At 36.9% G+C, this 60,948-nt stretch overlaps 1 protein-coding gene and 1 long non-coding RNA gene across 2 annotated transcripts; one reads left to right on the top strand and one right to left on the bottom strand.

The window, feature by feature from the left end:
* Nucleotides 1-534: 534 nt before the first annotated feature.
* On the bottom strand, nucleotides 535-52,014 carry LOC141176356 (uncharacterized). Its single transcript, XR_012253142.1, has 3 exons — nucleotides 51,964-52,014; nucleotides 49,873-50,087; nucleotides 535-840 (listed from the first exon to the last, which is right to left on the bottom strand). It is a non-coding gene; the product is annotated as an uncharacterized lncRNA (long non-coding RNA).
* LOC141176352 (myosin heavy chain, skeletal muscle, adult-like) lies at nucleotides 10,565-29,443 on the top strand. The gene is made up of 40 exons (XM_073660299.1): nucleotides 10,565-10,665; nucleotides 15,710-15,766; nucleotides 16,236-16,450; nucleotides 16,546-16,689; nucleotides 16,781-16,937; nucleotides 17,416-17,443; nucleotides 18,453-18,570; nucleotides 18,997-19,089; nucleotides 19,395-19,458; nucleotides 19,577-19,675; nucleotides 19,807-19,910; nucleotides 19,991-20,129; nucleotides 20,370-20,488; nucleotides 20,569-20,718; nucleotides 20,796-20,966; nucleotides 21,050-21,359; nucleotides 21,434-21,501; nucleotides 21,597-21,684; nucleotides 21,763-21,880; nucleotides 22,251-22,374; nucleotides 22,465-22,601; nucleotides 22,677-22,932; nucleotides 23,017-23,259; nucleotides 23,507-23,683; nucleotides 23,938-24,083; nucleotides 24,159-24,249; nucleotides 24,345-24,734; nucleotides 24,861-24,987; nucleotides 25,072-25,190; nucleotides 25,477-25,673; nucleotides 26,004-26,187; nucleotides 26,270-26,435; nucleotides 26,549-26,982; nucleotides 27,059-27,262; nucleotides 27,354-27,479; nucleotides 27,568-27,738; nucleotides 27,812-27,916; nucleotides 28,093-28,188; nucleotides 28,277-28,408; nucleotides 29,310-29,443. The coding sequence occupies exons 3-40, from the start codon at nucleotides 16,247-16,249 to the stop codon at nucleotides 29,322-29,324; spliced, it is 5,814 nt and encodes a 1,937-aa protein (XP_073516400.1). The 5' UTR covers nucleotides 10,565-10,665; nucleotides 15,710-15,766; nucleotides 16,236-16,246; the 3' UTR covers nucleotides 29,325-29,443.
* Nucleotides 52,015-60,948: the final 8,934 nt, after the last annotated feature.

The raw sequence follows: 60,948 nt of genomic DNA, 5'->3' as shown, positions 1-60,948 counted from the left end.
TTAGGGAGACTTATGCCCAACTTGACCTTAAGATGCAGTCAGATTATATAAATACATCAGAAAGAAGAGTTTCCTAAGATAAAACCACATCTCAAGGAGCCCGACGTTGGCCGAGTATCAAATACCTGCTCTTTAAATACCATGGTGATTTCACGATCCTATAATCTCTCCTTCTGGCTCCTATGTCGACTTCCATCAGCTGAAGGAATATTTCATTACAAGATCTGGGGTGTTAAATATTTTACTATAAGTAGATGTCACTTGGATATAGTGAAGCCATCTGCTCTTTATCACGTATCTGAGGTCGGATTAGACCTCTAAACCCAGAGCTCCCTACAAAAATACATTATCATCAAAGGGATGAGCTAAAAATCCTGGAAGAAACGATCTAGAAGATGGATCTCCTGGGCCGATAACTCAACGAGGCAAATGGACGGGGAAAGAATTCATAAAATAAAGGAGATAAGAAGAAGTCAACTTCACGCCTCTCTTGTCACCTCAATTACTTCCGGATAAAATAAAAGAGAAATCGAGTTAAAAAATGATGATTTTATTTACAAAACATTCCAACGTTAACGAGCGGTGATTAGTAAGACGCATCGTTATTAATCAATCAGTACGTGATGAAGGCTGGATACCGGGGATGTCGGGGGGAGAAGGACGTTTCCTTCTATGTGCCGGCCAGGGAGTCATGGATACTTTTATAGGGGAGGTGGAGTTTAAGGGTTTACTTCTTTTGTCCCATAGGAGACACCGTTGATTTCGTAGATCGTCTTGTTCTCGCGTTCAGATACTTCAGGGGGTCACACGGGCACTTTATACATCTTCCGTATGGGATTTCTGGTGGAAAGAAAAGATGAAAGTTTTAGAGGAGAAGTAACAGATTGTAATAGATAGTAATCATAGATAAAGTGTAGGATCTGTCAGATACCGCCATGCTGAGCACTACCGCTACTATATCTCTACTATACCGCTACTATATCTCTACTATACCGCTACAATATCTCTACTATACCGCTACTATATCTCTACTATACCTCTACTATACCGCTACTATATCTCTACTATACCGCTACTATATCTCTACTATATCTCTACTATACCGCTACTATACCGCTACTATACCTCTACTATACCGCTACTATACCTCTACTATACCTCTACTATATCTCTACTATATCTCTACTATATCTCTACTATACCTCTACTATACCGCTACTATATCTCTACTATACCACTACTATATCTCTACTATACCGCTACTATATCTATACTATACCTCTACTATACCGCTACTATATCTCTACTATACCGCTACTATATCTCTACTATAGCTCTACTATACCGCTACTATACCGCTACTATACCTCTACTATACCGCTACTATACCTCTACTATACCTCTACTATATCTCTACTATATCTCTACTATATCTCTACTATATCTCTACTATACCGCTACTATATCTCTACTATACCGCTACAATATCTCTGCTATATCTCTACTATACCGCTACTATATCTCTACTATATCTCTACTATACCTCTACTATACCGCTACTATATCTCTACTATACCACTACTATATCTCTACTATACCGCTACTATATCTATACTATACCTCTACTATACCGCTACTATATCTCTACTATACCGCTACTATATCTCTACTATACCGCTACTATATCTCTACTATATCTCTACTATATCTCTACTATACCGCTACTATATCTCTACTATATCTCTACTATACCTCTACTATATCTCTACTATACCGCTACTATATCTCTACTATACCGCTACTATATCTCTACTATACCGCTACAATATCTCTACTATATCTCTACTATACCGCTACTATATCTCTACTATACCGCTACTATATCTCTACTATACCTCTACTATACCGCTACTATATCTCTACAATACCGCTACAATATCTCTGCTATATCTCTACTATACCGCTACTATATCTCTACTATACCTCTACTATACCGCTACTATATCTCTACTATACCGCTACTATATCTCTACTATACCGCTACTATATCTCTACTATACCTCTACTATACCGCTACTATATCTCTACTATACTGCTACTATATCTCTACTATACCGCTACTATATCTCTACTATATCTCTACTATACCGCTACTATATCTCTACTATACCTCTACTATATCTCTACTATACCGCTACTATATCTCTACTATACCTCTACTATACCGCTACTATATCTCTACTATATCTCTACTATACCGCTACTATATCTCTACTATACCTCTACTATATCTCTACTATACCGCTACTATATCTCTACTATACCTCTACTATACCGCTACTATATCTCTACAATACCGCTACAATATCTCTGCTATATCTCTACTATACCGCTACTATATCTCTACTATACCTCTACTATACCGCTACTATATCTCTACTATACCGCTACTATATCTCTACTATACCGCTACTATATCTCTACTATACCTCTACTATACCGCTACTATATCTCTACTATACTGCTACTATATCTCTACTATACCGCTACTATATCTCTACTATATCTCTACTACACCGCTACTATATCTCTACTATACCGCTACTATATCTCTACTATATCTCTACTATACCGCTACTATATCTCTACTATACTGCTACTATATCTCTACTATACCGCTACTATATCTCTACTATATCTCTACTATATCTCTACTATATCTCTACTATACCGCTACTATATCTCTACTATACCGCTACTATATCTCTACTACACCGCTACTATATCTCTACTACACCGCTACTATATCTCTACTATATCTCTACTATACCGCTACTATATCTCTACTATATCTCTACTATACCGCTACTATATCTCTACTATATCTCTACTATACCTCTACTATATCTCTACTATACCGCTACTATATCTCTACTATACCGCTACAATATCTCTACTATACCGCTACTATATCTCTACTATACCGCTACAATATCTCTACTATATCTCTACTACACCGCTACTATATCTCTACTATATCTCTACTATACCGCTACTATATCTCTACTATACCGCTGTTATATCTCTACTATACCGCTACTATATCTCTACTATACCGCTACTATATCTCTACTATACCGCTACTATACCTCTACTATATCTCTACTATATCTCTACTATACCGCTACTATATCGCTACTATATCTCTACTATGCCGCTACTATACCGCTACTATATCTCTACTATACCGCTACTATATCTCTACTATATCTCTACTATACCTCTACTATATCTCTACTATACCGCTACTATATCTCTACTATACCGCTACTATATCTCTACTATACCGCTACTATATCTCTACTATACCGCTACTATACCGCTACTATATCTCTACTATACCGCTACTATATCTCTACTATACCGCTACTATATCTCTACTATACCGCTACTATACCTCTACTATATCTCTACTATACCGCTACTATATCTCTACTATACCGCTACTATATCTCTACTATACCGCTACTATACCGCTACTATATCTCTACTATACCGCTACTATACCTCTACTATATCTCTACTATACCGCTACTATATCTCTACTATACCGCTACTATACCTCTACTATATCTCTACTATACCGCTACTATATCTCTACTATACCGCTACTATATCTCTACTATACCGCTACTATACCGCTACTATATCTCTACTATACCGCTACTATATCTCTACTATACCGCTACTATATCTCTACTATATCTCTACTATACCGCTACTATACCTCTACTATATCTCTACTATACCGCTACTATATCTCTACTATACCGCTACTATATCTCTACTATATCTCTACTATACCGCTACTATACCTCTACTATATCTCTACTATACCGCTACTATACCGCTACTATACCTCTACTATATCTCTACTATACCGCTACTATACCTCTACTATATCTCTACTATGCCGCTACTATATCTCTACTATACCGCTACTATATCTCTACTATACCTCTACTGTACCGCTACTATACCTCTACTATATCTCTACTATACCGCTACTATACCGCTACTATATCTCTACTATATCTCTACTATACCGCTACTATACCTCTACTATATCTCTACTATGCCGCTACTATATCTCTACTATACCTCTACTATATCTCTACTATACCTCTACTATACCTCTACTATACCTCTACTATACCTCTACTATATCTCTACTATACCGCTACTATATCTCTACTATACCGCTACTATACCGCTACTATATCTCTACTATACCGCTACTATATCTCTACTATACCGCTACTATATCTCTACTATATCTCTGCTATACCTCTACTATACCGCTACTATATCTCTACTATACCGCTACTATATCTCTACTATACCTCTACTATATCTCTACTATACCGCTACTATACCTCTACTATACCGCTACTATACCTCTACTATACCTCTACTATACCTCTACTATATCTCTACTATACCGCTACTATATCTCTACTATATCTCTACTATACCTCTACTATACCTCTACTATACCGCTACTATACCTCTACTATACCTCTACTATATCTCTACTATACCGCTACTATATCTCTACTATACCGCTACTATACCGCTACTATATCTCTACTATACCGCTACTATACCTCTACTATACCTCTACTATACCTCTACTATATCTCTACTATACCGCTACTATATCTCTACTATATCTCTACTATACCTCTACTATACCTCTACTATACCGCTACTATACCTCTACTATACCTCTACTATATCTCTACTATACCGCTACTATATCTCTACTATACCGCTACTATACCGCTACTATATCTCTACTATACCGCTACTATATCTCTACTATACCGCTACTATATCTCTACTATATCTCTACTATACCTCTACTATACCGCTACTATATCTCTACTATACCGCTACTATATCTCTACTATACCTCTACTATACCTCTACTATATCTCTACTATACCGCTACTATACCTCTACTATACCGCTACTATATCTCTACTATACCTCTACTATATCTCTACTATACCTCTACTATACCGCTACTATACCTCTACTATACCGCTACTATACCTCTACTATACCTCTACTATATCTCTACTATACCGCTACTATACCGCTACTATACCTCTACTATACCGCTACTATACCTCTACTATACCTCTACTATATCTCTACTATATCTCTACTATACCTCTACTATACCGCTACTATATCTCTACTATACCGCTACTATATCTCTACTATATCTCTACTATACCTCTACTACACCGCTACTATATCTCTACTATACCGCTACTATATCTCTACTATACCTCTACTATACCTCTACTATACCACTACTATATCTCTACTATACCGCTACTATATCTCTACGATACCGCTGCTATACCGCTACTATATCTCTTCTATACCTCTACTATACCGCTACTATACCGCTACTATATTTCTACTATACCGCTACTATACCTCCTGCCATGACATCAGCTAGATGAGCAGCTGGGGTGTGGTATAAGGGGTGTGGTCTCGTTATTATATCAGTGATGTCATCACCAGGGGGTGGAGCTGACATCCTCCCATGTATACAGGTGGTTGTCAGCGGTGATAGATGAGGAGCTGGGGTGTGGTATAAGGGGTGTGGTCTCGTTATTATATCAGTGATGTCATCACCAGGGGGTGGAGCTGACCTCCTCCCATGTATACAGGTGGTTGTCAGCGGTGATAGATGAGGAGCTGGGGTGTGGTATAAGGGGTGTGGTCTCGTTATTATACCAGTGATGTCATCACCAGGGGGTGGAGCTGACATCCTCCCATGTATACAGGCGGTTGTCAGCGGTGATAGATGAGGAGCTGGGGTGTCGTATAAGGGGTGTGGTCTCGTTATTATACCAGTGATGTCATCACCAGGGAGTGGAGCTGACATCCTCCCATGTATACAGGCGGTTGTCAGCGGTGATAGATGAGGAGCTGGGGTGTCGTATAAGGGGTGTGGTCTCGTTATTATATCAGTGATGTCATCACCAGGGGGTGGAGCTGACCTCCTCCCATGTATACAGGTGGTTGTCAGCGGTGATAGATGAGGAGCTGGGGTGTGGTATAAGGGGTGTGGTCTCGTTATTATATCAGTGATGTCATCACCAGGGGGTGGAGCTGACCTCCTCCCATGTATACAGGTGGTTGTCAGCGGTGATAGATGAGGAGCTGGGGTGTGGTATAAGGGGTGTGGTCTCGTTATTATATCAGTGATGTCATCACCAGGGGGTGGAGCTGACCTCCTCCCATGTATACAGGTGGTTGTCAGCGGTGATAGATGAGGAGCTGGGGTGTGGTATAAGGGGTGTGGTCTCGTTATTATATCAGTGATGTCATCACCAGGGGGTGGAGCTGACCTCCTCCCATGTATACAGGTGGTTGTCAGCGGTGATAGATGAGGAGCTGGGGTGTCGTATAAGGGGTGTGGTCTCGTTATTATATCAGTGATGTCATCACCAGGGGGTGGAGCTGACCTCCTCCCATGTATACAGGTGGTTGTCAGCGGTGATAGATGAGGAGCTGGGGTGTCGTATAAGGGGTGTGGTCTCGTTATTATACCAGTGATGTCATCACCAGGGGGTGGAGCTGACATCCTCCCATGTATACAGGCGGTTGTCAGCGGTGATAGATGAGGAGCTGGGGTGTCGTATAAGGGGTGTGGTCTCGTTATTATACCAGTGATGTCATCACCAGGGGGTGGAGCTGACATCCTCCCATGTATACAGGTGGTTGTCAGCGGTGATAGATGAGGAGCTGGGGTGTGGTATAAGGGGTGTGGTCTCGTTATTATACCAGTGATGTCATCACCAGGGGGTGGAGCTGACATCCTCCCATGTATACAGGCGGTTGTCAGCGGTGATAGATGAGGAGCTGGGGTGTGGTATAAGGGGTGTGGTCTCGTTATTATATCAGTGATGTCATCACCAGGGGGTGGAGCTGACCTCCTCCCATGTATACAGGTGGTTGTCAGCGGTGATAGATGAGGAGCTGGGGTGTGGTATAAGGGGTGTGGTCTCGTTATTATACCAGTGATGTCATCACCAGGGGGTGGAGCTAACATCCTCCCATGTATACAGGCGGTTGTCAGCGGTGATAGATGAGGAGCTGGGGTGTGGTATAAGGGGTGTGGTCTCGTTATTATACCAGTGATGTCATCACCAGGGGGTGGAGCTGACATCCTCCCATGTATACAGGCGGTTGTCAGCGGTGATAGATGAGGAGCTGGGGTGTGGTATAAGGGGTGTGGTCTCGTTATTATACCAGTGATGTCATCACCAGGGGGTGGAGCTGACCTCCTCCCATGTATACAGGTGGTTGTCAGCGGTGATAGATGAGGAGCTGGGGTGTGGTATAAGGGGTGTGGTCTCGTTATTATATCAGTGATGTCATCACCAGGGGGTGGAGCTGACATCCTCCCATGTATACAGGCGGTTGTCAGCGGTGATAGATGAGGAGCTGGGGTGTGGTATAAGGGGTGTGGTCTCGTTATTATACCAGTGATGTCATCACCAGGGGGTGGAGCTGACATCCTCCCATGTATACAGGCGGTTGTCAGCGGTGATAGATGAGGAGCTGGGGTGTGGTATAAGGGGTGTGGTCTCGTTATTATATCAGTGATGTCATCACCAGGGGGTGGAGCTGACATCCTCTCATGTATACAGGCGGTTGTCAGCGGTGATAGATGAGGAGCTGGGGTGTGGTATAAGGGGTGTGGTCTCGTTATTATACCAGTGATGTCATCACCAGGGGGTGGAGCTGACATCCTCCCATGTATACAGGCGGTTGTCAGCGGTGATAGATGCATCTTATTGGCATTTGAGTTTTCTCATCCTCTATTTCTGATATTATAGAGAATATATAGACGTCTCTAGAAATGGAGGAAATGTAACTGAGCCGGATATATGATCTCTCTGTAAAGCTGCGGAACGTTCTACAACATGAATCTGTGTAATGTCCTGAATGATGAATGAGGAGAAATATCCGCAAAACACCAAGAGAAACCGAAGAGATCACAGAGGAAAAGTGCGAATATTCATCTGTATAACACCCCCGAGGCTGAGAAAGACCCCTGCACTGTGTCATCTGTCCATCCATAATATCTATCATCTATTATCTGTCATCTATCTATCATCTATCTATTATCTATCATCTATCTATCATCTATCTATTATCTATCTATTATCTATCTATTATCTATCTATTATCTATTATCTATCATCTATCTATCATCTATCTATTATCTATCTATTATCTATCTATCATCTATTATCTGTCATCTATCTATCATCTATCTATTATCTATCTATTATCTATCTATTATCTATCTATCCATCTATCATCTATCTATTATCTATCTATTATCTATCTATTATCTATCATCTATCTATCATCTATCTATTATCTATCTATTATCTATCTATTATCTATCATCTATCTATTATCTATCATCTATCTATCATCTATCTATTATCTATCTATCATCTATCTATCATCTATTATCTATCTATTATCTATCATCTATCTATTATCTATCATCTATCTATTATCTATCATCTATTATCTATCATCTATCTATTATCTATCTATCATCTATCTATTATCTATTATCTATCTATTATCTATCATCTATCATCTATCTATCATCTATCTATTATCTATCATCTATCTATTATCTATCATCTATCTATCATCTATCTATTATCTATTATCTATCTATCATCTATCTATCATCTATCTATTATCTATCTATCTATCTATCATCTATCTATCATCTATCTATTATCTATCATCTATCTATTATCTATCATCTATCTATCATCTATCTATCATCTATCTATTATCTATCATCTATCTATTATCTATCATCTATCTATCATCTATTATCTATTATCTATCTATTATCTATCTATTATCTATCATCTATCTATTATCTATCATCTATCCATTATCTATCTATTATCTATCTATTATCTATCTATCTATTATCTATCTATCATCTATCTATTATCTATCATCTATCTATTATCTATCTATCATCTATCTATCATCTATCTATTATCTATCATCTATCTATTATCTATCATCTATCTATTATCTATCTATCATCTATCTATTATCTATCTATTATCTATCATCTATCTATCATCTATCTATTATCTATCATCTATCTATCATCTATCTATCATCTATCTATTATCTATCTATTATCTATTATCTATCATCTATCTATCATCTATCTATTATCTATCATCTATCTATCATCTATCTATCATCTATCTATTATCTATCATCTATCTATTATCTATCTATTATCTATCATCTATCTATTATCTATCTATTATCTATCTATCTATTATCTATCTATCATCTATCTATCATCTATCTATTATCTATCATCTATCTATTATCTATCTATCATCTATCTATTATCTATCATCTATCTATCATTTATCTATCCATCTATCATCTATTATCTATCTATCATCTATCTATTATCTATCATCTATCTATTATCTATTATCTATCTATTATCTATCTATTATCTATTATCTATCATCTATCTATTATCTATCATCTATCTATCATCTATCTATCATCTATCTATTATCTATCTATTATCTATCTATCATCTATCTATTATCTATCTATTATCTATCATCTATCTATTATCTATCTATCATCTATCTATTATCTATTATCTATCTATTATCTATCATCTATCTATCTATCATCTATCTATTATCTATCATCTATCTATTATCTATCATCTATCATTTATCTATCATCTATCTATTATCTATCTATTATCTATCTATTATCTATCTATCTATTATCTATTATCTATCTATTATCTATTATCTATCTATCATCTATTATCTATCTATCTATTATCTGTCTATTATCTATTGATTATCTATTATCTATCTCCATCCATCCATCCTGTGTAAGTCCTGTAGCTGTGTGTTACCGTCGTCTCCCTATCCTGTTCCCGTCGTCCTCGTCGTCGTCCCCGTCGTCGTCCCCGTCGTCGTCCCCGTCGTCTTCCCCGTCGTCGTCCCTGTCGTCGTCCCCATCGTCGTCCTGGTCCTCCCCCCTGTCGTCTTCCCAGTCGTGGTCCCCGTCGTCTTCGCCGTCATCGTCCCTGTCGTCTTCCCCGTCCCCGTCGTCTTCCCCGTCGTCTTCCCTGTCATCGTCCCTGTCGTCTTCCCCGTCCCCGTCGTCTTCCCCGTCGTCTTCCCCGTCATCGTCCCTGTCGTCTTCCCCGTCCCCGTCGTCTTCCCCCTCGTCTTCCCTGCCGGCGGCTCCTGTTTCAGTGTCTGTCTGCGGTCTCGAGAGCTGCCCCCCACACTGACCGTCCATCACTCCCTTTCCATTAATGATTTGTCCATATGGTCTTGTGGAAACTTCCAGCCAATTACATTTCACCGCCCAAACAGACGAGAAATCGAAGCCTCAACACATTTTACAGCTGCGGCCGAGAATGATTTACCAAATATAGAGCATGAATGTGCTGGACCAGCAGTTGGGCGCATATAAAAGTGGTGTGGATGGAGCAGGCGGCATCCTCCTCCGGCTCTGCACCTAGAGGTAAGCCGTGTCACTGCGCCACACCGCCCCCTGGGGGCCACACATCTGGACTGCTATTCCCCACCAGTACTTTATTTTTTGTCAGGATTCCATAATCTGTGACAATATATTTCAGATTTTCTTGGAATCTATTATTTTTCAGTGATTTCGCAAAAAAGCTTCATCATCAGACCGGCCAGGAGGGGTTAAGGGTTCATCATCAGACCAGCCTGGAGGGGTTAAGTCTTCATCATCAGACCAGTCTGGAGGGGTTAAGGGTTCATCATCAGACCGGTCTGGAGGGGTTAAGGGTTCATCATCAGACCAGCCTGGAGGGGTTAAGTCTTCATCATCAGACCAGTCTGGAGGGGTTAAGGGTTCATCATCAGACCGGTCTGGAGGGGTTACGGGTTCATCATCAGACCGGTCTGGAAGGGGTTAACTCTTCATCATCAGACCGGTCTGGAGGGGTTAAGTCTTCATCATCAGACCGGCCAGGAGGGGTTAAGTCTTCATCATCAGACCGGCCAGGAGGGGTTAAGTCTTCATCATCAAACCGGCCAGGAGGGGTTAAGTCTTCATCATCAGACCGGTCTGGAGGGGTTAAGTCTTCATCATCAGACCGGTCTGGAGGGGTTAAGGGTTCATCATCAGACCAGCCTGGAGGGGTTAAGTCTTCATCATCAGACCGGTCTGGAGGGGTTAAGTCTTCATCATCAGACCGGTCTGGAGGGGTTAAGGGTTCATCATCAGACCGGTCTGGAGGGGTTACGGGCTCATCATCAGACCGGTCTGGAAGGGGTTAACTCTTCATCATCATACCGGTCTGGAGGGGTTAAGTCTTCATCATCAGACCGGTCTGGAGGGGTTACGGGTTCATCATCAGACCGGTCTGGAGGGGTTACGGGTTCATCATCAGACCGGTCTGGAGGGATTAAGGGTTCATCATCAGAGAGGTCTGGAGGGGTTAAGTCTTCATCATCAGACCGGTCTGGAGGGGTTAAGTCTTCATCATCAGACCGGTCTGGAGGGGTTACGGGTTCATCATCAGACCGGTCTGGAAGGGGTTAAGTCTTCATCATCAGACCGGTCTGGAGGGGTTAAGTCTTCATCATCAGACCGGTCTGGAGGGGTTACGGGTTCATCATCAGACCGGTCTGGAGGGGTTACGGGTTCATCATCAGACCGGTCTGGAGGGGTTACGGGTTCATCATCAGACCGGTCTGGAGGGGTTACGGGTTCATCATCAGACCGGTCTGGAGGGGTTACGGGTTCATCATCAGACCGGTCTGGAGGGATTAAGGGTTCATCATCAGACCGGTCTGGAGGGGTTACGGGTTCATCATCAGACCGGTCTGGAAGGGTTACGGGTTCATCATCAGACCGGTCTGGAAGGGTTACGGGTTCATCATCAGACCGGTCTGGAAGGGTTACGGGTTCATCATCAGACCGGTCTGGAAGGGTTACGGGTTCATCATCAGACCGCTCTGGAAGGGTTACGGGTTCATCATCAGACCGGTCTGGAAGGGTTACGGGTTCATCATCAGACCGGTCTGGAAGGGTTACGGGTTCATCATCAGACCGGTCTGGAAGGGTTACGGGTTCATCATCAGACCGGTCTGGAGGGGTTACGGGTTCATCATCAGACCGGTCTGGAGGGATTAAGGGTTCATCATCAGACCGGTCTGGAGGGGTTACGGGTTCATCATCAGACCGGTCTGGAAGGGTTACGGGTTCATCATCAGACCGGTCTGGAGGGATTAAGGGTTCATCATCAGACCGGTCTGGAGGGGTTACGGGTTCATCATCAGACCGGTCTGGAAGGGTTACGGGTTCATCATCAGACCGGTCTGGAGGGATTAAGGGTTCATCATCAGACCGGTCTGGAGGGGTTACGGGTTCATCATCAGACCGGTCTGGAAGGGTTACGGGTTCATCATCAGACCGGTCTGGAAGGGTTACGGGTTCATCATCAGACCGGTCTGGAAGGGTTACGGGTTCATCATCAGACCGGTCTGGAAGGGTTACGGGTTCATCATCAGACCGCTCTGGAAGGGTTACGGGTTCATCATCAGACCGGTCTGGAAGGGTTACGGGTTCATCATCAGACCGGTCTGGAAGGGTTACGGGTTCATCATCAGACCGGTCTGGAAGGGTTACGGGTTCATCATCAGACCGGTCTGGAAGGGGTGCCTTCTCTAGGAACAATTTACAAACCAAAAATGTGAAACTTTTTGGATTTATGACTAAATTGTGTCAGGAATAAAACTTAGAAGAAAGAATTATCTATGTGTATTTGACAAACTATCTATGTGTACATGTAGAATTATCTATGTATTTGTAGAACTGTCTATGTGTACATGTAGAAGTATCTATGTGTATGTATAGAATAATCTATGTATTTGTAGAATTATCTATGTGTATATGTAAAATTATCTATGTGTACATGTAGAAGTAAAATTATCTATGTGTACATGTAGAAGTATCTATGTATATATGTAGAATTATCTATGTGTATATGTAGAAGTATCTAGGTATATATGTAGAATTATCTATGTGTATATGTAGAAGTATCTAGGTATATATGTAGAATTATCTATGTGTATATGTAGAAGTATCTAGGTATATATGTAGAATTACCTATGTGTACATGTATAAGTATTTAGGTGCATATGTAGAATGATCTATGGCAGTTATAAGATATCACATCTATTCTTAATCCTACTGCTAACCCTAGCACTAACCATATAACCCTAACTGTAGTGGCAGCTCTAACCCTAGTACTAACCATATAACCCTAACTCTAGTTACAGCTCTAACCCTAGTACTAACCATATAACCCTAACTCTAGTTACAGCTCTAACCCTAGCACTAACCATATAACCCTAACTGTAGTGGCAGCTCTAACCCTAGTACTAACCATATAACCCTAACTGTAGTTACAGCTCTAACCCTAGCACTAACCATATAACCCTAACTCTAGTGGCAGCTCTAACCCTAGCACTAACCATATAACCCTAACTGTAGTTACAGCTCTAACCCTAGCACTAACCATATAACCCTAACTGTAGTTACAGCTCTAACCCTAGTACTAACCACATAACCCTAACTGTAGTGGCAGCTCTAACCCTAGTACTAACCATATAACCCTAAATCTAGTTACAGCTCTAACCCTAGTACTAACCACATAACCCTAACTCTAGTTACAGCTCTAACCCTAGTACTAACCACATAACCCTAACTGTAGTGGCAGCTCTAACCCTAGTACTAACCATATAACCCTAACTCTAGTTACAGCTCTAACCCTAGTACTAACCACATAACCCTAACTCTAGTTACAGCTCTAACCCTAGTACTAACCACATAACCCTAACTGTAGTGGCAGCTCTAACCCTAGTACTAACCATATAACCCTAACTCTAGTTACAGCTCTAACCCTAGCACTAACCACATAACCCTAACTCTAGTTGCAGCTCTAACCCTAGCACTAACCATATAACCCTAACTCTAGTGGCAGCTCTAACCCTAGCACTAACCATATAACCCTAACTCTAGTGGCAGCTCTAACCCTAGCACTAACCACATATCCCTAACTCTAGTGGCAGATCTAACCCTAGCACTAACCACATAACCCTAACTCTAGTGGCAGCTCTAACCCTAGCACTAACAACATAACCCTAACTGTAGTGGCAGCTCTAACCCTAGCACTAACCACATAACTCTAACTGTAGTGGCAGCTCTAACCCTAGCACTAACCACATAACCCTAACTCTAGTGGCAGCTCTAACCCTAGCACTAACAACATAACCCTAACTGTAGTGGCAGCTCTAACCCTAGCACTAACCACATAACTCTAACTGTAGTGGCAGCTCTAACCCTAGCACCAACCACATAACCCTAACTCTAGTGGCAGCTCTAACCCTAGCACTAACCATATAACCCTAACTCTAGTGGGAGCTCTAACCTTAGCACTAACCACATAACCCTAACTGTAGTGGCAGCTCTAACCCTAGTACTAACCATATAACCCTAACTCTAGTGGCAGCTCTAACCCTAGCACTAACCATATAACCCTAACTCTAGTGGGAGCTCTAACCTTAGCACTAACCACATAACCCTACCTCTAGTGGCAGCTCTAACCCTAGCACTAACCACATATCCCTAACTCTAGTGGCAGCTCTAACCCTAGCACTAACCACATATCCCTAACTCTAGTTGCAGCTCTAACCCTAGCACTAATCATATAACCCTAACTGTAGTGGCAGCTCTAACCCTAGCACTAACCACATAACCCTAACTCTAGTTGCAGCTCTAACCCTAGCACTAACCATATAACCCTAACTCTAGTTGAAGCTCTAACCCTAGCACTAACCACATAACCCTAACTCTAGTGGCAGCTCTAACCCTAGTACTAACCACATAACCCTAACTCTAGTGGCAGCTCTAACCCTAGCACTAACCACATAACCCTAACTCTAGTGGCAGCTCTAACCCTAGCACTAACCACATAACTCTAACTGTAGTGGCAGCTCTAACCCTAGCACTAACCACATAACCCTAACTCTAGTTGAAGCTCTAACCCTAGCACTAACCACATAACCCTAACTCTAGTGGCAGCTCTAACCCTAGCACTAACCACATAACCCTAACTCTAGTGGCAGCTCTAACCCTAGTACTAACCACATAACCCTAACTGTAGTGGCGGCTCTAACCCTAGCACTAACCATATAATCCTAACTGTAGTGGCGGCTCTAACCCTAGTACTAACCATATAACCCTAACTGTAGTGGCGGCTCTAACCCTAGCACTAACCATATAATCCTAACTGTAGTGGCAGCTCTAACCCTAGTACTAACCACATAACTCTAACTCTCGTTGTAGCTTTAACACTAGTCCTAGCAAAATCCTTAATTAATCAATGGGCACCTTTATAAATTTGGGTCAGCTCACTTGGCAGGTCTCTGATTCTCCGTTCACAAAATTACAAGCGCTTTTTGAGTTTTCTTTCAACCTTAAACAATGAAACTATGAAAATCTAATATTCATTTTTTTTCTAACTTTTCAGCTTCGTTTTCTTGTTACTTTGTGGTCTTTATTTTAACATCTTGAAGGAGTGCTAAAGGTGAGTAGCTGCAAACAAAGGCACGAAAGTTTGTCGGTGGTCATAACTGGGCCGTAGATTGCCTTCGGTACCACGTGACGAGAATATGGCATAAAATAGATCTTTATTTATGAATAGTTAAAAAGCATCTATCAAAAGTTATAACATACTCAATCATCAAAAGTTTCAATCTTCAATAGAAAAGGTGCAAAATGTAGAAAAGACCATTGTGTCACCCAAGTAGGTAATCCCCAGTGGTAAATGAAGTTCCAGCTAGAAGCTGGAGTGTGCACTGTGCAATGATGTGCATGAAGATTGCATCTAAGGTCAAATAAATCCTACTTACCACCAAAAGTAGTGGGGAGCCAAAAGGGGGGACAACAGTGATCAATTTTAGGGCAGAAAGGTGCCCCGACGCGCGTTTCGCCGCTGGAACAACTGGCTTTCTCAAGAGACATAATAATTATGTCTTGTTGTCTTGGTCAAACAGAAACATCAATCATGAGTGGTGACGCAGAGATGGCCGTTTTTGGCGAGGCTGCTCAGTACCTCAGAAAATCTGAGAAAGAAAGAATTGAGGCCCAAAATCGGCCCTTTGATGCCAAAACATCTTACTTTGTGATTGATCAAAAAGTGATGTACGTAAAAGGAGTCATCCAAAGCCGAGAAGGTGGTAAAGTGACCGTAAAGAAGGAAGATAACACTGTAAGTAATCACTTATAGGGATGCCATTACATCGAAAACAGTAGACCCTTCACTGAACCATAACATCCTACTAATTGTCTATTCTTCTGGTACAGACCGTAACAGTGAAGGATGATGAAGTTTTCCCCATGAACCCCCCAAAGTACGATAAGATTGAAGACATGGCGATGATGACCCACTTGAATGAACCCGCCGTCTTGTATAACCTCAAAGAGCGTTATGCAGCCTGGATGATCTACGTAAGCCTCAGAGACCTTTCAGCTCCATTTTATCTGCCTAAAAATCATCTGAATTTTTTAAATAATTTTTTTTTTATTAATCTCTGTTCAGACCTATTCAGGATTGTTTTGTGCCACAGTCAACCCCTACAAGTGGCTTCCGGTGTACAACCCCGAGGTGGTGGCTGGATACCGAGGCAAGAAGCGTCAGGAGGCCCCACCACACATCTTCTCCATCTCTGATAACGCCTATCAGTTCATGTTGACCGGTGAGTATTAACTAGCACTGAAAGGTAAAGGTGCCTATACACAGGTCAGCTGAACCTGCCAACTTTGGCAAGACCGGATGGACATGTTGCGGGTTAGGGAAGAATTTAGCAGTTGGATTTCAACCTATCCAATCCTTCTCCAACTGTTTCGAGGTTTACTCCTCTCACCCTACTGAGAACATGTGCACATTTACCTATGTGTATGATAAGGTCGGGAGAAATGCCGGTTGGCCAACATCTACTGGACTTGTTTGGGCACCTCTATCAAAAATTAGAGGATTTTGGTCTACTATTTCACATATTACTTTTATGACATAAGTCAACTTTTATTGGGATTTCAGATCAATCTCTAGTTCTTAGTGTTAGTCCGGCTGCGTATGCATAGTCATTAAATGCATAAAATATCTATTTTGTTCAGTTTGTGATGTAATTTCTATCGTCTTATGATGGATATCTATTTTCTTTCTCTACATCTTAGATCGTGAAAACCAGTCCATCCTGATCACGTGAGTACAATCTCCATATACTTAACTAGAACAGGTTATCTGGTGATCTCAAACCTCCAAAATAAACCAGTACATTTCTTCATCGGAGGTTAAATATTTACCATATATTGACCATATCAAAAATCAACGTCTTCGAAATGTGGTGCTGGAGAATTATGTTATCAATACCATGGATGGCAAGAAGAACAAACAAAATCTTTTTGGAACAAATCAAGCCGGACACGTCGCTTGAAGCAAGAAACACAAAGCTACGACTTGCCTATTTAGGATACATCTACGGCGAGAGCAATCAATGGAGAGGGACATAGTGGTCAGAAGAATAGAAGGAACAAGGTGAAGAGGAAGACCAGCAACCTGATGGCTTGATGCTATCGAAATAATGGTGGTGAAGACCCTGGTGGACTTATCTAGGCTTACACAAGAGGTGATCAATGAGTGGAACAGGCGGCCACAAGAGGTGGCGAGTTCTCCTTCAATGGACGTCTTCAAACAGAGGCTGGACAGACATCAGTCTGAGATGATTTAGTGAATCCTGCTTTGAGCAGGGGGTTGGACCAGATGACCCAGGAGGCCCCTTCCAACTCTACCATTCTATGATTCTATCAAACAGAGGCTGGACAGACATCTGTCTGAGATGATTTAGTGAATCGTGCTTTGAGCAGGGGGTTGGACCAGATGACCCAGGAGGCCCCTTCCAACTCTACCATTCTATGATTCTATCAAACAGAGGCTGGACAGACATCTGTCTGAGATGATTTAGTGAATCGTGCTTTGAGCAGGGGGTTGGACCAGATGACCCAGGAGGTCCCCTCCAACTCTACCATTCTATGATTCTATGATTCTCTACAAATAGTTCATCCATCAAGTCGCCATGGCTTGAGATTGAGCTAAAGGGCATTAAAAAAAAATAGATTGATGTTTAGGGTTGTGTTAAGGAGAAATTCTATAAAAACAAACACAGATAATTGGCCTAAATGAAAATGAAGCTAACCCAATTTGCATTCCACAGTGGAGAATCCGGTGCCGGGAAGACTGTGAACACGAAACGCGTCATCCAATACTTTGCAACAATTGCGGCTATTGGCGACACAAAGAAAAAAGAACAACAACAAGCTGGAAAGATACAGGTAATTTATCCCATCCTCTCTTATCAGTTAATAATACTTTGCAAACAATAAGACTTTTTTCTTGTCTTCCTAAGTCATTGGAAGTCATTGTCTGATCGTAAATAATTTTCTGTGATTTTTTAATTGAGGCTTCATTATGATCCTTGATGAAGTCTAAGAGTCTAACATGAAAAGGGTGACCATGGAAGATTGGAGATGATTTTTCACTTATATTAAACAATTGAAGGCATCGAGAAAACCAGAAGCCTTAGAAGGCAGTCTCTCGAATCCTCACGCTACCCAGTATGGAGGGCAACACGACTCCATCTTTTGTAATACTAAAACCGGTTCCTAAACACTACCCCAATGTGTTCCATTTGGTTCTTCTTTCAGAAAGTGATGATGTAAACCATTAAAATAGGAAACTTTTTTTATGAACCATTCTAGGGAACTCTGGAGGATCAAATCATCCAGGCCAATCCACTGCTAGAGGCCTTCGGCAACGCCAAGACTGTGAGGAATGACAACTCCTCCCGTTTTGTAAGTATCACTTCGAAAGTACCCTTGACGTCAGCTTTTGTATCTTGGGAACAAAGGATGAGACATGGTGGAATTCAACATGACCAATTCTTTTTACCGACATACGCCAACCGAACGTTAGAAGAACAACTTCTATATATTGATTTGGTCTGTTGGTCCAGTTGAAATTACCGAGTGTGGCCAACCTAATCATAACATGATCTCCTTTGAAACACCTTCTTGGGATTGTCATATTGTGATGGTCCATTAACTTGGGATATTTTAGCATCTCACATCTCTCGATAACCTTTTTTTTGGATGTTTAGGGTAAATTTATCAGAATCCATTTTGGCACTACAGGCAAACTGTCCTCTGCTGACATTGAAACATGTAAGTTTACTTGACCAAGTCCAATTTTTTTAGATTTTCATGAACCTCAATAATTCCTTAATGGGTCCAAACTTTGACTAGACCCTTTGACTTGACTATATGACTTTGACTATTTTAGATCTTCTGGAAAAATCCAGAGTAACATTCCAGCTGTCTGCAGAAAGGAGCTACCATATCTTCTACCAGATCATGTCCAACAAGAGACCAGAACTGATCGGTACGTTAATGACCACTACATGGTGATTTCTCGAATCTCCAGTTCAAGGATTCCAGAACACTTAAGTCAATACTGTCAATGTCTATAAGTGAGATCACCAGATACAACAATTCATCCTTTTTCTTTTTCAGACATGCTTCTGATCACGACCAACCCATACGACTTCCCGTTTGTGAGCCAAGGGGAGATCACAGTGCCCAGCATCGATGACCAAGAGGAGTTGATGGCCACAGACGTAAGTATTGAGAAATGTGTAATCGCAGATACAAGCTGTGTGATATATCACTACAGAAATACTCTCTCTCTCATTAACAGAGCGCCATTGACATCCTGGGGTTCAATCCAGATGAAAAAGTTGGTATCTACAAAATGACCGGTGCTGTCATGCACTACGGCAACATGAAGTTCAAGCAGAAGCAAAGAGAGGAGCAGGCCGAGCCAGACGGCACAGAAGGTAAGAAGTGGGGGATATTTAGCCTATTACTTCTGGTTGTCACAAGGTTAGAGTAGCATTAGGTGGTCTTCATGCCAGACTATGCCCATTGCTATAATTTCCAGCAGAATCAAGAGGCCCCAATGCACAAGCTAAGAGTAGTCAACATTCATGTAATGTGTATGGGCTCCTTAAAAATAAGCAAGGGCAAGCAAAATGGTGCAAATTGGTTTATCTGCAAGGGTTTCATGTGTCTTATAGTGGCTGACAAGGTTGGCTATCTGATGGGTCTGAACTCAGCTGATCTTCTGAAAGCTTTGTGCTACCCAAGAGTCAAGGTCGGAAATGAATTTGTGACCAAAGGTCAAACCGTCCAGCAGGTAAAGTCCTGGAATATTTTGTACAATGATCACCAATGGAAATTTTTCAAAAATCTGACTTGGTTATCATTCCCATCTAGGTGAACAACTCAGTGGGTGCCCTGGCCAAGTCCGTCTTTGAGAAGATGTTCTTGTGGATGGTCATCCGTATCAACCAGCAGCTGGACACCAAGCAGCCAAGACAGCACTTCATCGGTGTCTTGGATATTGCCGGCTTTGAGATCTTTGATGTAAGTAATGTAACTTCACGTGACATACTGAACAAATGTCAAACTAATACAACAATTAATATCGAGAAATATTTTAGTACAACAGCTTGGAACAACTTTGCATCAACTTCACCAACGAGAAGCTGCAGCAGTTCTTCAACCACCACATGTTTGTCCTGGAACAAGAGGAGTACAAGAAGGAAGGGATCGACTGGGAGTTCATTGACTTCGGCATGGACTTGGCCGCCTGCATTGAGCTGATTGAGAAGGTAAATGATGCAACAAAAAAAAAAATTCAACATACAAGAGATATGAGTACAAAATTGCTAAATATTTTTTCATCTTTCATCAGCCAATGGGTATCTTCTCCATCCTGGAAGAGGAGTGCATGTTCCCCAAGGCCACCGATACTTCCTTCAAGAACAAGCTCTACGATCAACATCTCGGCAAATCCAACAACTTCCAGAAACCCAAACCAGCCAAAGGAAAAGCTGAGGCTCACTTCTCTCTGGTCCACTACGCTGGGACTGTAGACTACAATATCACTGGCTGGCTGGACAAGAACAAGGACCCGCTGAACGAGACCGTCATTGGCCTCTACCAGAAGTCTTCAGTGAAGCTTCTCTCGTTCCTGTATTCTTCATATTCTTCTGCAGAAGCAGGTATATTTAAGACGCAACATATCTAATATCCCAACTACAAAATAAAACACCACTAAATAATATATTTTTGTTAGACACTGGTGGAAAGAAAGGTGGTAAGAAGAAGGGTTCCTCCTTCCAGACCGTGTCTGCTCTTTTCAGGGTAAATATAGATATTTTTTTATGCAAAAAGTTTATAAATCTGTGGTTTTATTTTGATATTGGATTTTCTCATGTCTATAATTCATACCCCTAAAGGAAAACCTGAGCAAGCTGATGACCAACTTGAGAAGCACCCACCCTCACTTTGTACGTTGTCTGATCCCCAATGAAACCAAGACCCCAGGTAAGTTGTTTTTTTTCCATTTTTAGTTAGGAATCGCTGCTCTTTCTTGAATATCTGTAAGTTATTTTGTCTCTGTAGGTGCTATGGATCATCACCTGGTCATGCACCAGCTCAGGTGTAATGGTGTGCTTGAAGGCATCAGAATTTGCCGGAAAGGATTTCCCAGCAGAATCCTCTATGCTGATTTCAAACAACGGTATGGATTAAAGAGAATCTCTCCTGAGCCATCTAAGTTGAATAAAGTGATACCATGATATCTGCGATTTGATGTTTTATTCCCGAGAAATCCACCTTTTTCTTATATGTAAATGAGCTGTTAAGATCTATGGGCGGGACATAGATCTCCTCGAGACTCCGCCTCCAGAGGTTATTTTAAATGAAAGATGGAGCCCATAGATGTTAACAGATTATTGATCGCAGATATCAACTGTATAGACAGCTTAGGAAGGTCGATCCTACTGACAGATTCCCTTCAAACATTTCCCTCCGACTTGATATTTGCCATCCAAAATTGAAAGTAATGAGTAGAAATTAGCTTCAATCAAACAATTTATATAATTTTTCAGCTACAAGGTCCTGAACGCCAGCGCTATTCCCGAAGGTCAGTTCATTGACAGCAAGAAGGCTTCGGAGAAACTTCTTGGGTCCATTGACATTGACCATACTCAATACAAATTTGGACACACCAAGGTATATATATTTTTTATGATACCTTTTTATATTATGGAGATTTGTCTTAGAAATACTTCCATTTTACGTCAATTTTTTTGTGATTTATAGGTCTTCTTTAAGGCTGGTTTGTTAGGTACCCTTGAGGAGATGCGAGATGATAAGTTGGCACAACTGATCACTCGTACACAGGCTATCTGCCGAGGATACCTCATGAGAGTTGAGTTCCAGAAGATGATGCAGAGGAGGTACTGAGTCTTAGAATAATACAATTTCTTCTTTCAATGGACTATGATTGTGATAGAAATATGCTTCGTTTCCAGAGAGTCCATCTACTGCATTCAGTACAACATTCGAGCTTTCATGAATGTCAAGACTTGGCCATGGATGAAACTTTATTTCAAGATCAAACCTCTTCTGAAGAGCGCCGAATCTGAGAAAGAGATGGCCAACATGAAAGAGGAGTTCGAGAAGACAAAGGAAGCTCTAACTAAGTCAGAAGCCAAGAGAAAGGAGCTGGAGGAGAAAATGGTCTCCATTCTCCAGGAGAAAAATGACCTGCAGCTCCAAGTGGCATCTGTAAGTAATAAATCATCAGACTCCAGGTTACAATGAGTTTTGGAAGAATTTAAGTTCATTTGGTTCCCCGAATGCATTTTGCAGGAATCTGAGGGCCTGGCAGATGCAGAAGAAAGATGTGAAGGTCTCATCAAGGCCAAGATTCAACTGGAAGCCAAAATTAAAGAGGTTAACGAGAGGCTAGAAGATGAAGAAGAATCTAACGCGGAACTGACTGCCAAGAAGAGGAAACTGGAGGATGAATGCTCTGAGCTGAAGAAGGACATTGATGATCTGGAGCTAACATTGGCCAAAGTAGAGAAGGAGAAACATGCCACGGAGAATAAGGTATTCACTCGAAGCCAACCAGTACCATACCCTGTACTGATGGGATGCATGTACCCTTGAAATGACTGTCTACAAATGTCTTGTGTCTCGTTTCATGTTTCAAGGATCTTTTATGGATTTGACATTGGATGTAGGGTCTTCTTAATTCTCGAGAAGGGCTAATTTGCAAAAAAGTTGTCCAAAGAGGACAACAACCCAGTTACCATGGACTTATTTTTTAATAGCTTCTAATGTTTCCAATGAATAGGTGAAAAATCTCACAGAAGAGATGGCAGTATTAGATGAAAGCATTGCTAAGCTAACCAAGGAGAAGAAAGCTCTCCAGGAAGCCCACCAGCAAACCCTGGATGATTTACAAGCTGAAGAGGACAAAGTCAACACCCTAACAAAAGCCAAAACCAAGCTGGAGCAGCAAGTGGACGATGTGAGTAGAATGAAAAATATTAAAGGTGTTTAGATGTCAAATTATGGGACAGTTTACACCAGTCTTTGGTATAAGCTAAGAAGAACCAAAATGTTGGATTTTTGGGTAAAAACTTGCAAAAAAAATAATTGCACAATGTTTTAGATTTTTGTACCACGTTTACGAAAAGTTGGATGTAGTACCAACAATGCATGGCCAAAAACTTTTAGAATATCGTTAACTCAAATCTCCGCTCATTTTGTTGTTTATTGTAGCTTGAAGGGTCTCTAGAACAAGAGAAGAAGCTTCGCATGGACATGGAGAGGGCCAAGAGGAAGCTGGAAGGTGACCTAAAGTTGGCTCAAGAGTCTACAATGGACTTGGAAAATGATAAGCAACAGCTGGATGAAAAAGTTAAAAAGTGAGATACTGGTCAGGAACGGGTCATAGACTGGATTAAATATATTAAATGTATTTTGTTTTTCCCTCAAAACAGGAAGGAGTTTGAAATCAGTCAGCTCCAGAGTAAGATTGAGGATGAACAGGCCCTTGGTGCTCAGCTACAAAAGAAAATCAAGGAGCTTCAGGTACAATTTTGAAGTTTTCTCCGAACTTGACCACTATTCGTATTTTTACGTCTCTTCACCGCATGCTTTGTATTCAAATAAAAAAAAAAAAATAGGCTCGTATTGAGGAACTTGAAGAAGAAATTGAGGCGGAACGTGCAGCCCGTGCCAAGGCTGAGAAGCAGCGTTCCGACCTCTCGAGAGAGCTTGAGGAGATCAGCGAGCGCCTGGAAGAAGCTGGTGGTGCAACCTCTGCTCAGATTGAGATGAACAAGAAGCGTGAGGCTGAATTCCAGAAGATGCGACGTGACCTGGAAGAAGCCACCTTACAACACGAAGCCACTGCCGCCGCTCTCCGGAAGAAGCATGCCGACAGCATGGCCGAGTTTGGAGAACAAATCGATAATCTACAACGGGTCAAACAGAAGCTGGAAAAAGAGAAGAGTGAACTCAAGATGGAGATTGATGATCTCGCCAGCAACATGGAATCTGTCTCCAAATCCAAGGTAAGTGCATGTTCACATGGTGATTTAGATGATTTCCTTAAAGTCCTCCTATCTTTTTGAAGTTTTAGTTTATCCGAATGAATTTTTTTTTTAATTTTTCATTTTTGTTTTTGTTTTTTGCACCAGGCAAACTTTGAGAAAATGTGTAGAACCATTGAGGACCAATACAGTGAGATTAAAACTAAAGAAGAAGAGCACCTTAGAATAATCAATGATCTTAACGCCCAGAAGGCTCGTCTTCAAACCGAGAACGGTAAAAATCGACCTAAAACCAAATACTTTCCCAATTTCAGAAAAAGTAACGCCGAATGTACCAACTGTTAATTTATCGACTTAGGTGAATCCAGTCGCCAGCTCGAAGAGAAAGAATCACTCATTTCTCAGCTGTCCAGAGGGAAACAAGCTTTCACCCAACAAATCGAGGAGCTGAAGAGGCAACTTGAAGAGGAAACCAAGGTATAGGGCACTTTTATCTATTTCCACACTTTGACGTATGTGATGGTGGTTGCGTAGGTTGTGTCGGAAGACGTGGAGGCAGTAACCAAAAAAAATTGTCTCTCTAAGACTTTAAAGCAAAAAATTTAATAACTAAAGAAAATGTAATTATGAATAAATCACTAATGACTTCTATATCTGGAGAACCGCTTTAAGGTAAAATAACTGAGGCGTTAAGCAAACCTCTTAAGTTGAAGGGTACCATATAATCACATTTTAATGATGGTCTTTTTCATTATCTTTAAAGGCCAAGAATGCCCTGGCTCACGGTCTTCAGTCTGCCCGCCATGACTGTGACTTACTCCGCGAGCAATATGAAGAGGAGCAAGAAGCCAAAGGAGAACTTCAACGTGCCCTCTCCAAGGCCAACAGTGAGGTTTCACAATGGAGAACAAAATACGAGACAGACGCCATCCAGCGTACAGAAGAACTGGAAGAAGCTAAGTAGGTTCCATCGTGAATTTTTAGAAATCAAAAAGTAGAACATTGAGATACTTTCAAAATAATTCATCTGAGACATCTGTTGTCATGTCTAGGCAGACAGGATCCAAAATGATCATATTTGAGGCCGATTCATGAATGGCCGTTTCTTTAAATAGTTTTCGAGCTTCTATAATAACCATCACTCTCAGCCATCTATTTGGCCTTTACGTGTCCAGAATAGTAGAATATTTATGGCCTTTTTGAACAATTGTACCTGTCGAAATGTGTAGGATTGTTCAGCAGAATGTTCATTGCCGAGTGTTCCACCATCAACCATCTTCCATCCAACAGGAAGAAGCTTGCTCAACGTCTCCAGGAAGCTGAGGAACAGATTGAGGCGGTCAATTCAAAATGTGGCTCTCTTGAGAAGACCAAGCAAAGACTTCAAGGTGAAGTTGAGGACTTGATGGTGGACGTAGAACGTTCAAATGCGGCATGTGCTGCCCTGGATAAGAAGCAGAAGAACTTTGACAAGGTTTGTCCTCAAGTTGGTCACCGTACTAGAGTTATTATTTATCGTACAATTCCTTTTCATAATTCATATTTTTGACGTTCAGGTGCTGGCAGAATGGAAACAGAAATACGAGGAGGCTCAGGCTGAATTAGAGGCTTCTCAGAAGGAGTCTAGGTCACTTAGCACTGAGATCTTCAAGATGAAGAACTCCTATGAAGAGGCATTAGACCAGCTTGAGACTCTTAGGAGGGAAAACAAGAACCTCCAACGTAAGTAACCAGGCAAGGTGGAATCTAGCACCTAGCCATTTTATGGATGCCTTCAAGAGTGCATAAGGCGGTGGTTTCATTAATTATCTTTTATTATTATTTTTTTTAATCAGAGGAGATCTCAGACCTGACTGAACAAATTGCAGAATCGGGAAAAACAATTCACGAACTGGAAAAGGCCAAGAAAACGATAGAACAGGAGAAGTCTGAACTTCAGTCATCCTTGGAAGAAGCTGAGGCTTCACTGGAGCATGAAGAAGCTAAGATTCTCCGGGTTCAGCTCGAGTTGACGCAAGTCAAATCTGAAATCGAAAGAAAAATTGCAGAAAAAGACGAAGAGATCGAGCAAATCAAGAGAAATAGCCAGCGAGCCTTGGAGTCCATGCAAAGCACTTTGGATGCTGAGATCAGAAGCAGGAATGATGCTCTGAGACTGAAGAAGAAGATGGAGGGAGACCTTAACGAGATGGAGATCCAACTGAGCCATGCCAATCGGCAAGCTGCAGAGGCCCAGAAACAACTCAGGAACGTACAAGGACAACTGAAGGTAAGACATTTTCGAAATGGCTGTAACTGTAATTTAGGACAAGAATGTCCAACTTGGCCACTTTTTTCCTACTTAGGATGCCCAACTACACCTTGATGACGCAATTCGGGGAAATGAAGACTTAAAGGAACAGCTTGCTATTTCCGAAAGGAGAAACAACCTCATGAATGCAGAAATCGAAGAGATGAGGTCCGCCCTAGAACAGACAGACCGTGCACGCAAGGTGGCAGAACAGGAGCTTCTCGATGTCACCGAGCGTGTCCAGCTGCTTCATTCCCAGGTGAAAAAGTCTTCTCAGAAATTTCTTAATAATTGTAAAAAAAAAAAAATAATATTCAATTATGTAATAAAAATGATCTCCACTGCAACAGAACACCAGCCTTATAAACACAAAGAAGAAGCTGGAAACTGACGTTTCTCAGCTGCAAACCGAAGTAGAAGAAGCCATCCAAGAGTCTAGGAATGCGGAAGACAAGGCTAAGAAGGCCATCACAGATGTAAGTTTCCAAAAGCCATAAAACAATGTAATTGAAGCAAAAAAAAATCTGTATTAATTATTCTTTTATCACTTTTGTGATTTGTCAGGCTGCCATGATGGCGGAAGAACTAAAGAAGGAACAGGACACCAGCGCTCACCTTGAACGGATGAAGAAGAACCTTGAGCAGTCAGTGAAGGACCTTCAACTCCGTCTCGATGAAGCTGAGCAGCTGGCTATGAAAGGTGGCAAGAAGCAACTGCAGAAACTCGAAGCCAGGGTAGGCCCATATTTTTTTAAAAAATTCATTAATCCGGAAGCAGAACTTTTATAACATCTGTAATCTATTACAGGTGCGTGAACTTGAAAACGAGCTGGACGCGGAACAGAGGAGAGGCTCTGATGCCATCAAGGGTGTCCGCAAATTCGAGAGGAGAGTCAAGGAACTGACCTATCAGGTTTGTCAATCTTAGTTTGTATTCCAAAAGATTTCCGAAAGTCAAATGGGACCATTATTAAAAGTTCCCAAAAGTGAATTTACAGAATGTACTTTGTTAGAAGTTTCCAGAGAAGGTAGAAATAAACCAAGAAACAATGGAAGTTCTAAAAAGTTTTCGCTCTTTCATTTTTACAGTCCGAAGAGGACAAGAAGAACATTTTAAGGCTTCAGGACTTAGTCGACAAGCTACAACTCAAAGTCAAAGCTTACAAGAGACAAGCAGAAGACGTTGTAAGTAGAACGTAAACCACCCAAGGACACACAAAATACGAAAGAAAAAAAACTTTCTCTGAAAAAAAACCCAATCTTAATCTTTTAGGAGGAACAAGCCAACGTTCACCTGTCTAGGTTCAGGAAGACTCAACATGAGCTGGAAGAGGCCGAAGAACGTGCTGACATTGCAGAATCGCAGGTCAACAAACTACGAGCCAAGAGTCGTGACATTGGCAAGGTGGGTCTTTAGCTGGCCTCATACATGAGATACCAATTGAATAAACATTCGTTAGGCCGAGAGCTATCTCCCCTGCTTCCCTCGTACACCCAAATGCTCAGCTTCATTGGACAAAAGGGAGAAAACAGACTCCCCTACTGTTGGCGGGAGAGCCTAGAGGAAATTATCCAAATGAAATGTCCGACTGGCCTAGTCAAAAGTGTCGGATTCATTCAACTTTTAAGGTGTATGAGGGTGTTTAGATCTTTGGATAACCAATAATCTAGTTTGTGCTGGTGGAGCTCAAAAATATTTGAAAGAGTTGTTCATTCAGAGGATAATCATGAGCTATCCTTAAAGAGGGTGTCCACTACTTTTACGTTGATGACCTATCCTTAGACTAGGTCATCACTGTCTGATTGGCTGAGGTCCGAAACCCGGCACCCTCGCTATTATTGGTGCCATCCAGAAGTACTCACTTGCCAAGCTGCTTTGACTTCTGGTAGTGGCCGAGGCTTGGAACGGCACATCCACCTCCTATTCAAACCAATAGGAGGTGGATGTGCAGCAACCGGCGGCAGCCACCACCAGAAGACAAGTGAGTACTTCCCGACGGAGCCTTAGGTGATCAATGTAAAAGTAGTGGACAACCTCTATAAGATAGGTCATTAATATCAGATCAGTTGGAGGTACCTACTGATCCACTATGATTTGTTCCAGCGGCCACCCATGGAACGGGAGCTGTAGACCACAGCTCCATCCAATATATTTCTATCAACTGGGTTTACAGTCTCCATACCTCCTCGAAAAATGCAACGAAAGCATAAAACATTAAAAAAAAATGCAAAATTGGCTGTAGAAGAGAGTTTTCTTACGCCGATCGAATGGGCTGAAATTAATACTTGTTTTATTTTTATTCTAGAAAGCGGAAGAGTAAAGAAGACGCCCCCCCGTAATTTACAGAAGACGTTCATATAATATGGACCCTGCTGTAAAATGTATTTAAATCTGTATGTTTAGCTCTAGGTGCAAATAAAACAGTAAAAAAAAAAAGAATTTGCCTCTGTGATTGGTCCATACATCCTCGGGGGTGGGGTCTGGGGGTCATCTATCTATGATTTGTAGTTTTTAGTCATTTGTATCTATTACATTTAGTTTACGCTTCGTATTTACAGGATCTGTATTTTCCCAGGTATAATAGATACTAAATCTAATTGTATCAGAAGTCAGTGATTGGTGGATACATCCTCGGGGGTGGGGTCTGGGGGTCATCTATCTATGATTTGTAGCTTTTAGTCATTTGTATCTATTACATTTAGTTTACACTTTGTATTTACAGGATCTGTATTTTTACAGCTATAATAGATACTAAATCTAATTGTATCAGAAGTCAGTGATTGGTGGATACATCCTCGGGGGTGGGGTCTGGGGGTCATCTATCTATGATTTGTAGCTTTTAGTCATTTGTATCTATTACATTTAGTTTACACTTTGTATTTACAGGATCTGTATTTTTACAGCTATAATAGATACTAAATCTAATTGTATCAGAAGTCAGTGATTGGTGGATACATCCTCGGGGGTGGGGTCTGGGGGTCATCTATCTATGATTTGTAGCTTTTAGTCATTTGTATCTATTACATTTAGTTTACGCTTCGTATTTACAGGATCTGTATTTTCCCAGGTATAATAGATACTAAATCTAATTGTATCAGAAGTCAGTGATTGGTGGATACATCCTCGGGGGTGGGGTCTGGGGGTCATCTATCTATGATTTGTAGTTTTTAGTCATTTGTATCTATTACATTTAGTTTACGCTTCGTATTTACAGGATCTGTATTTTCCCAGGTATAATAGATACTAAATCTAATTGTATCAGAAGTCAGTGATTGGTGGATACATCCTCGGGGGTGGGGTCTGGGGGTCATCTATCTATGATTTGTAGCTTTTAGTCATTTGTATCTATTACATTTAGTTTACGCTTCGTATTTACAGGATCTGTATTTTTACAGCTATAATAGATACTAAATCTAATGGTATCAGAGGTCAGTGATTGGTCCGTACATCCTCGGGGGTGGGATCTGGGGGTCATCTATCTATGATTTGTAGTTTTTAGTCATTTGTATCTATTACATTTAGTTTACGCTTTGTATTTACAGGATCTGTATTTTTAATTACAGATACTGTATTAAAGTGTATCAGCTAGTGATTGGAAGGTAGATGCTCAGGGGCGAGGCCATCACCAATCAATCTGTTAATCTGTTGTTATTGATCTCTTGTTTGTACCAGGCCCATTGCCAGTTATGTCCTTATTCATTTATTTAATGACGATTTGCCCTCTACCGGATCTACTATGAAAGATCCATTTAGCCACCAGGTGTCGTTGCACTGTGTCATCCACCCCGGAGGCCATACCAGCATCCCGTGCCATGATGGAGGTTAATGGTCTCATTACCAGGTGTATATTATTTCATTAGGGTAATCCACATTGCACACATGCTAAGTAAGGCTCCGTTCACATCTGGGTCACGGTCTCCGTCATCAAAACAACAAGCATCTCAGTGGAAGACAAAGGACCTGATTAGAAGTCAATGGGATCAATCAGGCGGTGGGGAGTGAAGGCTCGAGCACGGATTCATGGAGCAGAAACTACAACGCAGATGTCAAGAAATGGGAAAACTCTAGAGTAGAGGACACATGCAAATCAGACGAAGGTGCTCCGGGGGCGTGGAACTGGAGGTCAAGTGCTTTGACACTCCCCAAGTGCACTCCCAGTCTTATTTGCATATGGCTTCTACTCTACCACACATTACATCATTTTTATTGTATACCCCCCAACAAGTAAAAGCGGGCTCCCTACAAGTATGACGGAAGGAACCATGGAATAGATCTGCAGATAATAGACAGAAAGAAAGAAACTAATAGACACAAAAATCAGATAGATAATAGATAGATAATAGATAGATAATAGATAATAAGATAGATGATAGATAATAGATAGATGATAGATAGATAATAGATAGATAGATAATAGATAGATAATAGATAATAGATAGATGATAGATAATAGATAGATAATAGATAGATAATAGATAGATAGATAATAGATAGATAATAGATAGATAATAGATAGATAATAGATAGATAATAGATGATAGATAATAGATAGATAATAGATAATAGATAGATGATAGATAGATAATAGATAGATAGATAATAGATAGATAATAGATAGATAATAGATAGATAGATAATAGATAGATAATAGATAATAGATAGATGATAGATAATAGATAGATAATAGATAGATAGATAGATGATAGATAGATAATATATAGATGATAGATAGATAATAGATAGATAGATAATAGATAGATAATAGATAATATATAGATGATAGATAGATAGATAGATGATAGATAGATAATATATAGATGATAGATAGATAATAGATAGATAGATAATAGATAGATAATAGATAGATAGATAGATAATAGATAGATGATAGATAGATGATAGATAATAGATAGATAATAGATAATATATAGATGATAGATAGATAATAGATAGATGATAGATAATAGATAGATAATAGATAGATAATAGATAATATATAGATGATAGATAGATAATAGATAGATAGATAATAGATAGATAATAGATAGATAGATAGATAATAGATAGATGATAGATAGATGATAGATAATAGATAGATAATAGATAGATAGATAGATAATAGATAGATGATAGATAGATAGATAATAGATAGATGATAGATAGATAGATAATAGATAGATAATAGATAGATGATAGATAGATGATAGATAGATAATAGATAGATAATAGATAGATGATAGATAATAGATAGATGATAGATAATAGATAGATAATAGATAGATAGATAGATAATAGATAGATGATAGATAGATGATAGATAATAGATAGATAATAGATAATATATAGATGATAGATAGATAATAGATAGATGATAGATAATAGATAGATAATAGATAGATAATAGATAGATAATAGATAATATATAGATGATAGATAGATAATAGATAGATAGATAGATAATAGATAGATGATAGATAGATGATAGATAATAGATAGATGATAGATAGATAATAGATAGATGATAGATAATAGATAGATAATAGATAGATAATAGATAGATAGATAATAGATAGATAATAGATAGATAATAGATAGATGAAAGATAATAGATAGATGATAGATAGATAGATAATAGATAGATAATAGATAGATGATAGATAATAGATAGATGATAGATGATAGATAATAGATAGATAATAGATAGATGATAGATAGATGATAGATAGATAATAGATAGATAATAGATGATAGATAATAGATAGATAATAGATAATAGATAGATGATAGATAATAGATAGATAGATAATAGATAGATGATAGATAATAGATAGATAATAGATAGATAATAGATAATAGATGATAGATAATAAATAGATAATAGATAGATAATAGATAGATGATAGATAGATAGATAATAGATAGATAATAGATAATAGATGATAGATAATAAATAGATAATAGATAGATAATAGATAGATGATAGATAATAGATAATAGATAGATGAAAGATAATAGATAGATGATAGATAGATAGATAATAGATAGATAATAGATAGATGATAGATAATAGATAGATGATAGATGATAGATAATAGATAGATAATAGATAGATGATAGATAGATGATAGATAGATAATAGATAGATAATAGATGATAGATAATAGATAGATAATAGATAATAGATAGATAGATAATAGATAGATAGATAATAGATAGATGATAGATAATAGATAGATAATAGATAGATAATAGATAATAGATGATAGATAATAAATAGATAATAGATAGATAATAGATAGATGATAGATAGATAGATAATAGATAGATAATAGATAATAGATGATAGATAATAAATAGATAATAGATAGATAATAGATAGATGATAGATGATAGATAATAGATAGATGATAGATAATAGATAATAGATAGATAATAGATAGATAATAGATAGATGATAGATAATAGATAGTTAATAAATAGATGATAGATAATAGATAGATGATAGATAATAGATAGATGAGAGATAGATAATAGATAGATAATAGATAGATAATAGATAGATGATAGATAATAGATAGATAATAGATAATAGATGATAGATAGATGATAGATAATAGATAATAGATAGATGATAGATAGATGATAGATAATAGATAGATGATAGATAGATGATAGATAATAGATAGATGATAGATAGATGATAGATAATAGATAGATGATAGATAATAGATAGATAATAGATAGATGAAAGATAATAGATAGATGATAGATAGATGATAGATAATAGATAGATAATAGATAGATAATAGATAGATAGATAATAGATAGATAATAGATAGATGATAGATAGATAATAGATAGATAATAGATAGATGATAGATAATAGATAGATAGATGATAGATAATAGATAGATGATAGATAGATAATAGATAGATAATAGATAGATGATAGATAATAGATAGATAGATGATAGATAATAGATAGATGATAGATAGATAATAGATAGATAATAGATAGATTATAGATAATAGATAGATAATAGATAGATAATAGATAGATGAAAGATAATAGATAGATGATAGATAGATAATAGATAGATAATAGATAGATGATAGATAATAGATAGATGATAGATAATAGATAGATAATAGATAGATAATAGATGATAGATAGATGATAGATAGATAATAGATAGATGATAGATAGATAATAGATAGATAATAGATAGATGATAGATAATAGATAGATAGATGATAGATAATAGATAGATGATAGATAGATAATAGATAGATAATAGATAGATGATAGATAATAGATAGATAATAGATAGATAATAGATAGATGAAAGATAATAGATAGATGATAGATAGATAATAGATAGATAATAGATAGATGATAGATAATAGATAGATGATAGATAATAGATAATAGATAGATAATAGATAGATGATAGATAGATAATAGATAGATAATAGATGATAGATAATAGATAGATAATAGATAATAGATAGATGATAGATAGATAATAGATAGATGATAGATAGATGATAGATAGATAATAGATAGATAATAGATGATAGATAATAGATAGATAATAGATAATAGATAGATGATAGATAGATAATAGATAGATAGATAATAGATAGATGATAGATAATAGATAGATAATAGATAGATAGATATATGATAGATAATAGATAGATAATAGATAGATGATAGATAGATGATAGATAGATGATAGATAGATGATAGATAATAGATAGATAATAGATAATAGATAGATAATAGATAGATAATAGATAGATAATAGATAGATTATAGATGATAGATAGATAATAGATAGATGATAGATAGATAATAGATAATAGATAGATGATAGATAGATAGATAATAGATAGATGATAGATAATAGATAATAGATAGATAATAGATAGATGATAGATAGATAATAGATAGATGATAGATAATAGATAGATAATAGATAATAGATGATAGATAGATAATAGATAGATGATAGAGAGATAATAGATAATAGATGATAGATAGATAGATAATAGATAGATGATAGATAATAGATAATAGATAGATAATAGATAGATAATAGATAGATAATAGATAGATGATAGATAAAAAATAGATAATAGATAGATGATAGATAATAGATAGATAATAGATAGATAATAGATAGATAATAGATAGATAGATAATAGATAGATAGATAATAGATAGATGATAGATAGATAATAGATAGATAATAGATAGATAGATAATAGATATATAATAGATAGATAATAGATAATAGATAATAGATAGATGATAGATAATAGATAGATGATAGATAATAGATAATAGATAGATAATAGATAATAGATAGATGATAGATAGATAATAGATAGATAATAGATAGATAATAGATAGATAATAGATAGATAGATAGATAATAGATAATAGATAGATAATAGATAGATAATAGATAATAGATAGATAATAGATAGATAATAGATAATAGATAATAGATAATAGATAATAGATAGATGATAGATAGATAATAGATAGATAATAGATAATAGATAATAGATAATAGATAATAGATAGATGATAGATAATAGATAATAGATAGATAATAGATAATAGATAGATGATAGATAGATAATAGATAGATAATAGATAGATAATAGATAGATAATAGATAGATAGATATATAATAGATAGATAATAGATAATAGATAGATGATAGATAGATAATAGATAGATGATAGATAGATAATAGATAGATGATAGATAATAGATAGATAATAGATAGATGATAGATAATAGATAGATAATAGATAATAGATAGATGATAGATAATAGATAGATGACAGATAATAGATAATAGATAGATGATAGATAGATAATAGATAATAGATAGATGATAGATAGATAGATAATAGATGATAGATAATAGATAGATGATAGATAATAGATAGATAATAGATAATAGATAGATGATAGATAATGGATAGATAATAGATAGATGATAGATAGATGAGAGATAATAGATAGATAATAGATAGATAATAGATGATAGATAATAGATAGATGATAGATAATAGATAGATAATAGATAATAGATAGATAATAGATAGATGATAGATAATAGATAGATAGATAATAGATAGATAATAGATAGATGATAGATAGATAGATAATAGATAGATGATAGATAATAGATAGATGATAGATAATAGATAGATAATAGATAGATAATAGATAGATAATAGATGATAGATAATAGATAGATAATAGATAGATAATAGATAGATAATAGATGATAGATAATAGATAGATAATAGATAGATAATAGATAGATAATAGATAGATAATAGATAATAGATGATAGATAGATGATAGATAATAGATAGATAATAGATAATAGATAGATAATAGATAGATAATAGATAATAGATAGATGATAGATAATAGATAATAGATAGATGATAGATGATAGATAATAGATAGATGATAGATGATAGATAATAGATAGATAATAGATAGATAATAGATAGATGATAGATAGATAATAGATGATAGATAGATGATAGATAATAGATAGATAATAGATAGATGATAGATAATAGATAGATAATAGATAGATGATAGATAATAGATAATAGATAGATAATAGATAGATAATAGATGAAGGATAATAGATAGATAATAGATAATAGATAGATGATAGATAGATGATAGATAATAGATAGATGATAGATAGATAATAGATAGATGATAGATAGATGATAGATAATAGATAGATGATAGATAGATGATAGATAATAGATAGATAATAGATAGATGATAGATAATAGATAATAGATAGATAATAGATAGATAATAGATGAAGGATAATAGATAGATAATAGATAATAGATAGATGATAGATAGATGATAGATAATAGATAGATGATAGATAGATAATAGATAGATGATAGATAGATGATAGATAATAGATAGATAATAGATAGATGATAGATAATAGATAGATAATAGATAGATGATAGATAATAGATAATAGATAGATAATAGATAGATAATAGATAGATAGATAATAGATAGATAATAGATAATAGATAGATAATAGATGATAGATAATAGATATATGATAGATAGATAATAGATAGATGATAGATAGATAATATATAGATGATAGATAGATGATAGATAAAAAATAGATAATAGATAGATAATAGATAGATAGATAATAGATGATAGATAGATAATAGATAATAGATAGATAATAGATAGATGATAGATAATAGATAGATGATAGATAGATGATAGATAGATGATAGATGATAGATAGATAATAGATAATAGATAGATAATAGATAGATAATAGATAGATAATAGATGATAGATAGATGATAGATAATAAATAGATAATAGATAGATGATAGATAATAGATAGATGATACATGATAGATAGATGATAGATAATAGATAGATAATAGATAATAGATAGATAATAGATAGATAATAGATAGATGATAGATAGATGATAGATAATAGATAGATGATAGATAATAGATAGATAATAGATAGATAATAGATAGATGATAGATAATAGATAGATAATAGATAGATAATAGATAGATGATAAATAATAAATAGATAATAGATAGATAATAGATAGATGATAGATAATAGATAGATAATAGATGATAGATAATAGATAGATAGATGACAGATAGATAATAGATAGATGATAGATAGATAATAGATAGATGAAAGATAATAGATAGATGATAGATAGATAATAGATAGATAATAGATAGATGATAGATAGATAATAGATAGATAGATAATAGATAGATGATAGATAATAGATAGATAATAGATAGATAATAGATAGATGATAGATAGATGATAGATAATAGATAGATGATAGATAGATAATAGATAGATGATAGATAATAGATAGATAATAGATAGATAATAGATAATAGATGATAGATAGATAATAGATAGATGATAGATAGATGATAGATAATAGATAGATAATAGATAGATGATAGATAGATAGATAATAGATAGATGATAGATAATAGATAGATGATAGATAGATGATAGATAATAGATAGATAATAGATAGATGATAGATAATAGATAGATGATAGATAATAGATAGATAATAGATAATAGATAGATAATATATAGATGATAGATAGATGATAGATAAAAAATAGATAATAGATAGATGATAGATAATAGATAGATGATAGATAATAGATAGATAATAGATAATAGATAGATAATAGATAGATAATAGATAGATAGATAATAGATAGATGATAGATAATAGATGATAGATAATAGATGATAGATAATAGATAGATAATAGATAGATAATAGATAGATGATAGATAGATGATAGATAATAGATAGATAATAGATAGATAATAGATAGATGATAGATAGATGATAAATAATAAATAGATAATAAATAGATAATAGATAGATAATAGATAGATAGATAATAGATAGATGATAGATAATAGATGATAGATAATAGATGATAGATAATAGATAGATAATAGATAGATAATAGATAGATGATAGATAGATAATAGATAGATGATAGATAATAGATGATAGATAGATAATAGATAGATAATAGATAGATGATAGATAGATAATAGATAGATGATAGATAATAGATGATAGATAGATAGATGATAGATAGATAATAGATAGATGATAGATAGATAATAGATAGATGATAGATAGATAATAGATAGATGATAGATAATAGATGATAGATAGATAGATGATAGATAGATAATAGATAGATGATAGATAGATGATAAATAATAAATAGATAATAGATAGATAATAGATAGATAATAGATAGATGATAGATAATAGATAGATAATAGATGATAGATAGATAGATAATAGATAGATAATAGATAATAGATAGATAGATAATAGATAGATAATAGATAGATGATAGATAATAGATAGATGATAGATAATAGATAGATGATAGATGATAGATAGATGATAGATAGATAGATAATATATAGATGATAGATAGATGATAGATAAAAAATAGATAATAGATAGATGATAGATAATAGATAGATGATAGATAGATAGATAATATATAGATGATAGATAGATGATAGATAAAAAATAGATAATAGATAGATGATAGATAATAGATAGATGATAGATAATAGATAGATAATAGATAGATAATAGATAGATAGATAATAGATAGATAGATAATAGATAGATAATATATAGATGATAGATAGATAATATATAGATGATAGATAGATGATAGATAAAAAATAGATAATAGATAATAGATAGATAATAGCTAGATAATAGATAATAGATAGATAATAGATAGATAATAGATAGATAGATAATAGATAGATAGATAATAGATAGATGATAGATAATAGATAATAGATATATAATAGATAGATGATAGATAATAGATAATAGATAGATAATAGATAATAGATAGATAATAGATAGATAATAGATAGATGATAGATAATAGATAATAGATATATAATAGATAATAGATAGATAATAGATAGATGATAGATAATAGATAGATGATAGATAATAGATAGATGATAGATAGATGATAGATAATAGATATATAATAGATAGATAATAGATAGATAATAGATAGATAGATAATAGATAGATAATAGATAGATAATGGATAGATGATAGATAATAGATAGATGATAGATAATAGATAGATAATAGATAGATAGATAATAGATAGATGATAGATAGATAATAGATAGATGATAGATAGATGATAGATAATAGATAGATGATAGATGATAGATAGATGATAGATAATAGATAATAGATAGATAATAGATAATAGATAGATGATAGATAATAGATAGATGATAGATCATAGATAGATAATAGATAGATAGATAATAGATAGATGATAGATAATAGATAATAGATATATAATAGATAATAGATAGATGATAGATAATAGATAATAGATAGATGATAGATAATAGATAGATAATAGATAGATAGATAATAGATAGATAATAGATAGATGATAGATAATAGATAGATGATAGATAGATGATATATAATAGATAGATAATAGATAGATAATAGATAGATGATAGATAGATAATAGATAGATGACAGATAGATAGATAGATGATAGATAGATAATAGGTAGATAATAGATAGATAATAGATAGATAGATAATAGATAGATAATAGATAGATAATGGATAGATGATAGATAATAGATAGATGATAGATAATAGATAGATAATAGATAGATAGATAATAGATAGATAGATAGATAATAGATAGATAATGGATAGATGATAGATAATAGATAGATGATAGATAGATGATATATAGATAATAGATAGATAATAGATTAGATGATAGATAGATGATAGATAATAGATAGATAATAGATAGATAATAGATAATAGATAGATAATAGATAGATAATAGATAGATGATAGATAATAGATAGATAATAGATGATAGATAATAGATAGATGATAGATAATAGATAGATGATAGATAATAGATAGATAATAGATAGATAATAGATAGATAGATAATAGATAGATAATAGATAATAGATAAATGATAGATAATAGATAGATAATAGATAATAGATAGATGATAGATAATAGATAGATGATAGATAGATAATAGATAGATAATAGATAGATAATAGATAATAGATAGATAATAGATAGATAATAGATAGATGATAGATAATAGATAATAGATAGATGATAGATAGATAATAGATAGATGATAGATAGATAATAGATAGATGATAGATAATAGATAGATAATAGATAGATGATAGATAGATAGATGATAGATAATAGATAGATGATAGATAATAGATAATAGATAGATAGATAATAGATAGATGATAGATAATAGATAATAGATAGATAATAGATAATAGATAGATGATAGATAATAGATAGATAATAGATAGATGATAGATAATAGATAGATGATAGATAATGGATAGATAATAGATAGATGATAGATAATAGATAGATAATAGATAGATAATAGATAGATGATAGATAGATAATAGATAGATAATAGATAGATAATAGATAGATAATAGATAATAGATAGATGATAGATAATAGATAGATGATAGATAATAGATAATAGATAGATAATAGATAATAGATAGATAATAGATAGATGATAGATAGATAATAGATAGATGATAGATAGATAATAGATAGATGATAGATAATAGATAGATGATAGATGATAGATAGATGATAGATAACAGATAATAGATAGATAATAGATAATAGATAGATAATAGATAGATGATAGATAGATGATAGATAGATAATAGATAGATAATAGATAGATAATAGATAGATAATAGATAATAGATAGATGATAGATAATAGATAGATGATAGATAATAGATAGATAATAGATAGATGATAGATAATAGATAGATGATAGATAGATAATAGATAGATGATAGATAATAGATAGATGATAGATAGATAATAGATAGATAATAGATAATAGATAGATAATAGATAGATAATAGATAGATGATAGATAGATAATAGATAATAGATAGATGATAGATAATAGATAGATAATAGATAGATAATAGATAGATAATAGATAGATGATAGATAATAGATAGATGATAGATAATAGATAGATGATAGATAGATGATAGATAGATAATAGATAGATGATAGATAATAGATAGATGATAGATAATAGATAGATAATAGATAGATAATAGATAGATAATAGATAGATGATAGATAATAGATAGATGATAGATAGATGATAGATAGATAGATAATAGATAGATGATAGATAATAGATAGATGATAGATAATAGATAGATAATAGATAATAGATAGATAATAGATAGATAATAGATAGATGATAGATAATAGATAGATGATAGATAATAGATAGATGATAGATAGATGATAGATATATAATAGATAGATGATAGATAGATGATAGATAATAGATAGATGATAGATAATAGATAGATGATAGATGATAGATAGATGATAGATAATAGATAATAGATAGATAATAGATAGATGATAGATAATAGATAGATGATAGATAGATGATAGATAGATAATAGATAGATAATAGATAATAGATAGATAATAGATAGATGATAGATAATAGATAGATGATAGATAATAGATAATAGATAGATAATAGATAGATGATAGATAATAGATGATAGATAATAGATAGATAATAGATAGATAATAGATAGATGATAGATAATAGATAGATGATAGATAATAGATAATAGATAGATAATAGATAGATGATAGATAATAGATGATAGATAATAGATAGATAATAGATAGATAATAGATAGATGATAGATAGATGATAGATAGATGATAGATAGAAAATAGATAGATAATAGATAGATGATAGATAGATGATAGATAGATAATAGATAGATGATAGATAATAGATAGATGATAGATAATAGATGATAGATAGATAATAGATAATAGATAGATGATAGATAATAGATAGATAATAAATAGATGATAGATAGATAATAGATAGATGATAGATAATAGATAGATAATAGATAGATGATAGATAGATAATAGATAGATGATAGATAATAGATAGATAATAGATAGATGATAGATAGATAATAGATGATAGATAATAGATAGATGATAGATAATAGATAGATAATAGATAGATAATAGATAGATGATAGATAATAGATAGATAGATAATAGATAGATAATAGATAGATGATAGATAGATAATAGATGATAGATAATAGATAGATGATAGATAATAGATAGATAATAGATAGATAATAGATAGATGATAGATAATAGATAGATAATAGATAGATGATAGATAGATAGATAATAGATAGATGATAGATAATAGATAGATGATAGATAATAGATAGATAATAGATAGATAATAGATAATAGATAGATAATAGATAGATAATAGATAGATAATAGATAGATAATAGATAGATGATAGATAGATAGATAATAGATAGATGATAGATAATAGATAGATAATAGATAGATAATAGATAATAGATATATAATAGATAGATAATAGATAGATAATAGATAGATGATAGATAGATAATAGATAGATGACAGATAATAGATAATAGATAGATAATAGATAGATGATAGATAGATGATAGATAATAGATAATAGATAGATAATAGATAGATGATAGATAATAGATAGATAATAGATAGATAATAGATAGATGATAGATAGATGATAGATAGATGATAGATAGATAATAGATAGATGATAGATAATAGATAGATAATAGATAATAGATAGATGATAGATAATAGATAGATGATAGATAATAGATGATAGATAGATAATAGATAATAGATAGATGATAGATAATAGATAGATAATAAATAGATGATAGATAGATAATAGATAGATGATAGATAATAGATAGATAATAGATAGATGATAGATAGATAATAGATAGATGATAGATAATAGATAGATAATAGATAGATGATAGATAGATAATAGATGATAGATAATAGATAGATAATAGATAGATAATAGATAGATAATAGATAGATGATAGATAATAGATAGATAGATAATAGATAGATAATATATAGATGATAGATAGATGATAGATAATAGATAGATAATAGATAGATGATAGATAATAGATGATAGATAATAGATAGATAATAGATAATAGATGATAGATAATAGATAGATAATAGATAGATGATAGATAGATAATAGATGATAGATAATAGATAGATGATAGATAATAGATAGATAATAGATAGATAATAGATAGATGATAGATAATAGATAGATAGATAATAGATAGATAATAGATAGATAATATATAGATGATAGATAGATAATAGATAGATAATAGATAGATGATAGATAGATAATAGATGATAGATAATAGATAGATGATAGATAATAGATAGATAATAGATAGATAATAGATAGATAGATAATAGATAGATAATAGATAATAGATAAATGATAGATAATAGATAGATAATAGATAATAGATAGATGATAGATAATAGATAGATGATAGATAGATAATAGATAATAGATAGATGATAGATAGATAATAGATAATAGATAGATAATAGATAGATAATAGATAGATGATAGATAATAGATAATAGATAGATGATAGATAGATAATAGATAGATGATAGATAGATAATAGATAGATGATAGATAATAGATAGATAATAGATAGATGATAGATAATGGATAGATAATAGATAGATGATAGATAATAGATAATAGATAGATAGATAATAGATAGATGATAGATAATAGATAATAGATATATAATAGATAATAGATAGATGATAGATAATAGATAGATAATAGATAGATGATAGATAATAGATAGATAATAGATAATAGATAGATAATAGATAGATAATAGATAGATAATAGATAGATAATAGATAGATAATAGATAGATGATAGATAATAGATAGATGATATATAATAGATAGATAATAGATAGATGATAGATAATAGATAGATAATAGATAGATAATAGATAATAGATAGATAATAGATAGATAATATATAGATGATAGATAGATGATAGATAATAGATAGATAATAGATAGATAATAGATAGATAATAGATAGATGATAGATAATAGATAATAGATAGATGATAGATAGATAATAGATAGATGATAGATAGATAATAGATAGATGATAGATAATAGATAGATAATAGATAGATGATAGATAATGGATAGATAATAGATAGATGATAGATAATAGATAATAGATAGATAGATAATAGATAGATGATAGATAATAGATAATAGATATATAATAGATAATAGATAGATGATAGATAATAGATAGATAATAGATAGATGATAGATAATAGATAGATGATAGATAATGGATAGATAATAGATAGATGATAGATAATAGATAGATAATAGATAGATAATAGATAGATGATAGATAGATAATAGATAGATAATAGATAGATAATAGATAGATAGATGATAGATAGATAATAGATAGATGATAGGTAATAGATAGATGATAGATAATAGATAGATAATAGATAGATGATAGATAGATGATAGATAGATAATAGATAGATAATAGATAGATAATAGATAATAGATAGATGATAGATAATAGATAGATGATAGATAACAGATAATAGATAGATAATAGATAATAGATAGATAATAGATAGATGATAGATAGATGATAGATAGATAATAGATAGATAATAGATAGATAATAGATAATAGATAGATGATAGATAATAGATAGATGATAGATAATAGATAATAGATAGATAATAGATAATAGATAGATAATAGATAGATGATAGATAGATAATAGATAGATGATAGATAGATAATAGATAGATGATAGATAATAGATAATAGATAGATAATAGATAGATGATAGATAGATGATAGATAATAGATAATAGATATATAATAGATAGATAATAGATAGATGATAGATAATAGATAGATAATAGATGATAGATGATAGATAGATAATAGATAGATAATAGATAGATGATAGATAGATGATAGATAGATAATAGATAGATAATAGATAGATAATAGATAATAGATAGATGATAGATAATAGATAGATGATAGATAATAGATAGATAATAGATAGATGATAGATAATAGATAGATGATAGATAGATAATAGATAGATGATAGATAATAGATAGATGATAGATAGATAATAGATAGATAATAGATAATAGATAGATAATAGATAGATAATAGATAGATGATAGATAGATAATAGATAATAGATAGATGATAGATAATAGATAGATAATAGATAGATAATAGATAGATAATAGATAGATGATAGATAATAGATAGATGATAGATAATAGATAGATGATAGATAGATGATAGATAGATAATAGATAGATGATAGATAATAGATAGATGATAGATAATAGATAGATAATAGATAGATAATAGATAGATAATAGATAGATGATAGATAATAGATAGATGATAGATAGATGATAGATAGATAGATAATAGATAGATGATAGATAATAGATAGATGATAGATAATAGATAGATAATAGATAGATGATAGATAATAGATAGATGATAGATAGATAATAGATAGATGATAGATAATAGATAGATGATAGATAGATAATAGATAGATAATAGATAATAGATAGATAATAGATAGATAATAGATAGATGATAGATAGATAATAGATAATAGATAGATGATAGATAATAGATAGATAATAGATAGATAATAGATAGATAATAGATAGATGATAGATAATAGATAGATGATAGATAGATGATAGATAGATAGATAATAGATAGATGATAGATAATAGATAGATGATAGATAATAGATAGATAATAGATAATAGATAGATAATAGATAGATAATAGATAGATGATAGATAATAGATAGATGATAGATAGATGATAGATAGATAATAGATAGATGATAGATAGATGATAGATAATAGATAGATGATAGATAATAGATAGATAATAGATAATAGATAGATAATAGATAGATAATAGATAGATGATAGATAATAGATAGATGATAGATAGATAATAGATAGATGATAGATAGATAATAGATAGATGATAGATAATAGATAGATGATAGATAATAGATAGATAATAGATAGATAATAGATAGATAATAGATAGATGATAGATAATAGATAGATGATAGATAGATGATAGATAGATAGATAATAGATAGATGATAGATAATAGATAGATGATAGATAATAGATAGATAATAGATAATAGATAGATAATAGATAGATAATAGATAGATGATAGATAATAGATAGATGATAGATAGATGATAGATAGATAATAGATAGATGATAGATAGATGATAGATAATAGATAGATGATAGATAATAGATAGATGATAGATGATAGATAGATGATAGATAATAGATAATAGATAGATAATAGATAGATGATAGATAATAGATAGATGATAGATAGATGATAGATAGATAATAGATAGATAATAGATAGATGATAGATAATAGATAGATGATAGATAATAGATAGATGATAGATAATAGATAATAGATAGATGATAGATAATAGATGATAGATAATAGATAGATAATAGATAGATAATAGATAGATGATAGATAGATGATAGATAGATGATAGATAGAAAATAGATAGATAATAGATAGATGATAGATAGATGATAGATAGATAATAGATAGATGATAGATAATAGATAGATGATAGATAATAGATGATAGATAGATAATAGATAATAGATAGATGATAGATAGATAATAGATAGATAATAAATAGATGATAGATAGATAATAGATAGATGATAGATAATAGATAGATAATAGATAGATGATAGATAGATAATAGATAGATGATAGATAATAGATAGATAATAGATAGATGATAGATAGATAATAGATGATAGATAATAGATAGATGATAGATAATAGATAGATAATAGATAGATAATAGATAGATGATAGATAATAGATAGATAGATAATAGATAGATAATAGATAGATGATAGATAGATAATAGATGATAGATAATAGATAGATGATAGATAATAGATAGATAATAGATAGATAATAGATAGATGATAGATAATAGATAGATAGATAATAGATAGATAATAGATAGATGATAGATAGATAGATAATAGATAGATGATAGATAATAGATAGATGATAGATAATAGATAGATAATAGATAGATAATAGATAATAGATAGATAATAGATAGATAATAGATAGATAGATAATAGATAGATGATAGATAATAGATAGATGACAGATAATAGATAATAGATAGATAATAGATAGATGATAGATAGATGATAGATAATAGATAATAGATAGATAATAGATAGATGATAGATAGATGATAGATAGATGATAGATAGATAATAGATAGATGATAGATAATAGATAGATAATAGATAATAGATAGATGATAGATAATAGATAGATGATAGATAATAGATGATAGATAGATAATAGATAATAGATAGATGATAGATAATAGATAGATAATAAATAGATGATAGATAGATAATAGATGATAGATAATAGATAGATGATAGATAATAGATAGATAATAGATAGATAATAGATAGATGATAGATAATAGATAGATAGATAATAGATAGATAATAGATAGATGATAGATAGATAATAGATGATAGATAATAGATAGATAATAGATAGATAATAGATAGATGATAGATAATAGATAGATAATAGATAGATAATAGATAGATGATAGATAATAGATAGATAGATAATAGATAGATAATAGATAGATGATAGATAGATAGATAATAGATAGATGATAGATAATAGATAGATGATAGATAATAGATAGATAATAGATAGATAATAGATAATAGATAGATAATAGATAGATAATAGATAGATAGATAATAGATAGATGATAGATAATAGATAGATGACAGATAATAGATAATAGATAGATAATAGATAGATGATAGATAGATGATAGATAATAGATAATAGATAGATAATAGATAGATGATAGATAATAGATAGATAATAGATAGATAATAGATAGATGATAGATAGATGATAGATAGATGATAGATAGATAATAGATAGATGATAGATAATAGATGATAGATAATAGATAGATAATAGATAGATGATAGATAATAGATAGATGATAGATAGATGATAGATAATAGATAGATAATAGATAGATAATAGATAGATGATAGATAATAGATAGATAATAGATAGATAATAGATGGATAATAGATAGATAGATGATAGAGAGATAATAGATAGATAATAGATAGATGATAGATAATAGATAGATAATAGATAGATAATAGATAGATAATAGATAGATGATAGATAATAGATAATAGATAGATGATAGATATTAGATAATAGATAATAGATAGATAATAGATAGATAATAGATAGATGATAGATAATAGATAGATGATAGATAGATAATAGATAATAGATAGATGATAGATAATAGATAGATGATAGATAATAGATGGATAATAGATAGATAGATAATAGATAGATGATAGATATTAGATAATAGATAATAGATAGATAATAGATAGATGATAGATAATAGATAGATGATAGATAGATAATAGATAATAGATAGATGATAGATATTAGATAATAGATAATAGATAGATAATAGATAGATGATAGATAATAGATAGATGATAGATAGATAATAGATAATAGATAGATGATAGATAATAGATAGATGATAGATAATAGATGGATAATAGATAGATGATAGAGAGATAATAGATAGATAATAGATAGATGATAGATAATAGATAGATAATAGATAGATAATAGATGGATAATAGATAGATGATAGATAATAGATAGATGATAGATAATAGATAGATGATAGATAGATGATAGATAATAGATAGATAATGGATAGATGATAGATAAATGATAGATAATAGATAGATGATAGATAATAGATAGATGATAGATAGATAGATAATATATAGATGATAGATAGATGATAGATAAAAAATAGATAATAGATAGATGATAGATAATAGATAGATGATAGAGAGATAATAGATAGATAATAGATAGATAATAGATAATAGATAGATAATAGATAGATAATAGATAGATGATAGATAATAAATAGATAGATAATAGATAGATGATAGATAAATGATAGATAGATACCAGGTGGATGGATAATGTATTTACCCTTTGGACCCTTGATATAAGACCTGTAGACCACCATACAGACCCGGAGCCCCCCACGCTGCCGTCTCTTTCCCCCTTTTCGGCTGCAGTCTTCGCTGTGAGGAGCTCAGTAACGAGCTGCAGATGGTGACTGTCGCCTGACTGATGGAGGAGGAATCAGAGGAGACCCCATTGATTATTGTGGGGTCCTTCTAGATTCCTTTATGTATCTGTTTCTAGAATGGAAAAATACAAATTTCACGTGATGCGCTGCTTCATTTCTGTTCTAAAAACAGACACATAACAGAATCCGGAGGACCCCTAATAATGGGAATTGGATGTTTCGCCCCCCCCCCCAGTTTACCCCCAGCAATTCGCCCCCGGGTACATTTCGCCCTCGCACATTTCGTCCCCAGCATTTGGCCCCCAGGATATTTTGCCCCCACACATTTCAGCCCCGCACATATCGCCCCCAGTTCACCCCGGTCCGGGGGGCGAAACATGCGGGGGCGAAATGTGTGGGGGCGAATCTTCCTGGGGGCGAATCTTCCTGGGGGCGAACTGATGGGGGCAAACTGCGGGGGGCAAATTGCTGGGGGCGAACTGCTGGGGGCGAAACTTCCTATAACCCCTAATAATAATATATCTGCAATGCGACAGAGTCCCGCAGAAAGCCTGCGCCGTCGAGCCCGCGCCATCGAGCCCGCGCCATCAAGCCTGCGCCGTCGAGCCCGCGCCATCGAGCCCGCGCCATCGAGCCTGCGCCGTCGAGCCCGCGCCATCGAGCCTGCGCCGTCGAGCCCGCGCCATCGAGCCCGCGCCATCGAGCCTGCGCCGTCGAGCCCGCGCCATCGAGCCCGCGCCATCGAGCCTGCGCCGTCGAGCCTGCGCCATCGAGCCCGCGCCGTCGAGCCCGCGCCATCGAGCCCACGCCATCGAGCCTGCGCCGTCGAGCCCGCGCCATCGAGCCCGCGCCATCGAGCCCGCGCCGTCGAGCCCGCGCCATCGAGCCTGCGCCGTCGAGCCCGCGCCATCGAGCCTGCGCCGTCGAGCCCGCGCCATCGAGCCCGCGCCGTCGAGCCTGCGCCGTCGAGCCCGCGCCATCGAGCCTGCGCCATCGAGCCCGCGCCATCGAGCCCGCGCCGTCGAGCTCGCGCCATCGAGCCCGCGCCATCGAGCCTGCGCCGTCGAGCCCGCGCCATCGAGCCCGCGCCATCGAGCCCGCCCCTAACAATCGCAGGTAGAGCAGTGCTCCGCCCACAATTGTTAACATGTTAAATGCCGCTGTCAATCACATGCCGGCATGTGTGCACGTCATTCTCTCTGCCCATGATTTCATCACAGGTCACCAATGGGTTGTCATGATAGCAGGGGGTCAGCTGAAGACCCCCGATGCTTGTCATTACAGAGCTTCTGCCTGTGGCCGGGCTTCAAAGGATCACTGTATATAGTACAAGCGATCCGACGAGCGATTCTTCAAATCCCCTAAGGGGACTATCAAAAACAGTGAAAAGTAACAAAAAAGTTTTAAAAAATATGAAAAAAAAATAAAAAAAAAAGCCCCAAAACTAAAAAAAGTTTAAAAAAGACACGTGTGCGGTATCGTCGAGTTCAGAAAAGTCTGATCTATAAAAATATAAAAACAATTAACCCGATCATTAAACACCGTAAACGGAAAAAAAAATCAAGAACGTCAAGATTATGTAACAAGCGATCAAGAAGTCACATCTATCTCAAAAAATAACCTATCACACGGCTTCATCGGTGAAAAATAAAAATGTTATGGGTCTTGGAAAAATGGCAACAAAACCCCCCAAAAATGTTTGGGTAAACTTCTGATTTTTTTTTACTACTAAAATAATAAAAAAAAAATGGACATGTTGGGTATCATATGTCAATAAAAAAAGTTATGGTTCTGGGAAGAAAAGGAATTGGCCAAAACGGGAAGGAATTGTGCCTGAAGAAGGAAGACGAAACCGAACATGAAAAATCACAAAAATAAAGCAATAATAATGGAAGGCAGAGATTCTTCTAGATACATTGTTATTATGGACTATTATATACGGCTTGACTAACCAGTTTGGTGCCGGTTAGGAGTCATCTGGATCTTACCTCTAGGGTCAGCATCAGTCTCGGGAAATAACACTATGTATCCAGGTCTCTTATATACCCCGTCTCATGGCCATCTGTAATTTCACTTATAATCTATATTTGGTCATTAATATTGGATGCAATAAAACCGTCTGGAGAAGTGTCGACGCAGGGGGAATTCTACTGGTGTTGGCCATTAGGAGAAGTCTTTAGCTGCCGGACATATGGACAAGTCATTTTTGTACCGGCATCATCTCAGGTTTTCCTAGGTCAAGTTTTTTCCTCCCCCCTCAATCGTAGTTTGCCCAGAATACATTCTGTCACTCCGGGGGTCAGACAGGATTGGGTAATCACCGCACAAGAAACGTCTGTAGACTTTAAGAATGAAAAATAGATATTAATTTGATTTAGGAATTATTTTTTAAAAAATTTTTGTAAATATTAATGAAAAATTTTTATGGGGGAAAATTGGAATATTAAATTCTTCTGGTTTTATATTAGTTTTCCTTCATGATAGCGAGAGATGATATCAAATGACCGTTCCTATCCACGTGTGGATTTTTAGTATCTAGCGTTTAATAGTCCATTCCACTAGATGGTGGTAAAGCTTCAGAGAGATAGCCATGAGTTCGAATTGTGCTCAAAATATGTTGAATTTTTTTTTGAAAACGATGTATTTGTTGTATCCGACCCCAATTTTTCGAGAAATTTGGTACAAATTTGGAAAAAGAGACAGCAGAGGTTGTAAAAGCCATAATCTTAAAATCATCAGCCTAATATTATATGTCTCGACGCGCGTCCAAAACAGATTTGACTCCATTAGACCTCTGAAGGTGTCTTACACCCCTTAGAGCAGATCATTTAGGTTTTGTCTTGTTGATTGATGTTGCCCCCATGGGTCAGAGTTGTTTTTTTACATCATATCCCACAGATTCTTGATGATCTCGGGAATTTCGAGGAAATTCAGCTCTTTAAATTCTTTATTAGAAATAATCGAGTCTTTTAAATAGGAATTCGACAGGTTTGACTATTTTTTTTTTTTCCAAAAATTCTATTCGAATTGGATTGAGGAGCTGCCATGAAGAAGATTTCACAAGAAAAGGGAAACAGCATCATCTAGCTCATCGAAAGCGGTCTCTCGGCCAAGAAAATTGCCAAACGGCATCATGTGAGCGCCATGACAGGAGAAAGAATACAAAAGTCTGTCCATACATTCAGAAGCCAAGAGGCTAGATATCGGAGTCAACATGTCAGCCAATCACAAGGTCTATCAGTTCTGGAACGACAAGCACGACAGTGGAGAAGGCTCGTAGGCTTCGTAATAGTGAGATCACAGACGTCCATGCAAACACCGTGTGACGCGCGTTACACAAGTCTGGAATGGTGGCCTGAAAAAAGTTGAAGAAGCCTCGACTTCAATATCGTCATTAGACGCGTCGGCTCGAGTTTGCAAAAAAGTATGAAAAGTGGAGACAGTAGAAGATTGGAAATGGGTGATTTGGAGAGATGAGACAAAAGTCAATAGACTAGACTCTGATAGGCGAAAAGGGTCTGGAAGAAATACGAGAAAAAGGAGCTAACGGATGGAGAAACTGAAGGAACTGTGAAGTTCGGTGGAGGAAGATTGATGATATGGGGTTGTTTCACAGCCAAAGGCGTTAGATACTTGACCGGGATCGATGGTGGTCTCAGTGCTGAGCTATATGTGAGTATCCTACAAGACGAGTTACTTTGTACACTCAAGTACTATGGGTATGAAAAGGACAACATAGTGTTCCAGCAGGACAAAAACCCGAAGCATGCACCGAGATTGGCGAAGAAGTGGTTCAATAACAATGAAGTAGAGGTGCTGGATTGACCCCCACAGTCCCCAGACCTCAACTCAATCAAGCAATAGAGTTAAAAGAAAAGCTATATGCATACCCAAGAGAGTCGACCAGTATGCACCAACTTTCCAACTTTGGAAACATGTAGAAGAGACCTGGGATCAGATTTGGTCAAGACATGCTTGGTCTGATCGAAAGCAGCCCAGAAGGTTTCAGCAAACCAAAGGTGGATTCAATAATCAGGGTGACCATTCTGTGAAGAACGCTAACATAAACTGATGGTGTTGCTGACTAATACCCTTATCAGAGGCAAAGGAGGCCAAATGTGACCTGAGCTTGGTAGCACTATGATGTTGCTAGTGGCGCCTCTTTTTTAGGCCAGCAAGAAATTCTTTAAGAAGAAGAGGGGCATGGATGTTCTCCCTGGGTTCCCAAGACCTCTCCTCCGGGCCAAATCCCTTTCAATCCACCAGAAAAAAGTTTTTTGCTCTTACCCTTTTGGTGGCCAAAATGTTCTCTACCTCGTAGACGTCCTCAGCGGAGACCGGAGCTGGAGAGGTACCTGGATCATTAGAAAAAGAATTAAGAACAACTGGTTTGAGCAGAGATACATGGAAGGAGTTGGGAATCAAGTAAGGTGGCCGGGAGTTTTATCTTGTAAGCCACGGGATTAATTTGCTTGAGAACCTCAAACGGACTGATGAACCGCGGACCCAACTTATACGATGGTATTTTGAGATGAACATGTTTGGAGGAGAGCCAGACCTTGTCTCCCGGACGGAATTGAGGCGGATCCAGACGTCTCTTATCGGCATGTTTCTTCATCCGCACAGAGGACAGAAGAAGTGTGGATCTAGTGTTCTCCCAAATAGTAGAAAATTCGCTGACCAGAGACTCCACGGCAGGGTTGTCCTTAGAAGCGGAGACGGGAAACGGAATCTGGGGGTGTTGGCTGTAGACCACAAAGAACAGGGATTTGGAAGAAGACTCATTCTCATGGTTGTTATAGGAGAACTCGGCCCAGGGCAGGAGCTCAACCCAATCATTATGGTGAGCACTGACGAAATGCCGGAGAAAGCTGGTGAGGACCTGGTTGATATGTTCCACTTGACCATTGGACTGAGGATGATAAGCAGAGGGGAAATCCAGAGTGACATCGAGCAGCTTACACGTAGCTCTCCAGAAGCGCGAAGTGAACTGAACCCCGCGATCAGACACAATGTGGAGGGGTAGGCCGTGGAGACGAAAGATGTGATGGATGAAGTCCTTAGCCAGCTCAGATGTGGACGGGAGACCAGGCAGAGGGATGAAGTGGGCCATTTTAGAAAAGCGGCCACCCAAATGACAGTACAACCGGCAGAAACAGGGAGATCCGTAATAAAGTCCATAGCTATGAGTTGCCACGGGGCGGAAGGTACGGGTAAAGGCAGGAGACAGCCGGTGGGAAGATGCCTGGGAACTTTGTTATGGGCACAGGAGGAACAAGCCTTGATGAAATTCGCAACATCCTTGCGTAGAGAGGGCTACCAGTAATGCCGGGCAATGAGCAGAAAGGTCTTCCTCTGGCCTGCATGGCCGGCTAGGTTGGAAGAATGACCCCAGAGAAGAACCTTCTTACAATCCGGAACAGCTACAAAAGTCTTACCGGGTGGAAGACGAGACAGGTCAAACGGGGCCACAGTCATTACTCTGGAGGTGTCGATGATATGCAGAGGCTCCTCCTCTTGGTCAGAGGACAGGAATGAGCGGGATAGAGCGTTGGCTCTAATGTTCTTGTCCGCAGGGCGGTAGTGTAATGTAAAGCAGAATCGGGCAAAGAACATAGACCACCGGGCCTGATGTGGATTGAGTCTCTGGGCGTTTTGTAAATAGGCCAGGTTTTTGTGGTCTGTGTAGATGACTACCGGGTGCAGAGCCCCTTCCAGCAGGTAGCACCACTCCTCCAGCGCCAATTTGATGGCAAGCATCTCACGATCTCCTATGGAGTAGTTGCGCTCGGATGAGGAGAAGAGGTTGGAGAAGAAGCCGCAGGTTACCATTCTTCCGGACAGGGATTTCTGGGTGAGCACCGCTCCAGCTCCGGAGGAGGAAGCATCAACCACCAGGAAGAACTGCTTGTTGCAATCTGGACAGTGCGGCACAGGGGCGGAGGAGAAGGCTTGTTTTAGGGAGACGAAGTCCATTCCTTGGGATTTGCTCCCTTACGGGTGAGCGCGGAGATGGGAGCGGTCAGGGAGGAGAAATGAGGGATGAAGAGGCGGTAATAATTTGCGAAGCCCAGGAATCGCTGAATCGCCTTCAACCCCTCCGGTCGGGGCCATTTTAAGATGGCAGAGACCTTCTCGGGATCCATCCGAAGACCAGTCTTGGAGATAATATATCAGGGAAGCTGAGTGCACCAGCAGCAGCAGGGAGGCCGGAAGATGCTGGAGCAGGACCGCGGCGGTAGGGGGGACGGCTTCTCTGACTGGCAGGGGGCAGAGATGCTTAAGCTACACCTCCATAGCCTGTATGCACGCTCACCAAGCAACCTCCATGGCCTGTATGCACGCTCACCACACAACCTCCATGGCCTGTATGCACGCTCACCACACAACCTCCATGGCCTGTATGCACGCTCACCAAGCAACCTCCATGGCCTGTATGCACGCTCACCACACAACCTCCATGGCCTGTATGCACACTGACCACCCAACCTCCAAGTCCTGTATGCACGCTCACCACCCAACCTCCATGTCCTGTATGAACGCTCACCACACAACCTCCATAGCCTGCATGCACGCTCACCACACAACCTCCATGTCCTGTATGCACGCTCACCACACAACCTCCAAGTCCTGTATGCACGCTCACCACCCAACCTCCATGTCCTGTATGCACGCTCACCACACAACCTCCATAGCCTGCATGCACGCTCACCACACAACCTCCATTTCCTGTATGCACGCTCACCACACAACCTCCATGTCCTGTATGCACGCTCACCACACAACCTTCATGGCCTGTATGCACGCTCACCACACAACCTTCATGGCCTGTATGCACGCTCACCACCCAACCTCCAAGTCCTGTATGCACGCTCACCACACAACCTCCATTACCTGTATGCACGCTCACCACACAAGCTCCATGGCCTGTATTCACGCTCACCACACAACCTCCATGACCTATATGCACGCTTACCACGCAACCTCCATTACCTGTATGCACGCTCACCACACAACCTCCATGGCCTGTATGCACGCTTACCACACAACCTCCATGACCTGTATGCACGCTCACCACACAACCTCCATGGCCTGTATGCACGCTCACCACGCAACCTCCATGTCCTGTATGCACACTCACCACACAACCTCCATGGCCTGTATGCACACTCACCACACAACCTCCATGACCTGTATGCACACTCACCACACAACCTCCATGACCTGTATGCACGCTCACCACGCAACCTCCATGGCCTGTATGCACGCTCACCACACAACCTCCATGACCTGTATGCACGCTCACCACACAACCTCCATGGCCTGTATGCACACTCACCACACAACCTCCATGGCCTGTATGCACGCTCACCACATAACCTCCATGTCCTGTATGCACACTCACCACGTAACCTCCATGGCCTGTATGCACACTCACCACGTAACCTCCATGGCCTGTATGCACACTCACCACGTAACCTCCATGGCCTGTATGCACACTCACCACGTAACCTCCATGGCCTGTATGCACGCTCACCACACAACCTCCATGGCCTGTATGCACGCTCACCACACAACCTCCATGACCTGTATGCACACTCACCACGTAACCTCCATGGCCTGTATGCACGCTCACCACACAACCTCCATGACCTGTATGCTCGCTCATCACACAACCTCCATGGCCTGTATGCACACTCACCACGTAACCTCCATGGCCTGTATGCACACTCACCACACAACCTCCATGGCCTGTATGCACACTCACCACGTAACCTCCATGGCCTGTATGCACGCTCACCACACAACCTCCATGACCTGTATGCACACTCACCACGTAACCTCCATGGCCTGTATGCACACTCACCACACAACCTCCATGACCTGTATGCACACTCACCACGTAACCTCCATGGCCTGTATGCACACTCACCACGTAACCTCCATGGCCTGTATGCACACTCACCACACAACCTCCATAACCTGTATGCACACTCACCACACAACCTCCATGGCCTGTATGCACACTCACCACGTAACCTCCATGGCCTGTATGCACACTCACCACGTAACCTCCATGGCCTGTATGCACACTCACCACACAACCTCCATAACCTGTATGCACACTCACCACACAACCTCCATGGCCTGTATGCACACTCACCACGTAACCTCCATGGCCTGTATGCACACTCACCACGTAACCTCCATGGCCTGTATGCACACTCACCACACAACCTCCATGACCTGTATGCAAGCTCACCACACAACCTCCATGGCCTGTATGCACAATCACCACACAACCTCCATGGCCTGTATGCACACTCACCACACAACCTCCATGACCTGTATGCACGCTCACCACACAACCTCCATGGCCTGTATGCACACTCACCACACAACTTCCATGACCTGTATGTACGCTCACCACACAACCTCCATGGCCTGTATGCACACTCACCACACAACCTCCATGGACTGTATGCACGCTCAAAACACAACCTCCACGGCCGGTATGCACACTCACCACACAACCTCCATGTCCTGTATGCACGCTCACCACACAACCTCTACGGCCGGTATGCACGCTCACCACACAACCTCCATGGCCTGTATGCACACTCACCACACAGCCTCCATGTCCTGTATGCACACTCACCACACAACCTCCATGGCCTGTATGCACGCTCACCACGCAACCTCCATGTCCTGTATGCACACTCACCACACAACCTCCATGGCCTGTATGCACACTCACCACACAACCTCCATGTCCTGTATGCACACTCACCACACAACCTCCATGGCCTGTATGCACACTCACCACACAACCTCCATGTCCTGTATGCACACTCACCACACAACCTCCATGACCTGTATGCACACTCACCACACAACCTCCATGACCTGTATGCACACTCACCACACAACCTCCATGGCCTGTATGCACGCTCACCACATAACCTCCATGTCCTGTATGCACACTCACCACGTAACCTCCATGTCCTGTATGCACACTCACCACGTAACCTCCATGTCCTGTATGCACACTCACCACACAACCTCCATGGCCTGTATGCACGCTCACCACACAACCTCCATGGCCTGTATGCACACTCACCACGCAACCTCCATGTCCTGTATGCACACTCACCACACAACCTCCATGTCCTGTATGCACACTCACCACACAACCTCCATGACCTGTATGCACGCTCACCACACAACCTCCATGGCCTGTATGCACACTCACCACACAACCTCCATGTCCTGTATGCACGCTCACCACACAACCTCCATGGCTTGTATGCACACTCACCACACAACCTCCATGGCCTGTATGCACGCTCACCACACAACCTCCATGACCTGTATGCACGCTCACCACACAACCTCCATGACCTGTATGCACACTCACCACACAACCTCCATGGCCTGTATGCACGCTCACCACACAACCTCCATGGCCTGTATGCACACTCACCACACAACCTCCATGTCCTGTATGCACGCTCACCACACAACCTCCATGTCCTGTATGCACACTCACCACACAACCTCCATGGCCTGTATGCACGCTCACCACACAACCTCCATGACCTGTATGCACACTCACCACACAACCTCCATGACCTGTATGCACACTCACCACACAACCTCCATGGCCTGTATGCACGCTTACCACACAACCTCCATGGCCTGTATGCACGCTCACCACACAACCTCCATGGCCTGTATGCACGCTCACCACCCAACCTCCATAGCCTGTATGCACGCTCACCAAGCAACCTCCATGGCTGGTTTGCACACTCACCACGCAACCGTCATGGCCTGTATGCACACTCACCACACAACCTCCACGGTCTATATGTACGCTCACCACGCAACCTCCATGGCCTGTATGCACGCTCATCACGCAACCTCCATGACCTGTATGCACGTTCAACACACAACCTCCATGGCCTGTATGCACGCTCACCACACAACCTCCATGGCCTGTATGCACGCTCACCACACAACCTCCATGTCCTGTATGCACACTCACCACTCAACCTCCATGGCTTGTATGTACGCTCACCACACAACCTCCATGGCCTGTATGCACACTCGCCACACAACCTCCATGGCCTGTTTGCACGCTCACCACACAACCTCCATAGCCTGTATGCACGCTCACCACACAACCTCCATGGCCTATATGTATGCTCACCACGCAACCTCCATGGCCTGTATGCACGCTCACCACGCAACCTCCATGGCCTGTATGCACGCTCACCACACAACCTCCATGGCCTGTATGCACGCTCACCACACAACCTCCATGGCCTGTATGCACGCTAACCACTCAACCTCCATGACCTGTATGCACACTCACCACACAACCTCCATGACCTGTATGCACGCTCACCACACAACCTCCACGGTCTATATGTACGCTCACCACGCAACCTCCATGGCTTGTATGCACGCTCACCACGCAACCTCCATGACCTGTATGCACGCTCACCACTCAACCTCCATGGCTTGTATGTACGCTCACCACGCAACCTCCATGACCTGTATGCACGTTCAACACACAACCTCCATGGCCTGTATGCACGCTCACCACACAACCTCCATGGCCTGTATGCACGCTCACCACGCAACCTCCATGACCTGTATGCACGTTCAACACACAACCTCCATGGCCTGTATGCACACTCACCACACAACCTCCATGGCCTGTATGCACGCTCACCACGCAACCTCCATGGCTGGTTTGCACACTCACCACGCAACCTCCATGGCCTGTATGCACGCTCACCACACAACCTCCATGACCTGTATGCACGCTCACCACACAACCTCCATGGCCTGTATGCACGCTCACCACGCAACCTCCATGGCTGGTTTGCACACTCACCACGCAACCTCCATGGCCTGTATGCACACTCACCACGTAACCTCCATGGCCTGTATGCACGCTCACCACA

Source organism: Phyllobates terribilis, unplaced genomic scaffold (genome assembly GCF_046119375.1).
Source record: "Phyllobates terribilis strain yellow unplaced genomic scaffold, ASM4611937v1 Scaffold_25__1_contigs__length_18738178, whole genome shotgun sequence".
Classification (NCBI taxonomy): domain Eukaryota; kingdom Metazoa; phylum Chordata; class Amphibia; order Anura; family Dendrobatidae; genus Phyllobates; species Phyllobates terribilis.
Note: the sequence above shows the minus strand (reverse complement) of the source record. Positions and strands in the feature narration are given on the sequence as shown.

What these genes read in the sequence shown, in the direction of transcription:
- LOC141176352 (XM_073660299.1), top strand. Translation starts at nt 16,247, where the DNA reads ATGAGTGGTGACGCAGAGATGGCCGTTTTTGGCGAGGCTGCTCAGTAC. An exon ending in AGAAAATCAAGGAGCTTCAG is followed by an intron (nt 24,250 to 24,344) that starts GTACAATTTTGA and finishes AAAAAAAAATAG; the next exon opens with GCTCGTATTGAGGAACTTGA. An exon ending in AGAGACAAGCAGAAGACGTT is followed by an intron (nt 28,189 to 28,276) that starts GTAAGTAGAACG and finishes TTAATCTTTTAG; the next exon opens with GAGGAACAAGCCAACGTTCA.